The sequence below is a fragment of the Mustela nigripes genome, chromosome 4, assembly GCF_022355385.1.
Source record: "Mustela nigripes isolate SB6536 chromosome 4, MUSNIG.SB6536, whole genome shotgun sequence".
Lineage (NCBI taxonomy): Eukaryota > Metazoa > Chordata > Mammalia > Carnivora > Mustelidae > Mustela > Mustela nigripes.
The window spans coordinates 54,969,588-55,041,676 of record NC_081560.1 but is presented as its reverse complement, the minus strand read 5'-3'; the positions used below and the strand labels follow the sequence as shown (position 1 = coordinate 55,041,676).

Genomic DNA, 72,089 nt, shown 5'->3' with positions numbered 1-72,089 from the left:
TTTTTTGATTAAAATTTGATCAAAATGGCCCAGGAAGTCAGGCATTGCTGGTCTCTGTCTCATGAAAAGCCCTGTCAAGTCAAAGTCAAGCATGCGCGAAGATAAGCCCTTTTCTATAAGAGAGAAGATTGGATGTGACTTAGTATCCATGTCCACTGAAACCCCCCACCCCACCAAAAAAGAGAGATATCAGTATTCCTGCAACTCTCTGGATTTTTTTTCTTTTTACCATCGACCTCCCCCCCACTCCAACATGCACACATACACACTATATGACGTTAGTGCGTTTCTATTTCTCACAATCAACGAATCCCTGGAGCAATATAAATGTGCAATCATCTGTAGTTTGCTGGAATAAGTTATAAAGGAACTTGTTGCATGTGTTCTGATTTTTATGGAAAATATGCACACTTACATGATTAGAAGAGAATCTGGATGTGTAAACACTATGTGTTAATATTAGTTATCTCTTAAGGGTGAGATAATGACTTTTTAAAGTATGAATTTTCATTGTAATGAGTGTGCATTGTTTTATATTTCTTAAAGGAGAAACAATGAGGGAACGGATTCCTATTGTTGGCAATTTGGTTTGTTACGAGATATCGCCAATTCTTAGACAGTTTAATATAGTGTGAGGTGAGGAGCCTGGGGCTAAAACCACATTGTGTGAGCCTGAATCCTGGCTCTGCCACTTACTTGGTGTGTAACATTATTAGGCAAGTTCTTTTTTCCAGAAAGAAAAAATCTGAAATTATTAGAAGAGACTTTACTGAAAAAATGGAATTAGAAAGGTTGATGTAGAAAGGTTTACCCAAAATAGTTTCAGATGAAGGACAGTGCAGGTAAAATGGCATTGCATCAGTTGGGTTTTGCTGCATAACAAACCATTCTCAAATCTGGTGGCTTTAAGAGCAGTCACTAATTCAATTTGTGATTCTATGAATACAAATCTGGCCTGGGCTTAGCGGGACTCACTCAAGCATCTGTAGGCAGGTGTGGGCAACTCCATGGGTCTCATTCTCTAGTAGGCTAGAGTAGGTTTGCTTTCCTTGCATCCGTGCATGTTTTTGATCAAGACTTTTAGGAGTCCATGGTCAACTCATCAGTTATAATATGCCTGTTTTAGCCTGATGAAGGCTGTAAAGCTGAACTTGGGAGCAGGAGCTTATAACTTCCTTGAATGAAGAGCAAAGCAGAGTCCTGGACCTACAAGGAACATTCATATAAAAGTTTGAATAAATGTTGGAGAATAACTTGGTCCCATCTCTGGGAATGAATTCTTTTTAAGATTTTATTTATTTGACAGACAGAGATCACAAGTGGCGGGGGGCGGGGTGGGGGAGCAGGCTCCCTGCTGAGCAGAGAGTCTGACGTGGGGTTTGATCCCAGGACCCCAGGATCACAACCCAAGCCAAAGGCAGAGGCTTTAATCCACTGAGTTACCCAGGCACCCCATCTGGGAATGAATTTTTTGTTTTGTTCTGGTGTTACTAATATGATTAATTTCAGCTCCTCTTCAAGGTACTACCCATACAAGCAATTCATATACATAAACATTTCAGCTTAAAACAAGGATTTCAATATAGTGTCCTCTTTAAATATTTTATTGATAAAATTCACTATAGCTATGAACTATGTTTACTGAGATAAAAATGTGCAATTTTGAAAGTTTTTTAAAAAAGATTTATGTATTTATTTTAGAAAGAACAGGCTAGTGGGGGGAGGGGTAGAGGGTGAGGAAGAAAAGAATCTCAAACAGATTCCAGCTGAGTGTGGACCTCTATGGGAGGTTTGATACCACCACCCTGAGATCATGACCCAAGCCACAATCAAGAGTCTGATGCTTGGGGCACCTGGGTGGCTCAGTGGGTTAAGCTGCTGCCTTCAGCTCGGGTCATGATCGCAGGGTCCTGTGATCGAGCCCTACATCGGGCTCTCTGCTCAGCCAGGAGCCTGCTTCCTTCTCTCTCTCTCTGCCTGCCTCTTTGCCTGCTTCTGATCTCTCTCTGTCAAATAAATAAATAAAATCTTTAAAAAAAAAAAAAAAAGAGTCTGATGCTTAACTATCTGAGCCCTCCATGCACCCTTGAAATTTCATTTGTCAGTAGAAATAAAGTATCTTCAGTACAAACCAGTTGTTTGAAATAAATATGCTTAGTTTGAGAATAGTTTTGGGGGCGCAGGAAATACATGTTTAAAATTTGCCTAATGAGGGGCGCCTGGGTGGCTCTGTGGGTTAAAGCCTCTGCCTTCAGCTCAGGTCATGATCTTAGGGTCCTGGCATGGAGGCCCGCATCGGGATCTCTGCTCAGCAGGGAGCCTGCTTCCTCCCCTCTCTTTCTCTCTGCCTACTTGTGATCTGTCAAGTAAATAAATAAATAAAATATTTTTAAAAAATAAAATTTGCCTAATGGGTTTTGGAAATTACACTAAAAAAAGTCTGAACAGGATACTAATGTATCAAGCAGCTGCTGGTTGATGCTAACTACATGTAATTCACAAATATGTCAGCAGATGGCAACTGTGAGCTTTGAGTTTCTAAAGTTTAGCTTTAGCCCAAAGTACTTCGGAGTGGCAAGAATCAAAGCACCTGTATATTGAGTTTGTTTTTAAACTACAATCCTTCAAAAAAAAGGACCTGGCATCAATTTTTAACTCTGAATGTTCTTCCTACATGCTTATTATATTGCTGAACTAACATGTGCACCATGCTTACACTAAGGAAAAACAATGAGAGTACATTATATTTTAGCGGATATACAAGATTTTACATTTTTGCGAACTGTAGCTATTGCTGAAAATCCATAGAAATAAAGTCATCCAGATGTATCTGTCCATAAGTTAAAACCCAGCTGCTTTATTTAATAAGGTAATGTTTTATTGGTAGTGAAATCATGCCCCATAGGATTAATGAGGTTGAAGCCAGCAGTAGAAAGCTTGTTTTCCAGAGAACGGTTTCCTCCCATTAAGCTATTGTGTCTTTTCAGACTCCACTAACAAACTCAGTAACTGTCTCTGCAGAAGCCTGGACTCCAGGTCAACCGATCTAGCTCCAGCCTGTGACTATGCAGCACCCTGCATTCCTTACCAGAGATAAGGAGCCCAAGAACCCACCATTTTATACTGGCTCTCGGAGCATGCCCACAGTCCCTTCTCCTTGTCCTAACATAACTTTCTGACCTCAGGGGCTAAATTTCGCTTCACCGATGTTAAATCTCCAGCCCAAAGTGAACGTGGGATGTCTGATACATATATTTTTTTGCTCAGTGCACGTGCTCCATCTTTCTTCATGAACAGTCATCCGTTTTCCTGCCCTTTTCATCAACATGTATATAATCTCAACCCCCATTATTATAAAAAACTTGTTTTCAGGGGTGCCTGGGTTAAAGCCTCTGCCTTCAGCTCAGTCATGATCCTGGGGTCCTGGAATCGAGCCCCGCATCAGACTCTCTGCTCAGCAGGGAGCCTGCTTCCCCCTTCTCTCTCTGCCTGCCTCTCAGCCTACTTGTGATCTCTGTCAAATAAATAAATAAAATCTTAAACAAACAAACAAACAAACAAAAACCAAACTTGTTCTCTTCCCCTTCAGGCAAGTGGATTTGAGACTTGTCCTCTGGTTTCCTGGTTTACTCCCTCTCAAATAGACCTTTTCCTTGCTACATACCTGATGTCCCAGTGACTGGTTTTACTCTGTGTCCATCAGGAAGACGGATTTGGGTTTGGTTGCACTCATCCTTAACGTCAGGTCCCCGGTTGTCATCAGCACCGCCTGAAATGTGGTTAGAAATGCAAATCCTCAGGCCCCACCCTAGGCTTCCTGAATCAGAACTCTCTGAATGGAGCTCAGCAATCTGTTTACCAAGCCCTCCAGGTGATTGTAATACCTGAGAACTTTGGGAACCAGTGCCTCAAAACATCTTGAAATGCAGGAGAGAGGTTCTGAACTGATCATTTTTATTCAGGTATAATTGACATAAATGCAGTATAATTAACAATGTAGCTGATTATTTCTTTCAAGTGATTTAGCACACACAGTAGAGTTTGCAAAATAAGTAGCATAAAAGAGTATACAATTTACATAGACTCAGAGATAGAATGCCAGTGGTTAATTTCCACACATTTCGTAAACTGAATGAAAAACTTCAGTTTATGTATCCTTCTAGATGGTACTGAAAGGGATAGATTATGGTAAGTTGTACGTTGGAACTTAACTAACAAAATTAAATCAAAATATGATTATTTCCAAGGAGTATAGAACAATCTTCAGGAAGCAAGGAAAACAATTCCCTATAAAACAAGTGTTATTCTTATTTATATTAACATGTGTGCATATTCCATTCTCTCTCTCTCAGGCATCATTAAATCTTCCTTCAATTCCATTGCTGAAATAGGAGGCACAACCATTTAAATTAACAACAAATAAGCCACATTTTCTTCTGTAAAAAGAAGGAGGTATGCAAAAATTCTTTATCACTGTCATCATTTTATCTTAAACACTGCTTTGCCTCAATTACCTTCCTACCTGAAAAATGTTTTATTAATTTTTGTTTTAGTTCAGAATTTCTCCAAGAACACATATGAAGCACCGGATCCCATGAAAAGGCAGTGTTTGCTCAACTTCTTCAGTCTAGAGGTGACCTCTTTTATTCGTAATGTATAAATAGTTTTTACAGTGTTAATTAATGTATTTGTAAATCATAGTAGGTACTTATGGGGGAAATAACAAGAGCAAAAGACCACAAATAGTCGTTGTATTCTCATTCTCTAACAATGGAATTGTGTCTTTCTCACTTTTGTGGTAACAAAATACAATAATGTTTAAATACCTTGATCTGTATGCTTGGATTTTATCTCTTGGCTATAGTTTAGATGCTCTGATTATTACCTAGAATATAAAATCATATTAATTTTCAACTCCACTTACCTGAGGTTGCAAGTACCTATCTAGGTATCAATTATTAACAGAAAGGCAATGACAAAGACCGTATACCACATCTTCTTTATCTATTCATCTAATCATCTTTATCTTTATCTAATCATCTATTGATGGACACTTGGGTTACTTCCCTAATTTGGCTATTGTAAATAATACTGCTGTAAACGTAGGAGGGCATGTATGCCTTTGAACTCGTGTTTTTGTACTTTGGGATAAATACCCCGTAGCTCAATTCGTGAAATAAGTCAGTTAGAGAAAGACAAATGCCATATCATTTCACTCACACCTGGAATCTAAGAAACAAAACAAATGAGCAAAGGAGAGAGAGAGATTTGAGAGAGAGAGAAAGAGAAAACAAGAAACAGACTCGACCATAGAGAACAAACTGATGGTTACCAGATGGGAGGTGGGGGGGGCGGGGGGCGGGGGGGAATAGGTGATGGGGTTAGAGAGTGCGCTTATGAGGGTGAGCCCTGGGTGTTGTCTGTGATGTACGCAGTTGTTGAATCACTTGGTTGTAAACCCGGAAACACTTTAACACTGTGTCTTAACTGTACTGGAATGAAATTTTTTTTAAAAAGAAAGAAAAAATAGTAAACTTTGTGTGTGTATGTGTGTAGTCTTGAGAACCACTGTTGGTTGGGGAGGAGTAAAGGAGGTATAAGATGGGTGGTGGGGCTCCTTTCTGGAGCTATGATGTCCTCTTTATATGATTTACTGTCCTTTTATGAGGCCTATGGCTGTTAGGTTGTAGGTAGGTGAGGCTGGTATTTCTTCTAAGGCCCTAGTTCCTTTCCAAATGGACTTTTCTTAAAAAAAGGATTTTATTTATTTATTTGACACATAGAGAGAGTTCGTGAAAGAGAGAGAGCACAAGCAGGGGGCGCTGCAGACAGAGGGAAAGGAAGAAGCATACTCCACTGAGCAGGGAGCCTAATGCTGGGTTCTATCCAGGACCCTGGGATCATGATCTGAGCTGAAGACAGAGGCTTAACACACTGAGCCACCCAGGTGCCCCCCAACTAGATTCTACTGCAACAAAGTTTCAACATCTTTTGAAAGGTTTTCAAATCCAAGGAATTAGCAGTAATATTAACCATGGTGCTTTCAAGAATACCTTTGGACATTCTCATTTAGTTCCATCTGCCTTTAGCTCACTGCAGAACAAAAATAGAAAACCATTTCCTTTTTTTTTTTTTTAAACCATTACCTTAAATAAACCACCTGCTGCCTGCAGAGTCTGTGTGGGCATGAATTCACAGCTCCTTGACACTAAATACATTCCGAAGAATGTGATATGGAAAGTTTGAGGGTGGAAAGTAGATAAAAATGAAAATTAGACACAATGTATTTTGATACACAATTTACTCTCAAGTTATTAAACAAAATGCATATTAATGGATCATATCCAGACTCCCTCTTATGGCCACAGGGGACTCTTAATAATTCTGCACTTTGGAAATTATTACAATAATGAATTCAACTGGCAAAGGGGACTTTCCCAGTTGTGAAAGAATGCAACAGTGAGTAGAACTTTTTAAGGGAAGATAATTACATAAAACCCACAATTTTTCAATAAAATAAAAATCTAGACCTCCAATATTCACACTGAAAGGAGTGTTCCTCGTTAAGAAGGACCAATGACTAATGAAAGCTTCCCTTGTGTCTCACTTTCCCTTGATGTTTCTTGTGACTCCTGCTGTCATGCACATATTGGCTTTAGACAAACACTGGATAAAGTGTCAGCTCCCTTGAACAAAACCTCTTCCTCCAATGTTCTTGGCACAGATGAGTAGGCTAAGCTAGAGATTTAAAAGAAGAAAATGACAGACATGACAAGCAATGAACTTACCTGGTAAATAAAGGCAAAATTTGGGTCATGACAAGATTAGTTTTTTTCTACAGCTTGCTGATCCTATCCCCTCAAGAAACCCAGGGGGAAAATAATCTTGCCTCAGTTTCTCACTTATGGCTTCCTGCCTGTCTCCAATGACCTCATAGATTTTCCATCCTCTTTACATTCAAGATATGGACAGCTCCTGTTTTCTCTTGAGTTGTCCTTTAGGATCCTTCTTTGGCATTCATGTCTCCAGCTGGAGCACATGCCTGTCTGCCACAGAACCAGAAATTTGGATCTGAAATCAGAAGAAGCTGAACAAATACAGGGTCGTGGTTCCAAGGGGATGGAGTTATGGTTTTATGGACTTGAGAGTACATAAGTTACATGACATGAGTGAATGGCTCTAAGATTCATGGGTACAGCAAGAAATGACCTTACCTTTCAGGTGAAATATTAATAATGTCTTACCACGTTATCCACATTTCATGTTAAATAAATTATATTAATATGATTGAGGAATATTCACATTTATAGTTGATGCACATTATCATAACCCTTGATAAATGGTTTTCACCTGCTGTACTACCATCCTTTTTGTTGATAGATAGCACTAGGCTAGTATTATCACTACTCACTCTGTTGTGTCTTGGAAACAACATTCTTTCTAGCAATTTGTTTTATCTTAGAAGACCTAGAACCTTCTTAATAAGTTTAAAATTTTCTTCTCAAAGATCAATGTAAAAGTATTGATATAATTAGAAGATAGAAAAGACAGAGAAGTCCAAATCTCAAAAGATATTTTAGATATTAGGGAGTGAAGTGCACATCTAGACAGCATTCGTACACTTCGAGGACTTATGTATGAGTAAGGCTGAATATCACCTCTTTCCTTGGCTGATGGACAATGAGGGACAGAGTGAGGGATGGTAGAACCTCCCACAATGGGAACTATAGCTTTTCTTTCCTGAGCAATGATCTTGGAGAGCCCAAGGGATAGCTTCCAGTCCTCCATCAAGATGTTGTGAAATGACATTGGAGGACCCCCGTCTTAGTGAGGAAGGGAGGGCGAATATCCTGATTGATTAGTAACAAGGAACAGTCATGAGTCCTGATTCCTTGAGGTTAGCGAAACACTTGAGGCAAATTTGACAAGATTTTAGAATTTTCTGTGAAGCTCCAGCCCAATTCTAGTCTCTCTGGCAATTTTCAGCAGCATAGTACATTTTGGCTTTTGGGGTAGGGCTTGCAATATATTATGTGGCTAAGGGAGTAGAGCCTCTGGGGGTTAATGAAGAGAAAACTTTGAAATCAAAAGTCCCTAGCTGATGTGAAGGAAAGTTTAAAGATGGAACCTAGTTCTTAAGGATTTCTAGTTAAATGAAGGCTATGTCCTTATAACTAGTTAATATAGACAATGTTGAACTATTAAAATATTGAAATCAATCTGTTTAGATCTAGAGTTTGGCTTTTTATAATACATTTCCTGGGAAATACATTCCTAGTAAAAGACCCTTATATTCAGTAAATATTTTTACTGGCATAAAGAATAATAAAAAAAACACTTTTGTATAATTTTACTAGGCATCCACATTTCAAGCAATTTCTGAATTGGTTTCCTCTACTCTGAGTAACTCACAACCTGTGATTTATGGTTTTGGAATAATTGAATTTCTTGGCTGTCACATACTTTGAGTAAGAAGTATTACATATGTTTCCAGGAAAATGATTTAAGGAAGACAAGAATGAAGTGATGCCAAGTTCTGAAACTTTATTTGGAAACCGTGTTCTAACCAAATGGTACTTAAGATGCTCTATCTAAATTTCTGAAACATGTTTGCTAAATAATCTTTGAAAATGCAGCCTTGGACATACGGTTTCTAAACATGCCACTTTTGAGCTTAAGTCAGTGAAAAGAGTAGAGGACCACAGATTGTTGTTCTCACCTTCCCAAGCATAAGAAATGCAGAATTTTTCATTGATGCATGGTAATAGGCTGAGTAAATTTCTTCAAAAATAGAAGTTACACAACATCTCATTTTACCTGTCAAACACAAAATATTTAGTTATTTATAGGAATATTTCTATGACCAGAATTTTTTTTTTTTAAACATGAAAACTCAAGCAACTTTTAGACTTTATTATGGATTTGGCCTACACTGTATTTTTCCTTGTTCTTGGTCTATGGACTTAACTGGTCCATCAACTTCAAATTTCATGGAGAGTTTACCAGTTTTTTTTTTACATTTTATTTTAATGATAAGGACTGTGGTTTTGACTAGCATTGACTGATAAGACTTTCTGAGGTGATGTTTACCCTGTGTGGTTATCAAGTACCCGGAATGTGGCTAGCTCTATTCAGCAGAGAAACTGAATACTTAATTTTGTTTTGATTAATTTATATATACATTTAATCACACATGGTTAGGTTAGTGGCTACACTATCAAAGAATATAGGTAGACCTTAGAAAAGTGAGTTTATGACCCTGAGCAATTCACGTCTACATTTCTACGTAGCATTAACATCGCTGCTTTGGATTGTGTTCTAGGGTTTTTCTCAGTGGCTCTCAATTAGCAGGCAATACTTACCTGCCAAAGAGAGAAGTGAAAATTTGTTAGGACATTTTTGTTTGTCTTGGGGTATCCTTCTGACATTTACTAGATGGGGGACCAGAGATGCTTAATGGCTTAAAATGTAAAAGGCAGTTTGCACAATTACTGTCCACTCCAAAAGCCAGTAGCAACAATTCAACAAGCACCAGGTCAGCAGAGTTCTCTGAATATTATGATTTCATCTGTGAGATCCCCTGCAATTTCAGTCCTATCTATAGCTAAGTCTGTCTCCTACAATGAGTATCTTATCAATGCCTGCCTCCAGGGGACCTCACTTTCTTATGGTCATTTGTTCTGCATCTTCAACCACTCCTCCTCTACATTTCCCATCTCAGAAAATACCCTCTCTGAATTCCATATCGACTAGCTGGGACTCTCTCTCTTCATTCACAGCACCCTGTCCTCTGCCAATCTAGGGGACAATCCTGTCCCCCAGAACCTAGTGGGGGAAACTATTTTTTCTATTATGATGAAAAGAAAGTTCACACCATATGCAGTTTCAAAGCACACCATTTTATTACATAGACACATCAATAGAGTCATCATACCATGTTCCACTTCTAAACAACTGTAGATGTGTGTGTGTGTTTAAACAAACACACGTTTAAGTTTCCAAGCAGAATCCACTTTTATCCTTTTATGCTTACAATAACTTCACCTTTTTGTAGCTAGTTTCTACAGCACACCACCACACTAGTGTCACATATTTTGTTTCTTCATTTACTTTCCCCCAAGGGTAGGCTCACACTAAAACTATAATGTAGTCACTTAAAGTATTCTAGTTAATAGATCAATTTATTGTAAAAGTTGAATTTTCAAGTACTTGAACAATGTCTTCCTAACGTCCCCTAATCACTCTACATCCCATATAAATCCCTCTAAATAACCGAGCCCTGAAAATATTGGGTTAAAAGAACTACATTTAAAGACGTATCTATGTCTGGTTATATACATGGTAGCCTATTTGGGTAACTGTCATGATTGCATCTCTTCTTAAGTCTATATTGAAGCAGTGATATGCCTACTTTGTCCTTTAATGGGTGATTTCATAAATTATTTCAAAGGGCATTAAAACATCTTACTGATGTATTAGAACTCTGTATTATACAAATATGTCTACAAAGAAATGCCACCTAGAGTCAGTGGTTATTCCTTCAGTCAGTACAAAACTACATCCTTGAGTAAATTCAGTAGAGCCACATATATATAAAATATCTGCATCTATAGTTTAGATTTTCAGTGATAAATCTTATGCCTGTTGATGGCATCAAAAGAACAGTGATAATGTTAATTCACTATTTGAGGTTGCATTTATGGGCAACTTCTGTAATTTACTGGATATTGAAGTTATTCATATGAGTTAGGAGCCTTCAAGCACTACAGCAAACAACCATAGCCCAGCTATTTCATGTGACTATCTACAGTCAGAATTTTTTTTATGAGTCAACTTAAATAGGGTAGGTGATGATCACAATACTCTAAAACTAGAAGACCTTCAGATTTCCATTAACTGGAGTTATTATTTTGTTATCATAATTAAAATCCGTATTTTGTTTCTAAATGATAACATGTTCTCATCCTGAGTGTTAAAGGTTGAATTTACCTGTGGTTCAATAAGTAACTCATACAAATGACCTGAAAATTGATTAGCTTTGGGGAAAAATGAAAGTATCCAATACAATGAAAACCACATATTTTAAAATATTAGATTTCTTTATCTGTTATCAGAGGTTGTGTTCTCATAAATATTTTCAAAGACTGTGCTATTTTGTTGCCTATTCATATTGTCACAGGTGGCTATTTTAACATTTCCCTGTGGAAAAGAAGGACTGAATCTAACTACATAAATGTAAGCCTATCTTTCTATTTCCTTCTACAAAGAACTCTTTCAGGTTCTTTGGATATACATATTCTTAAAAATGTTCTGTTTATATTATTTTCATAAATTATAAAATTTTTAAAAGATCTAAATTAAATTCTAGCAAAGCAAATTTTAACTTTACCTTTTGGGCATACATCATCTGTCCTTTTATATAATTTAATTGGGCTGCAAAGTGTTTGAAATATAAGTATCATGAAAATCACATGTCATTGTATCTACATTAATAAATGTGGAAGTATGTGATTTAAAGTTGTTATGTTTATAAATCAGTATTAATCATCATTATTACAGAAATGCCATTAATAGTAAAATAGCGAGATAAGTAATCTATCTTTATACTACACTATTCAGATCACTCAACTCCATAAATATCAGTCACAATGATATTTACACACAGCAGACATAATAAAAAGAATAAAAATGAACAAACTTAGTAGAAATCAAACGTGATTTTTGTGGGCATAGAAAAGCCTTGAAAAATTGCTTTCCCATCTCTTTGGGAATAGAATCCTGATAATACCCCAACAGCATTACAATTTCTTTTTGATTATCTATTTACATTCATGTATGCTATAAATATATGCTGTATATATTTTCTATATTTACAGTATATATACACACACATACACACATGTGTTATTTTATTCTTAGGCTCATTCATGAACATGCAGATCAATCTGCACAGTATAATCAAAACATATTTATTTTCCTTAAATGATATTCATTTATAACTTTTCACCCTTGTGCAAAAATGCAAAAATATCATACAGATTAGTATGGTCTCTCTCTAAAAAAATTTTCTTCTTTATGCTTTAGGGTTTTTTGTCATTTATAAATAAATTATGAAATATAGTTCATTCACAAATTGGAAATAATTTTAATGTTTTTACAACAAGGCATTACTGAGGTTTTGAATTGTGGTATTCTTGAAGCCACTGTCTTTCAAAACAAAGACATAAATAACTTATTGTTATTTCTTGATATTTGTACTTTGATTATTTATATGAAATATGTCATTACAAATTTAATACTCATGCTAGTCAAATAGTGTTTTTGTAGAATATGAATTTTTCTTTCTGTTTATTCCTTTTTTTTTTTTTCCTGAAAAGTCTTTAGAACAATCTGGAATGTCTGTTCAAATTACTGCACCAGAACATTTCTGGAAGATTCTCACCCAAAAAGAAAAAAAAAAAAAAAAGCTGAAGAAGTAAGTGAGGCAAACTGAGGGAGAATGATTATACTGGGTGCCCAGGAGGGAAAACAGCAAATACAGGAACTGCTTTAATTTTATCCCCTACTCCTTTGGTATCTCCTTTCCTCATGAAAATCCTAAAAAATGTTCAGTTCTTTAAAACATTGATTATACTCTTCCGTTAAATATCAGTTGTGGTCCTCCATTGCTCATGTTGTCTGTCATTTCCTGTTAGGAAAATAAGATGAATTAGTTAAAATTTAGTTTCAGAGTAAGATATTGATTTGGCTAATGGGTTTGCAAAACAGAAATTTCAAGCCACTGAAAAACTTCCCGAGTTTTGGGGAAGGGCAAGGATTGATACTGTTATTGCATTTGAGAAAACGAAATTTCATGGCATCTTGGAGCACATGAAAATGCTGAAATGATAGTCTGTTAGACCAAAGTCTTCAATGCACAAAAACACTTCAGTCTGTCCCCAGTGCCCTGAGTCTCTCCTTTTCTTTCTCAACTTTATTTTGGAAAGACCTCACCTAGAAAGAAGATGGTTAAATGCCTACACTTACCCCTTGCATTGGCTTCTCTGCTGAGCGTGTCAGCAAAGTGCCCACATAGCGTAGGGGTTACCTCATTCTATAGAAAAATGTGTGGCCTTTTTGCAAAGAACTGAAATAGGTCCACAGGGGGATTATTGCTTATATGCAGCAGTGGATCACAGTGGGGAAGATTGGCTTTCATGACACTATCATTCATACAGTTAAAAAAAAAAATAAAGAAAGCCCAACCAAACAAATAGTAAAACTTCTTAATATGTTTCTTAAGGGATCAATTACGAGGACGCTAATAAGGAAAACTACATGGAAGGCAAATGAAAACTTAGAAAGGATGAACTAACGTTAAGTTCCATTTGCAATTTGAGAAAATGTTAATTTAAAAAAAATTTAGATGTTTTGAACTCATACTTATCATTGAACATTAAACTCCTCCCTAAATATGAGAAGGTAATGAGATGCGAAGCCCATTCACATGTATAATGGTTAGTGTGCCATATTATAAGGAATATTTAAGCAAAAATAATCTAAAAATCTTTCCACATGTGAACAAGCCTATTTGCAAAAGTGTAGTAAGGAAAATTCAAATCCAAATTCTTGTTCATTTACCTTAAGCCTATCCGTTTATATTTGATTGACATTTGGGGGAGAATTAGAAATGTGTACTTTTGTAAACCTTAGAAATTCTTCCCAATATTTATTTGAAAAATGAAAAGGTATCCAGGCCCTATTTTGACTCTCTTCTCTTAGAAAATTCAATATAGGAGATGAAATAGAATAAAGATACTTGCTTCTTGCTTTGGCTGGTTTGGAAAGTCGCTCAGGGAGAGGATCTGTGAGGGACGGGAAGGTAGGAATCAGCCTGGCTTTTGAACTTTGCTTTTGAAAACTTTGTTGTTTTGAAAGATGTGGTAGAACTTCTTCCAAGAAAATTGGGAGAAAGGAGACAAGAGGCACTGGGGACGTGTCCTACTATCATATCAAGCTCTGTTTCTCCAGGCAAAGTGCCTGGCCTCTTCCAGGTTCGAAGGAGTAATCTCGTACCTGGCTGGCTATACACTATATCTCCCTGGTAAAGTGCCAAGAAAATACTAGAAAAAAGCCGAGAAACTCAAACTCTTTTAGGATGAAGACTCTGACAGAAAGTGAAGAAGGTTCTTTGGCGCCAGCAGCCTGTTTCTGTGGCCTGGTGATGGTTCAGTGACTGGCTCACTGGGCGTGCAGATGGTAAAAGCAGGCGTGGAAACACAGTGGGGTTGTTGGGCTGAGATTAAGTTCATCAGCAGGAAACCTGATTTGAGGCTTCATTCAAAAACTCACTGTGGGTGCCAAGTTATAGAAGCGATTCTTCAAAAATGATCTTTAACAAAATTTACTCATACGGCTTTTTCTATTTCGCAAACGAGTACAAAAATAATTTCATAATGAACTGATAAAAGTAAAATTCTTAGGTGCTTCTTCTCTCTAAATGAATTTGCATTCAGAACAGTAGCTTAGAAACCATAAAAACTAATCTAATGTAGAATATTTAATTGCAGCATTAAGAAAAAAAATCCAGTTTTCAAAAAGCTTAAAAATGAAAAGCGTTTTCCTAACTAAATTCATACTAATGTGGACACTGTAATATCAAGGGTAGGAGAAAAGAGCAAAAATTGGATTTTAAACGCATTAGCATTTTTAGTTTATTTGCAAATAGGCATGTCCAATTTGGTAAGAAGAATATGTTCTAAATTTGGGCAGGACCAAATGTGACTATTTGCAAGTGGATATACTCTCCACCATTGGGCCATAGTATCAATGAGACTTTCTGGATTTCCACTTATATCACTTAACCAAAGCGAGAATGATGACTATTTCTTTTTAGCAACCGAAAGTATAGGATATAAATGTGAAATGTATCACAACAGATAATTTTGTCAAAAGACAGGTCTCGCACAGCATTTTTACTGTATTAGCATCAAACTTATGTCATTTGCTCATGCCACTTTGGCATGAAGGAGATACTGTTTGTCGTTATCAGATACACCTATTATTAAAAACAGAACTCGGGTCTGTGAATGATAGTATTGAGTCAGAATCATGATGTAGCAGAAAATAAAGGAGTCATGAATCATCCAAACAGGAGTGTGTTTGGATGCTTATAGGAGGCTGAATATTTTAAATACTCAACCAACTTTCAAGCTGCAAGACTCTGCCATGTAGGTTTCTGTTGGGTCCTCAAAGTAGTTCTGACAGTGATACTTTGAGGAGCAACAAACATCACAGCATCAGTCCAGACTGATCTGCTGACATCATGGCTTCCTAGAAAGAGGCATCGCTTCCTGCGGTGACATTACAACATGGTAACTCCCTAGAAATCAGCGTACCTTGTAGGTAACTCTGGTGTCGGGGGCACCACCGGGCAGCTGGGCAAGTCGGTTATTTCAATAGCCCTCAATCTCTAATATAAATATAACAATCATATAATAAATATTGTACAAACATACACACACACAAAAACTAAATCACAGTAGTATAAAAATAGAGCACAAATGAGCTACTATCCAAATACTTAACGGTAATCTATTTTTAACAACCCATTTCTTTAAATTATCAGTCCCGCTAATTATACCATAGTTTTTTTAAAGAACATGTGTACATCAGTTCCAAATCGCTTTTTTCATGGAGCAATTTAAGAATATCTACTCTCTTTATTTGAATGTATTGATTGCATACAAAATAGAAACACTTAAAACTATGGAATACATATTTTTTTCTTCAGAATCACATTACGAAGGAATATGAGGTAGTAACTCTTGCTTACTCTGTCTTCTATTCTGTGGTTTTATTTCCATGATATCAAGTGAAATATTATCTTAGCCAGTTTAGTTTACAGATGTTTTAGCTTTTCCTTCATAGATCCAATAACAGGAACTGAATTAAGAAATACGTGCAAAATGCAACAGAAACACAGCTCACTATATCATCTGTCCTTTAAGCAATAAATGTTATTACTTCCTGTTTGAATGAGTTTTATGAAACAATTAGGCAAGAATATTATTTAAAATATAGGCAAAGCTACCCAAATATGCATGAAGTTTAGATGAGAATTTAATGTTGCCTTATGTGGACTGTACTATCTGCACTGGCAGGCAAGGCTTTTTGTTGCCTTATTAAAAGGTCCTTTTATGCTTCAAAATCTAATTTACATAATCAGATGCATCTACTTACAAGCACAAGAGGTGAGCTAGAAAGGGGAATTCATCAGATTTCTAAAACTGGCATTGTTGAGAGGGTATTTAGTTTTATGTGTTTTTCCTCAGTATAATACACAAAAATCCATATTTATAAGCCATTCACTATTTTATGAAATGCTATTTTAGGAACTGTGTTTTGGTATAGATAGAGAGCTATGAAACTGTTGAAAATAGGTGTGCCCAAAATAGCAGAGAAAAAAAATAATACAAAATTTCTATTCTTAGCCCAATAGGGCCAAAGTTGTAGGAAATCCAATTTCTCAAATTCTCGTCTAAAGCTGCCAGTTGACTGACCAAGATTTGACTGCAGTCTCCGTCACATGCTAGCGGTGAGCAGAAGAGGCACAAAACTTACTTTCTCAGCCATTTCATGAGAGTGGTGCAGCGAGTGCTCCCTCTCCGAGAACATCCTCCTCTGTTCGTAACTGGCTAGTCGACAAGTTAGCCAGGAAGAGAGGGTGCAGCCGCCGATCCCGATGCACGCAAGGGACATGGAGGCAAGATGTAGAGGATAGAGGGACGAGGTCTTCTTTGTCACTGCCCGAAGGAACTGAACATTCAGGATGCCCCCAATGAGTCCACAGATGCAGCAGGCAGAGAAAAGGATCATCTGGGAAGAAAAAAGAAAGGGAGTGTCAAAGTTGAGGGAGCCAGGCAGACCCGGAACACAGTGCCTTGTCCTGCTGCACCTCAAGGATGTCTGAGCTACAGTCAAGGGAAGGGGCTTTGGTGCTTCTCAGAGGGCAGGCGCTCTCCCTTCACCATGTTTCGGTGCAAGCGGACTCAGTGGGGAGAGCACAGACCGCAGTGTTTCAGGACAGCTGACTGTATAAAGGCTAAGGATACATCTTTTGAAAACCCTGAAGTAAGCAAAATTTGTCTTCAAGGTAGATTCAGACTTAAATCATATTTAGTTACTATGTGCTTCCTATGCGAGGAACCTGAACAGATACTATCTCACCCAGCAAACCTCTGAGAGAAATTGTAATAGACATTTTGGAATATGAATGGTGAGCAGGTAACACTCAAGTTTAGGGACGGAATCCAGATTTTCTGACTCTAAACCTAGTTTCACTATGTTAATCCCCCTAAAATATAGAAATATCTTCTCATTGAACAGTCAGGAGTCCCACCAAACTTCAGATCTTGATACTTCTCTAGCAGTGTGGGTGTGGGGAGTTTGCTTCCTTCTCTTTTTCATTCCTGGGAGTTTTATTGTGCGTCTGTCTCCCCAAATGACAGTTTAGGGACTCCCTGTAAACTGGCCCTTAATATTACAATTTTTTTTTGTTACTCTGTGCACCACAGTGAAGAATACACAATAGACATTCTGAAAATACTGTCTGGTTGTTTTGGGGGAAACACAGGATGGGGCTTTGCTTTTGATCCTATTACTGGTTTGATCTGGATCTCTGTTAGGAGACGTTGGGGGTTTGATTCGACCTAAATATCATAAATTTAACTGAATATTCCAAAAGCTTTAATGATTTTATTTTATATTAGCATTTAGTTCAAATTCCCCCATGGGCTCTCCTTACACTTTATGGTGTGATGCTAATTTAATTATCCACATTTATTTCCATTTTTCTCCAGAACATGGTCTTCACTCCAGTCCTCTGCCTTGCCAATCCTACAGCCTGTTCATTCCCATCTCAATGACATTTTCCATTTCCTGGAAGTGATGTCGCTTCTTTCTTGGACTCCTAGATGGAAGACCCAAAGGCAGTCCTAACTTCTTCAGAAAGCCTTCCTGGATTTGCTGCTCTCCTCCTTTGGCAAAATTCCATTGGGCAAACAGGTATGTAACATAATATAACATTTAATTTTACAGTATCAGGAATTATTTGCTGTTGATGTGAGCTGAGTTTAAAATGCATTTATTGGGGCGCCTGGGTGGCTCAGTGGTTTAAGCCTCTGCCTTCAGCTCGGGTCATGATCTCAGGGTCCTGGGATCGAGCCCCACATCGGGCTCTCTGCTCAGCGGGGAGCCTGCTTCCCCCCCTCTCTCTGCCTGCCTTCTGCCTACTAGTGATCTCTCTCTGTCTATCAAATAAATAAATAAACAAATAAAAATCTTTAAAAAAAAAATAAAATGCATTTATTGAGCACCTAGCATCTTTTAGGCCCTGAGTGAGGCAGCTGCTGGCATTATTAAAAAAAGAATAACTCATAGTTATTGCCCTTGAGTATGCTGGGGTCTTATGTGAGAGAGATCCAACATTTCAACCTGGCATGGCAAATATTAAGAAAGATGGATGAATTGGTTGCCCTTGGAATGAGGAGGAAGAGAACGTAGCCCAACCACGAGCTTCAGACAAAGCTTCCCTGATAACATGTGATCTAAACTAAGGGCATACAGTTCCCAGAAAAGGGTAAGACCCCAGATATCTGAAATAGCTTAGTGAAATAGCATGAGATGGGCAGAAAGAATTATAAGCACTTTGCAACTTGTAACTCTAACTTAATTCAGCATCCTTATTGTGTCTTTTTCGCAGTATCTATCTCCAAGACTGCAAATCCAATGATGGATGAGTATATTTTTACGGTGGATTAAATATAATACTGAGTATCAATGACAAAATAATTGAATCATCCCAAGTGGGAACCTGTTGCTCCCAGTTTCATATAGAATCAATATACTAGCTTTAAAGTATATTCAGACAGAATGCAGTTTCTTAGGAAATACTTTGGTGTTGGCTCATTCTCAGAAAATACAGGAAGATGTTACACTCTAGCCTTCAAATAATGAATACTGTTAATTAAGAAAGTAAATGACAAATTACTTGACTATTATAAGAAAACATGTAATCTCTTCTGCTATTAGTCTCATTCAGTCTTGAAAGTCATGACATTTCATTAACACGTGCCAACAGAACATTCTCACCTAGGAATTAAAATGTTAAAATCTATACCTATATTTATAACCACACATGATTTTCAAACCTCACCAGACTAGAGAATTTAGACTCCAGAGATATTTGGAGTGGAGAAATTATCATGCAATTTGATTGAAGGGTAGAGAATCCTTGATAGCTAAATGTCATCTATGGGAATATCCAAGAGTAAAAGAGGTTAAAGTGAATGGTGGTTTATAAAAAGTTCAGCTCTAATGAATTTTTTATAACTCTTAAGAGAATTTAGAAAAACAGAAAAAAGACACTAGTGCCTTTTTAAAAATTCCTTCTTTTCCCTTCTCCTATGAACTGAGTATTTGTGTCCCTCTAAATTCAACTGTTGAAGGCTAATCCCTAATACCATAGTATCTGAAGGGGGGAAGATAATTTGGTCAGGAAGATACTCTTGCAAGATAATTAGGTCAGGAAGGTGGAGTCCTCCTAATTAAGGTCAGTGTCTTTATAAAAGAGATTCTAGAGAGTTCTCTTTCCCCTTTTGCCAAATGAGGACACAGTCAAACATTTGCAACCTGGAAGAGAATCTTACCAGAACCCAACTACACTAATCCGGGTCCCTAATCTGGGTCCAGCCTCCAGACCCCTGAGAAAGAGAGTACTGTTGTTCATAAGCCACCCAAGCTACAGTTCTTTGTTATCACAGCCCTAATAGATGAAGACATCTCTCCTCCTTTTCCTTCCCCTGTTCCTTCTCCTCTGCCCCGCCCTATTTTTCCTCTCCCTTCCTCTTTCTGTCTTTGCCCTTTTCTTCCTTTCTCTTCCTCTTTCTCTCCCCCTTTCTTTTATTCCTTCCTTCCTTCCTTCCTTCCTTCCTCTCTCTCTCCCTCTCCTCATTCCTTCCTTTCACCGTGTCTCCCTCCCTCCTTCCCTTCCTTCTCTCTTTCCTCTCCTTCTCTCTCTCCCTTTTTCTCTTTCTTTCTTCCAAATCCCAAGAAATTGTTATTATAGAGCCATAAAGACTCCGGTAAAATAAAAGTCGGGAGAGAATGAAGGTCATGTTTAACAAGTCATGGGAGAATCATAGATGCAAACTACAAGCCTCCAAAAATTTGTATCTAACACTTTCCCTTTAGGTAATTTTAAAAAATTACATCTCACATGGCTAAAGCAATAGGGGCTTCATTTTTTTGGTCACAAGAGGTACACACACACACACACACACACACAAAATATGTGATTTGAAAAAGTAGTTAAACAAAAATAACTAATACTCATGTCCCTGGCCTCCCCCTGGAAACCTCCTTTTAGGATCAAAGACCACTTTCTAGGGTCCAAGTGTAGTATTAATTTTGCTAACTTAACAACGGTCTCTGATCTTTCCTATTGCACACAAAAAAATAAAAAATGCTTTTTCCCTCTTTGAACTCTCCAAAAAAACATCATGGAGGGAAGGGGGGAATCCCCACTTCAGCAGTTCAGCATACAGAAGTTCTCCTCCAGCCATTATCAGAGTTAACTGGGAGCATGTTCCATACCCCGGAAACCCATGATAGGACTGTAAAACATCTGAAAACACTTACGTTTGCATTCACAGTAATAAAATAAAATTAAATAAAAAAATCATTGGGAAGTAACTGTAACTCTAACAACACAGCTGTTTTGCTGCATTGCAAAATTGACTTCACAGTCAAAGCCAGTAATCCGTAGGCCCAGTTCCACATTTAAACAGTTAAATTTCCCGTGAACTCAAGCCATGTCTTTTTTAGCTTATTGAAAGATTCATGTATCTGAGTGTCTAGGCGTCTATAAACTGGAAAAGTGGAGACTGTCAACCACAGCAGTCATTATGGGTTCCATATTCATGCGTTTAAAGAGTATCGCAAAGCTTTTCTTTCTTTTTTTGTCATAGTCTCTAATATTCTTGATGGGCTTTTTTTTTTTTTTAAATGAAAAAGCCACTATTTATTTGTCAGTCCTCTGTTCACCCTAAATGAGTAATATTCAGTACATGAAAGTTGGCTTGTCATCATTTCCATTTTCGGGTTCCTACATTTCAAATACGTCAATGCAAAACACAAACAAGGCAGAAACTTACGACAAGTCCAGATTTTTTTTTGGCGCACAATATTCCACATATGCCACAAAGAAGGAACTGGAAGGGAAAAGAACAGCAATTATTCTATAGTCAAAGATAAGAAAACCTCTATTTTATTTTATTTTATTTTTTAGCTTATAGCTCACTCATGACACTTGCTCCAGGGAAGAATGAAAATTTTACATTCCCATCAAAAGCTGGAAAGGAAAAATACCTCATTCTAGAAGAGTAAGAGATAAAAAGGCTAACTTTAGTGAAAATTTGTTCTTTGCCAAGTTGATATAGGTAATCCTGGTACTTAAGCAAAACTGGAGTCAGTTTTATATCAGGCAAAATTAGGAAGTAAATAAATTTGGAGTTTTGTTCCTCCTATTTTCTTTCATTGTCTTCTTATCCCTTTCTATTTTCTCAGGGAGAGAAGTGGTGGGATACATTCATTCATAATTGATTTCTAAGCACTTAGAAATCAATGCGCTCTACTACAGGTGAATCTCACACAAAAAAGAAGAGAAGGCATCAGAGCGGGAGATGTCCTTTAGGGACATTCTTTATACCTCTCAAACTATGTCAGATAAAATGGTGACCTCATTCTACCAGAAATATGGTCCTTGTGCATACGCTGTTAGAACTCAAGGAGATGAAGCTGTAGGTGGCATGTCATTTCTTGTAAATAAGCACATTGGTGACCTAATTGCTTTGCAAAGAAGAAGCATCCAATAGTCTACCAAGGACACACTATTAGATACTTTGGTTATCGGAAAATGGTAAATCATTTAACTCGGTTAGAAACATTTAGAGCCATTTGAATGTGCATTTATACATACATCTGGCTGGAAGCAAACCATATAGATAAAATAATACAGTCATTAATAAATAATAAGCCCACCAAGGGTTTTCAGACTAGCAAATGAAGCTTGCAGGGCAGTTAAGTTTTTCCTTTTGATCTTTCCTTTGATCTTACTAATAATGTAAGTGGTTTTAATTGGGTTTCACACATCAGTAGACTTTATAAATATATACATAAAAATATTCTAAGAATTATCTAAAATAAATAAAATGCTTGTGAGAAACATCATCAAAATTGGGAAAAGAAATAATAAGTTACTGAAGTTTCCCTTTGCAGGGATCTTTCCACATAAGGGAACAAAATAATTATAAAGCAGGCAATGATGCAGCAAGACAGATCAGAGCACAAGGATATATAAGGATTTGCTTAAAACATAGATGATCTTTCAAACTAATGGCAAAAAGATCAAGATCCAATGGAATTAGGGCAGTTTACAAACTTTCCCTAACATAATACACAAAACATCTATGAAACAGTTTGAATATGTAAATGTATAAAAAAAAAGTATAGTAACATTCAGCAAAGTTAAATATTAATGTAATTTTAGAGGAGTAAGAAGGATTTATATAACATAACAGCAAAGTCACAGACCAAAATGGAAAGTACTTATAAATATTAATACATAAAAATATATTTTTGGTAGTAAAAAATAATACACCTCTCAAAAGCAAAAAATAAATTGGGATCATATTTAGAAAGCCTATGACAAACAAGGGTTGACATATTATTAATTTAATAAAGTAATTTTAATACCTGAAACCACGAGAACATAAAAATTCAGAACTTTATAAAACTTGAATACTCATATAGCTTTCAGAAGTTTTAAAAAGCTACTTCTGAGTAACCATTTGTCACCCCCCACCTTTGTGTCTTGGGTCCAAATGGCCTTGTCCTTAAGAGTCCTTAGGACTCTTCCTTACCGATCCTGTCTCATGTCTATTAAGGCTGTGCTCAAGCCATTCCACTTTGGACCCCTCGGTGCTTCCACGCTTCAGATCAAACCCTCAGCATCCCCTTGTCCTTGCTTGCTTGACTAACCCATTACTCACGCTGAAAGTCCACTCACCCAGAACTCATTCCTGAAGTAATATGAAAGCAATATAGTTTTGTGTTCCTTGGATCTCTTCTGAAATCTGTAAACATTGCCATTATTTATTCACAGCCAAGCTCGAGGGACCTCAGGAGTTCAGGCCCAGTGCCTCTTCCCAGCCACTTGGTTAGAACATCTAAGTGGCAATAAAATTACTTCCTTCTATGGTCCACTAAGGAAGGAAGGTCTGGGCTTGGGGGTGTAGGGGAGGTAGAATATAAGGGGAATCAAACAATATGTTTCTACTCCCAATCAGGCCTGGAGAATAAATACTTCCCGATAGTTACTTCTGTCAGGGTATCTAAAATCCTCATTCCCTGGAGGAAACTTGTAATCTGAGAAAACATCTACACATGTAATGGGCGGTATATAAAATCATGAAATTTATGAGGAGGCTTTAAGGGATGTTAGCTGAAATTTAGCCATCACAGTTTATAGAGAAGTATAAAAACAGCACAAGAAAGCAGTAAACGATCTTTCAATTTCACGGGCAGTCTGTAACCCCAAATCAGAACGCTGGAATGGATCTTAAAAGATGACTTAACTTAGTCCTTGCAGTTTGCACACATGGGGAAGTACAGGTCCACACAGGCTTGGTGACTTGCTCAAGGTCACTCATCAAGGTCACAAATCACCCATGTAATCTAAGGCTTTTATAAGTGTCTGAGTTAATTTATTTCTAATAATGTAATGAAATACTCTTCAAAAGGATTTTTCAGTGCTAGTACAGGGCATCATACTAGCAAATCCAACCAGAAGTATTCAATGAACACCTGGTCATCTATAATTGCTCTCTTTGCCCTTCCTGTTGTTAATTTTTGTTGTAATAAGAATGATTATAAGATCAGTCATAAAACAGTCTACAATTAAGCAAACCTTATTATATAGGGAATTTGTTATATTTCAAAATACTTTTTTTTTTTTTTTTGCTCAATATAACTTTATCAAGGGTGCAAAGCACTCACACCACATTATGAAACAAGTGAAAAACAGATCTGTTTAAAAAAATAAAATTGACAGCTGCAAACATGTATATCTGAATTAGAGACACACTTTTACATGAGACAAATAATTGTATTTCTGAGGAAATGGGCTATGTAAACCCAGGGAGAGTTATTTGCTTTGCTTTTACTATAAAGTTATATAAATTAAATGATCTAATGACAGGGAGTGCAACTCTGTAATGAAGCTCGTTAGCCCTCTGAGCAGAATTCATCTGATTCTAACTTAGATTAAATTCAATAGATGACTAAGGTTGTGATTCATTGTAGGATGAAATGGAGCTGTAATGGAAATAGCATTCTGTATTTTGAGTGGATGCTCTTCATGCAGAGCCTTCTGCTTTTGCTTAGGATGGAAAAAGAACAAAGATGTCATTCCCATGTAAACAATAAGAAAAAGCCAAAAAACGAAGACAGGGGTAACTTTGAGAGCCCATCAGAATGCTGAAGTCCAAGGCAATGAAATACCTGCAATTCAAAGAAGAATAAGGCCCTGGAAGGAAATTCTGAGCACACACTGTGTCTTTTGTTGCAGAGACAGGAGAAGAGGATGTGGGTGGTCGCATAAGTGGGTGTGGGTGAGGGAGGGGGAGGCGGAGCAAAGCTCTGCTCTGTCCTTAGGCTTTCTTTGTTATGAAGCAAATGCTTTAAGCCCCTGGCAAAGGGTCGCAAAGCTTATCATTTCCAGGATTTATGCAAATACAGATTGCAACTCTAACTAGAGGAATTATAGAAAAAGATAAATGCACCAAAGATAATCACTCTAATAGCACAATCAATTCCCAACTAGAATGACTGCCTTTTGCACTAACAGCCTAGGAGAATATATGAAGAAAAAATACGGACAAGATTCTGAAAAAAAAAAAGTACATTTGAACTTTTGACATCCAGTCAAATTCTCTTTCACACAAGAGATTACAAAAAAGACAGGATCATTTGGGCAAAAGCACTGTGGTGGGCTGAATTATGGCTCTTCCGAGAGATGTATGTCCTAATCCCCCAGAATCCATGAATGTTACCTTATACAACAACAACAACAAAACCTTTGCAGATATTTTGAAATTCTTGTGGATTGTCCAGGTAGGCCCTAAATATCATCACAAGGGTCCTTTAAGAGGAAGAGAAGGCAGAAAGAGACAGAAGGTTCCAAGAAGACACAGAGACACAGGGAAGGAGATGTGAAGAGTCCACACTGCTGGCTGTGAGGGGGAGGAGGACTGTGAGGCCCAGGATGTAGGCAGCCTCTGTGAGCTGGAAATGGATCCTTTCCTGCAGCCTCCAGAAGGAATCTAGCCCCACAGACCTATTTTAGATTTCTGGCCCCCAGAACTGCGAGAGAATAAATTTCTGTTGTTTTAAGCCACTAAGTTTATGGTAGTTTGTTCCAGCAGGAATAGGCTAATACAGGCTCCAAAACACTGGACACGACACACTCTACAAGAATTACTAGAAGTTGCTAAGGAAAACAAGCAGGGAAAACCATGAGATAAGAAAGAAATGTAGGAGAAAAACATAAAAGAAAACAAAACAATAAATCTTTTTTTTTTTTTAAAGATTTTATTTATTTATATTTGTCAGAGAGAGAGGGAGAGAGCGAGCACAGGCAGACAGAGAGGCAGGCAGAGGCAGAGGGAGAAGCAGGCTCCCTGCGGAGCAAGGAGCCCGATGTGGGACTCGATCCCAGGACGCTGGGATCATGACCTGAGCCGGAAGGCAGCGTCTTAACCAACTGAGCCACCCAGGCATCCCAAAACAATAAATCTTTTACATTCAAAAGTATTGATTGGAAAAATTAGCATCTGTTTAGAATGGATATCACAGGCGATTCTGGCCTGAGACAGGGTGAGGTGGGGTAAAGAGGATGTAAAGAGAGTTCAAAGACTCTTATCATTTAGCAGAATAACATAATAATTATAATACGTAATAATAACTAGAATAGCTAACTAGTTCTAGATATTGATGGAAAGTACAACTTTATTTTATTTTATTTTTTTGCATCTTGTAAGTCTTTAATTTTGCTCTAGGAAATTCAAGGTAGGGAAACAATTTGATTTTGATTTACTGGTGGCTCTATTAATACCTACAAATAATAAAAGTTTGCTTTGACAACTAAAGTGCAAGCGTTTTTACAAATATTTTACTTTTATATATTTTCAGGCATTTAAGTGGCTTTTAAAAAATTTTTTAATATATTTTTATTTTATTTAATATATTTTAAAATTTTTATTTAATATATTTTTATCCCCAGGGGTACAGGTCATTGAATCGCCGGGTTTACACACTTCACAGCAGGAAAGTACAACTTTAAATCTGTGCCTTGAAATACAGAGACTGAGAAAATAAAAATAAAGAGAAAAATACAATTTGATAGTAAAGACTGAACCGACAGATGTCAGGAAAGTTTTAAAAAGTGAAAGGAAATAAAGTGAAACTATAAAATAAGCTGGAGTAAGTAATTCAGTAGTGTAAGCAATCAGACTAAATGTGAATGCATTCAGTTTTCCTCATAAGAGGGAAATAGAAGGGAAAAAAAGTCCACTAGGTAAAGAAAGAAAGGGATTTGCTAAAAGATCCCTAAAATGAACAAATGAATGAAAACCTCTTCGTTCCTTCTGCCTTTCTGTCTCAGTCTGCCTCTGTTTCGTTTCTCTCTGACTTAGATGCTTGTTAATGAATACTTTATGGAGTATTTCTTTCTGTCCAAGAAAGGTTTATTCTGGGAAAAGACTTCGAGTAAAAAAAGGGATCTTGTAGAATTTCTCAATTTTAAATTATATAATGGAAAATGTTGAAACCGTGGTTGTAATGGAAGCAGATAAAAACAGGGACCAGAAGAACAAGGAAGTGTTAGGTGAAGGGATTATGAAAGACAGTGGGCCAATCTTATTTTAAGAGAGCTATTAAAATTTTTGCCACATCACATTGAACCATCTCAGATGAAACAATCTTCACTGAAATTCACTGCCCATTACACAAGATACATACTAGAAAGTAGAAACAAGGCTACTTCCCCGTCAACATAATGAGCTGAACCACAAATTGAACTTAAAACTTTGATAAGCTTTGGGACACCTGGGTGGCTCAGTGGGTTAAAGCCTCTGCCTTCGGCTTAGGTCATGATCTCAGGGTCCTGGGATCCAGGCTCTCTGCTCAGCAGGGAGTCTGCTTCCCCCCGCCCCCACACCCCCACCTCTGCCTGCCTCTCTGCCTACTTGTGATCTGTCAAATAAATAAATAAAATCTTTAAAAAAATACTTTGATCAGCTTTAATGATTTATATAATTTTGTGAAAATTAATGGTTTCTTTAAAAGACAGAAAAACATGATCAAGAAAACAAATATTAAATTTTGAGAGACTGATTGGAAAGAAATCTATTTCTGGTTAAACTGTGTATCTCTCCTTGTACATGGATTGAAAGTTTGATGATTTGCTTTGCTACCACCCGTTCTTGTATATTTTTATTCTACTTCAATCACCTGTTCAAGTATGATAACTGGATTCTCTTAAAGAATTATTTTGTAGCTTAGCACACAAAACACTACTGTGCTAATGTAGTTCATATTTTCCCTGATATTGTTGCTAATGTGATAGTGATTTTCTGGCTGTCCTTATCAGGATGAGTAGTTTTATTATCAATTAAATATAATGAATTATAAGCCACTGCATAAAGTAGAGGTAGCTTCCATGACCATCACATTGCATTTTTACTTGGAAAGTTTTTTTCAGTTCAACACAGTCATAGTAGTGGCTGAAATACAGTATTTATGTTGCAAAGCATTTTGATTGTCTCTCAATTCTCTAGGGAAAAAAATGTATTGAAAAGGGGAATTTTCTTTCACGATGGGCAAGGAAGTGAAGAAAAGAAATTATGGAGCAAAGAAAGAGTTTTGAACCTCATGCTATGTAAAAGTGCAATTGAATGTGTTATTTCATTTGCCATTACTGGTACTGTTAGGGTGAGAGATTATCTATTTTTATATCCAACTTTGCCACAGCTATGCTGTTGAAAAGAAGATTCTAGATAACACGATGGAATTTCAAACTGAATGAATGAATTGGTAGATGGGTGGATGAATGTATCACAGGATACAAGGGGAGGGGCAGGAACTAATCAGATTTAGCCAATTACCGATACATAACTGGGTGCAATTGTTCTTTTCATTGAATCAAATCGCATTAACTTCTTTTTTGTTTTCCTGAAACACTCATGATTGGTCAGATTAGGTTAATTCTCTTCTCAGTGGTGGCATTTGAAAATAATTTGGATGGTATTGATCTTTTAAGTGTCACAATCCTAGCTTTGTGGGTTTCAAAAGTTTCCTTCCCAAACCTCAGATGTCCTTGAGATGTCAGCATGAGTAGAACTTTCTATTAAAAAAAAAAAAATTGTTGGGGTGCCTGGGTGGCTCAGTGGGTTAAAGCCTGTGCCTTTAATTGAGGTCATGGTCCCAGGTCCTGGGATGAAGCCCCACATCAGGCTCTCTGCTCGTCGGGGAGCCTGCTTCCTCCTCTCTCTCTGCCTATCTCCTCTGCCTACTTGTAATCTCTGTCAAATAAATAAATAAAAATCTTTTTTTAAAAATTGCTGAACAAAATATTACCTTGACACTGAATGGTAACTGCCAGAAGATCCTTTTTAAATGTGAGTAACTTCCCAAACTAAAAAAGGTTGTAATCTTTTAAAAACCTTTATTGATGTATAGTTGACATATAACATTATATTAGTTTGTATTCTTAATTATGTGAGACAGAAAATGGCTTGGGAAAGGGCCCTATGATTATATATCCCAGCAGTTGATTTATTTTCTCTCAATAGACAAAGGATAGGTATTTCCCCTTGGTGTAACTAGAAATTGGGCAGTGTCTCAACACTCTCAACTGAATGCTGTTACTTACTGTCACCTAGTCAGTTCTGTAAACAGCTCTGACTGATTATAATTCAATCTCCCCTTTATACAGACACTGTCCCTTGATGCACACACTATCCCAGTCACATTCAGAAACTTGCTCCTGGAAGAAATCAGATACTTGTCATTTAGTCAAGATCAATGTAAAAACCAGTCAACAGGTATCACCAAAAGCTTCAGGACATTAAAAAAATCAGAATATAATTTGTTAAAACGTGAGATCAATTGGTCTGTTACTCTGGGGTTCTTTTAAGCCCTTGGGTACTATAGCTGGCAAGCCTTTCTGCCTGAAAGCAGAGATTCTAAAGGAAAAAGAAGAGTTCCTCATTTTATAATTATAAGCCATGGCCTGTTCCTGGATGGACCATAACTAAAGGCAGGTAACTACCATCTATACGTGTTCCCTCTGAGGAAAAAGAGAATACTATGGTAGGCAGAGTAGGGTCCCTAAAAACAACTTCATTAAACTTTAGAGCTTATGTTACAATTATAACAACCCAGACCACATGAATCCTCCTTGAAATCTTTTGTAAGATCTCAAAGTGAAGGGATCTCTTCCCAGTTGAGGGCAGATGTCTCATACAGTAATTCCATCTGAATATTTATCCAGTTTCAAGTACCAAGATTTCCCTCAACAACCAGATAATCCGAGAAAACACTTTTGGCTGCCTTCATGATTAGACCCAATTCAGATTATATGCCTCAGTTAAGTAGCCTTGACAAGAATTTTTCAAGTAATTGCCTCTGTGAACCATTTTTATCAGAATGACATGGGGATATCTGTTATAAATGCACAGTCATGGGCCCCCACTGAATCAAATTTTGGTGGGGTGGGGTCCCAGAATCTGCATCTTGGATAAATTCCGCAGTAACTGTGATGCTCCTTAGAATAGGAGAACCTTAGGTATAGAATCGCAGGACTGATTTATTTCTCCCGTTTGGTTTAGGTGAGCTGACACCACCCGGAGCTGACCACATGTGGGACCCACCATGGGAGTAGAAGGCCTGAAGGGAGGAGCGATGGATGGATGTCTAATACCAGACTCCAGAGACTCCCTAGGCTTATGATGAATGAAGGTTCTTCTCTTTCCTGAAGGATTTAACAGAGTATTTGTCTCTTCATTCCCAGGGGCAAAGATAGTTATCAGAAGCAACCCAGGAGAAGTAAGGGTGTTTTGCTCATTCATATTTCTATCAACCATGATTGGGAGGGTAGGGAAGGAAATTGATGTTGTCTTCTCTGGATCCTACTGTAGACATTTTATGCACTTGCATGGCAAGTTTTACCTACCTTCTCTTTGACAGGTTCACGTCCCCCATCAAAGAATAGTGGCTTTTAAGGTCTTTATGCTTTTTTCTCCTCCCCCACCCCATTTCCCCGGTGATAAATCACTTCTGGTGATCAGAACACCTAGACTAAAGCAAAAGTGGAGCTCTCCGTGCTCCACAGAGAGCCTCTAAGGAAGAAAACTGGTTCTTTAAAGGATATTAACAAAGGGAAGTTTTCTTGCCCAACTTTTTCTCTTTATTGTTGTCTGTCTCCCTCTCTCTTTTAAGAGCATCTGGGAGTCTTGCAAAAGTTAACACAGAGAAGAATTTTACTCCCACTCTGTGGTTCAGTATTATAGTTTATATGACTTAGCTAAGCTACAGTTCTCATAACGAATATTTTGGATCGGGTAGGAAATAATAGTTTTCTTCCTGAATGTATTTATGCCAGAGACTGTCAGCATACATAATTGGACTGTGAAAACCATTAGGCTGGAAAGAGTAAGTTAGTATGTTTCCAAACTCCATGGGTAATCACAGCTGCAGAGCACTATTTTTAACACACCTGAAATTTACTAGCAGTGCAAGTGTCCTTTCTCGTAACTTCCCTATTTAGTTAACTTCAAACTGATTTTAAATAATGCCAAACATGCATGACATCTTTCCTGTAACCTCATTCAATCTGACTGCCAGAGAGCCTTCAAGCAAGGTAAACAGGGAAACTTGTAAATCAATCCTCAAAAGAGGTTAGTGGAAAATTTATAAAACTGAGAGCTGATTAAAAATTCCTCATTGCCTTGGGGCGCCTGGGTGGCTCAGTAGGTTAAAGCCTCTGCTTTCGGTTCAGGTCATGATCCCAGGATCCTGGGATCGAGCCCCGCATAGGGCTCTCTGCTCAGCAGGGAGCCTTTCCTCCTCTCTCTCTGTCTCTCTGCCTGCTTCTCTGCCTACTTGTGATCTCTGTCTGTCAAATGAATAAATAAAATCTTTAAAAAAAAAAAAAATTCCTCATTGCCTTAAAAGATCTAAAATAATATCTCTTAAGAACACAAATTAGGCTGTTAACACTAACAGATTCTGGGAAGCGACTCTGGAGAGTGAGGCTTTTGAGGACCAAATTTGGGAAGGAATCATTTAATTGAAGTACAATAATGGTGCAGGAGATTTATAAACTTAAGTTAATAAAGGACCCAGGGAACATGCTGAGTTTCTGAATTGTTTCAGAACAGTTCTGAATGGTGGTTTCTGAGCCTCAATGATTTATGTTATTGATGTGATGGCTTTCAGCTTTCTCTGGATAAAGAGGACCATCATAACATAATTTTGAGCCCTCCTTCCAACCTCCCACTGATTCATTTCTTTATTATTCAGCAGCTGTATTATCCCAGTGAAGTTGCATGGACAGTCTTCATAGTGTTAAAAGGTGATACTACAGTGAATAAGAAAATGTTACGTCAGAGAGCCAGACATTAGGTACTGGCTCTTAAAGGGGCAAAAAGATTAAGCCTGACATATTTTCCATTTCCTAGAATTAAGGTGTGCTTTTACCGAAAAACCCACAAAGATTGTAGGAAGAAATAATAAAGTAGAAAAAAGAAACAATTTGGGAGCATTAAAAAACAGACATGGGTAATGGGCTCTGGAGAAAATATTAAATGCTGCACTCTCCAGCAAGATCCTTCAGCACAAAGATTATTTGCCTTACTGGAATAAAGTTTACAAGATATCTTAGCAGATGGACCTTTACCCTCATCTTCCAGTTCTTTTAGTTTGATTCCTGTTAAAGGACCCCAAATGGATACACTTTCTCAAGTATTCTGATGGGATAAATTCTCAAATTTCCAAAGTTTACTTTTTCAGAAGTTCACAACACTTACTATCTGGGTTCTCTCTCCCAGTATTTCTGGGAAGGCTAAAACAACCACTCTACTATTTCCACTTTGTGGGGAGAGGAATTAAGAAGCCAAAAAAATCATACAGTAAGTCAGTGGCAGAAGTTCAATGAGAGCAGAACATGGGGGTTCCCAAATTATTACTTATTGTGCATTATACCCCATTTCATGTTAGCTCTAAGTAAATTAGAAACACCTTGTCAAAAAATATGTTCTTTGTACCCTGTACCCTTTGGGGCAAACAATACATTATATATTAATAAAAAAATTTAAAAATTAAAAAAAAAAAGCATGACTATCCCCTTAGTTTTAAACTTTGGAATTTGTGTTCTCTTTTTCCTCATAGTCACTATCATTCTTGGCCTCAGCTGTGGATATAACCTAAAGTAAGTTAAGTCCCTGTCTATCACCTTACCGTAACTAAAATAAGCCGATATTTTAAAAAGAACTTGATAAAAAAAAATCAAAGAGGGTACAAGAGCAACATTAAGGAAGGAATTGTGAGACACATAGCAGTGGTCCCCTTCCTGATGCGTAGCTTGTCAGCTGTGAAGGCCCTGGGCCATCCCACGTCCCATTTGAAGGACCCAGGACCGATGATTCCAAGAGGATACCAAACTTCTGGAGAGAAAGTGTCAAGGGGCCACTTTCGGGTTCAACGTCACCCAATTAAAATTATTCTTTTGAGGGGCGCCTGGGTGGCTCAGTGGGTTGAGCCACTGCCTTCGGCTCGGGTTGTGATCTCAGGGTCCTGGGAACAAGTCCCACGTCGGGCTCTCTGCTCAGTGGGGAGCCTGCTTCCCTCTCTCTCTCTCTCTCTCTCCCTGCCTCTCCATCTACTTGTGATTTCTCTCTTAAAAAAATATATTCTTTTGAGGATTCTATGAGTTAATTTGATAAAAATGATGATTTTTTTTTTGCATTTCATTCTGATTTCTTTCTTTCTTTTTTCTTTTTTTTAAGATTTTATTTATTTATTTGACAGAGAGAGATCACAAGTAGGCCGAGAGGCAGGCAGAGAGAGAGAGGAGGAGGCAGGCTCCCTGCTGAGCAGAGAGGCCGATTCAGGGCTTGATCCCAAGGACCCTGAGATCATGACCTGAGCCAAAGGCAGAGGCTTTACCCACTGAGCCACCCAGGTGCCCTTCATTCTGATTTCTATCCAGATTTCATGAAATAACTCTGAGGACCTTTATTTTTATTCATTTTAAAGTACCGAGACCATAAAAATGCCTATCTATGAGATTAGCTGATTGAGGAAAGATAAATCATAAAGAACAGGTACATTCGGTCCTGCAGGACATGCATATTCATAGGTTGGAACAGGACTATCAAAAATTCTGTTCATTGGAGTATCTGGGAAATGGGGTTGGTTGAAAGTGTTGCCTATAATTTCTGGATTGAAGTGTTGTTATCAAGCATAATGGCTAGGAGTTAGACAGAGGGAGATTTCCACTCATTACCAGGAGCATTTTTCTTATGAGTAGATGTCCACAATGTAGCCTGGGCTTCCTCAGAACAGGAATGAGGTCCCTCCGGGAATGTTTGGAGAGTGACTGAATGGCCACCTCTGAGGGTGCAGAGTACAGTTCTGAGAAGAGATTGAAGTAGGATTCTATGAAATATACTGACATTCTGATTGAGATTTACCACATGGCTACAGGATCCATTTTCAAAGAAGTGGAGTGTAGTGACCAGAAGTGGCACCGCAATCTACCTCTGATGCAACAGAAGACATTTCTGGCTCCTCAGTGTCTTGGGCTATTTGCTGTTGTGACCATAAATTAGCCAGGACAATGTATACAGGTATGGTTAATTGCCACTACCGAATATAGAAAGCCAGGTAACAATTTACTGTAAGTGCAGAAACAGCCGTGCTATTTTTACCTTTCTTTTTATTTAAGGTTAATAATAGATGACTCTTTACGGTTCCCAGTGTATAAAATTAAAACTGGCATCCACAGACAGATTTTATAGTTTAGGCCATTTGCCAAAACATTAGTTAATTTATATTCTTTATACTGCTGTGGGAGTTGGGGGACTTTAATACTTTGCCTAGAACCTCAGCAGGAAGGAACTACAGCCAGATCTAGATTTAGAACTTAGGGTGACGTGATCAAGATGGTGATATAGATTGTTCCTGACTTTGCTCCCCCTCATGAGAAGAAGTAACAGCTATTCAAGAAGATCCCACTGAAAGAACCGTGGAACACAGGGGTGAGACTGAAGCACCCCACGGCCCCACAGAGACCAAGATAGACTGTATTTGTAGGCTAAGAAAGGCAGCGACATATTGACCACATTGCCCCTCCCCCAGACCACGCGTCACCGTGAAGCAAATTCTTGCATGAGCCTCTGGTTCCTCCAGCGAGAAAAAAGAGAACCCAGGAGGGATAACCAACCCTACCGGCACTGTGGGTCATTTTGTGGTAGCCCCTACTCTGACCTCATACCATGGGAATTAAAGGGGAATCTATGGGATTTAACCATCAGGAATGTGACTGTGATAGAGAAGCAGGGGAGAGGTTTGCAACCACCAGCACACGGATCTCAGTAGACTGAATTTGTACCTGAGCTGGTATTGCCCAAGGGAACCCAACCAGCATCTCTGTCCTCCTGTAGAACCAGGTCAGGGGCACATACAAACTAACCAGGGAACTCAACAGGGTGCAGATATGCCTGATTCAGATATCCAGTGAGGAGTTCTGCTGGCCCTAGAGCCCGATTTGCCCATGCCCAGGGAGAGAGCTGATTCACAGCCTTCCCTGCTGTGGGGAGTGTTTTCTGGGTCCATCTGACCAGAACGGCTGGCAACAAGCCCTGAAGCTGTACAGCCCAGTGGCACTCAAGCAGAGAGCAGGAAGGCAGAGCTGAACGCCCCTAGAGCAAAGCTAGTACCAGATGTGGAGCCCAAAGTCAGCAGAAGAAAGGATATAATAGAGATTAGAGCAGAAACAAATGTAGGAGAGAATGGAAAAGCAATAGAAAAGATGAACCGAACTAAGAATTGGTTCTTTGAAAAGATAAACAAAATAGATAAACCCTTACTTAGACTAATCAAGGAAAAAAGAGAAAGGACCCAATAAACAAATTATAAATAAAAAAAAAAAAGAGAGAGAGAGACATTATAACTGATACCTAAAAAGACTCCAAATAGCCAAACAAATCCTGAGATAAAAAGGACAAAGCAGGAGGCATCACATTTCCTGAATTCTGCAGGTACTATAAAGTGATAGAACGATAGAATAGACTCATGAGCCCAGGAATAAGCTGACGCATATACACTCAACTAATATTTGACAAGATGATCAACAGAGAAATAAATGGTGCTGAGATAATTGGATATTCACATGTAAAAGAATGAAACTATCTTACACCACTCACAAAAATTAACTCAAAATGCATTAAAGATTTCAATGTAAAACCTAAAACCATGAAACTCCTAGAAGAAAGTATAGGAAGAAAGCTGTTTAACATGGATCTTGATAATGATTTTTTGAGTATGACACTTAAAGCACCTACAACAAAATAAAAAATAAACACATGGGACTAGATCAAACTAAAAAGGCAACTGCACAGCAAAAGAAACTCAACAAAGTGAAAAGACAACCTACAGAATGGGGAAAAAAACTTGCAATCATATATCTGATAAGGGATTAATATCCAGAATATCTAAATATATAACCAAAATATATTAAAAAACACATACAGTTCAATATATTTAAAAAGTAAAACAAAACAAAACAAAACAAAAAACAGGCAAAGGACCTGAATCGACATTTCTATAAGGACAACATGTACGTGAAAAGATGCTCATTATTACTAGTCATTAAGGAAATGCAAATTAAAGCCATAATGAGATACTACCTCATGCTCATTAGGATGGCCATTATCAAAAAGATAAGAGATAACATTTGTTGAGCCCTTGCTAGATATCAGGCTCTGGGCTAAACATTTTAAACACATCACCTAATTTAAGTCACATATTCAGTTGAGAAAATCGATCCTCAGACAAATTTTTCATAGCATACCGCTGGCATTTGGTACAAGTGGTATTCCAACACTGGCCTTTCTAACTCTAGCAGCTGAACTAATTTAGGATTTTCTAATAATAATTTTACGCCAACTCTTTGTTAGGGTAGTGATGCAATGGGAACAGATGAAGGAAGGTCCACAGATAAATTACCAAATTGTGATAAGGGAACTTTTCCCCCTAAAGGCTACTGGATCCTAGTCTTTAAAGAAGTATTCTCCTACCACTTGGTGGCAGTAGCTACCAATTAATTCACAGCCCTGTTTTTCAAGTTAACTTCAATCGTGGTCTTCTATATGGGAGCAGTTCTTTAAAAAAATTTCTCCTTTCAATTAACCTTTTCATGTAATACATTTATTTCCAATAAATAAATATATTTATTATTACTATTATTAATTATTGTCTTGGACATCATTCAGTTCTGTGGATTTCCCTTTAGAATAAAGGTCACAGGTAAAGACAATAGAAAAGTTTCCAGTTTCCTCCATTCAACTTTACAGGTTCAGAGCTAAGCTCCATCTGTTGTGTTGGAAACTAGAATGCCAGTGAATCCTAAGGTGTCCAGCATCAATATTATTTGCAATTCTGACTTGACAAGAGTCTTTTCAATTTATGATTGATCTCTTTCACTAAGGGAGGCGGGATTTTTCAACTTAAAGTCATTCTGATTGTCAGAAAGTTTTTTCTTTCATTAAGCCTGAAGCCTTTATGCCTGTGATACCCACCCACTACACCCCCCCCCCCCCCCCCCCCGCATATGACAAATATACCATTTAACCTTGTTTTCTCTAGGGCAAGCATGCCTCGGTTTCTCAGCCATCTTCATGACCATTCTTTCTTACACCTTCTGTTGATTCTCCCTCTCCCTTTCTCTCTATCGCTTTTTATTTTTTTAAGCAGGTTCCACACCCAGCATGGCGCCCGGTGCGGGCCTTAAACTCATAACCCTGAGATCAAGACCTGAGCTGCCATCAAAAGTCGGACTTGGGGCGCCTGGGTGGCTCAGTGGGTTAAAGCCTCGGCCTTCGGCTCAGGTCATGATCCCAGGGTCCTGGGATCGAGCCCCTCGTGGGGCTCTCTGCTCTGCGGGGAGCCTGCTAACTCCTCTCTCTCTCTCTGCCTGCCTCTCTGCCTACTTGTGATCTCTGTCTGTCAAATAAATAAAATCTTAAAAAAAAAAGTAAAAAAAAAAAAAAACAAAAAGTCGGACTTAACTGACTCGAGCCACCCCAGTATCCCACTGTCTCTGTGTCTCTTTAAGAAAAAAAATGCCAGCCATGGAATTGCCTGGTAAGCCAATCAATAAATTGGCAGACCTTCTTCTTTTAGCCAGGAGATTTCTTTCTAACAAATTTCTAGCTCTTTGATGTTCTTAACCATTATTACTTCTGGCCCATAACATTTGCCCTCCCTGCTGGTATCTTCATCTTACCAGATCCAACACGCATCAGCCCTTACCTACCAAGACTGGCTGTCGAGTGGGAGACGCTTGTAAGCGCTGGCCCTCTGGTGTTCTAGACCAGTTGCCAGCCATTTTGTACTCTCGGAAAGCACAACACAGATTAAAATATACCGGGTCTACAACGTTTAGAAGTCTATAAACAAACACCATCCACTATCCATTTCCTTTCCTTTATGAGCAGTTCTATAATTTACAGAGCCCAAAAGAAATAACATCATTCCCTCAGAAATAAAGTGAGGCTTGCACAATTTGTAACCAAAATACAGCTTCAGGATCTGTGAAGGAGGAACAATCATGTACTATGTCTTTTCAAATATTTGTTTTAAAGATTACAATTTCATAATGCTCGTTTCCGTGAATAGTGTTTTGTTCCCGAAGGTGTCTGTGAGGAGTAACTACAGTGGCTGGAACACGCTGAAGGGACTGGTTAAAATGTAACGTGATTTTAAGATTTACTCTGATTTCAGGGGGAAACAGTAAGAACATCCGATTAGATAAAAGGGATATTACGGTTATTTTGGGTTTTAGTGCAGAAGTAGGAAGAAAGGGGTTGGCATGATTTTTCTGCTAAATAGCATGAAGAGGAAACACATATATTGGGAGAGAAAATAACCCCTTTGCCCTGACAAGATAGATAGTGTGATGGTTATGCATCAGCTGGCAGAATGAGATTACAAGTAGGAAAAAGGCATTTGTGATGGCTTTTCATATTGAATTTGCTGGGTACTCTGGAACATTAGAGGAGTCATATGTAGGCCCCAGGACATTTCTCAATCTGGGGATAGATTAGTTGGTGGGTGCTGTCAACTAGGGTCTGGGATTTAGAATCAGTACTGTTCTTTATGGGCAGAGCTTAAGACACTGCGTATCTTTATATATATAGCATAACAGTTCAGAGTACAGACTTTGGAGTAAGGAAAACATGGGCTTTAAATTTTGCTATGCCACACATATTAGTGGGATTTCTAGCATCTACTAAACTCTCTGAATCTCAACTTCCCCATCTGTAAAATAGGCACACTGCTACAAGTATCTTAAAACTTACCTTGCAGTGCTATTAAAAGGATTAATGAAATGATGTTTATGATGTTTATGATACACTTGGTATAATTTCTAGTACCCAATATACCACAAATAAGTGAAGTTATTAATAAAATTATTAAAATTATATATATATATATATATATATATATATATATATATATATATATAGTTTCTGATAAGTACAGACCAGTATCTGAATTCCTGATAGGAATTATAAAAACATATTTTAGATATTCATTCTTTGTTTTGTTCTCATTCACAGAATCTTGCCATGGGCCAAAAACTGTGTGTAACTTGCTCTTGTTCCCTCCCTCATGGAGGTGGGTTGTTCCATATCAAATGAGTATGTACCCACTGATGTATGCACTATTATTTTCTCTAATTTCCAGCAGTGATATGATGAGCAGCAATTAACAAGATTTTAAGGCTTACTAGTGGAGTATCTTTTAGAAAGTAATTATCAGATGTATTAATTTCTATTTGATGTAGAGAAAGTCTTCTAAGTGTTCCCAATAATGTTTGCCGCTGAACGTGGTATTTCAAAGCAAAATGTCACGTCTAAAGTGGGTCCATGTTCCAAGAGACCAGAGAATAATACAGGATGTTGGTCACCATGAAAGCGTCATCTATTTTTAGCTCAGCCTACAATCATTCTACAGCTCAGTGTGCTCACAGCCAGATGCATGGGAGTCAACAAAAGAGATCCAGCAGGGAGATTACGCTCACAAAATAGGAGTTTCAAATCTGCTTCCCCTCATTCCTCTCTTGTTTCTATCACTCTAACTACTATTTTCACAAAACTCAGAGGTACTTTTGATTCCCTCCCTTTCCGTATCATTTCTACCATTCCAGTAACTGTGTGCCATGAATTCCACACCCACAGTGGACCTCTTATTTCATTCAGGCCCTCGCCAGCCAGATAATCCCCTGGATTATCTAAGAGCTTTCTAGAGAGCCTCTCTGCCTCTCTTTCTGGAACATCATCTGAAGTCCATTCTAAGCATGATTTTTAGTATCTCACTCCTTCATAAAATTTTTTTTTAAATGACTCATCAAATGTCTTGGCTCGTTATCAGAGCCTAGATGGCTAGTTCCAATACAGTTTGCAGACTGGTCCCCTGCTGATAGCCTACAGCCAAACTGGATTTAATAATCCTTGTATATATTCACTGTATCATCTTTGCTTATATCCACTTTTCCACTTACAAAATTTTGTTCTTATTCTTACCTATTCTCCAGGGCCCATCTCAAGTTTTCTGACCAGATGTGATTCCATCTTTTTTCCTGATTTCTCATAGCATCTTGTGTGCATCTTTTTGGACCTTGTTACATTTTGACTCAGTTATTTTCATGTTTATTACCTGTATCACTAGACATTAAGCTCCTTGAGAGATGTTTTTCATATTTATAACTACCACCAAGACCCTGCTCCCAAATAGAATACTTAGAATGGTCCCAGGTGTACAGTACACACAGTACACACTTAGGAAATTGTTGGAATGGAAGAGGAAGGTCTTTGATCATGGTGCTTATCAAGCAGTAGGTTCTCACTAATTGTTTGTTGAATAAAGTAATACATACAGTTTTTATTCCTACCTTCAGTAAAATTGCTCATTCCAAGATTATCAATGATACTCTACTGACTATTCTTTTATTTTTGGAATAGTCTCTGCACAGGGTTCCATTCCACACCCCTGACTGCCCTCTCTCTTTTCTGTCCTTCAGTCATCAGTCCCACCGTTGGGTTCATTTTCTCCTACCCTTACTCTCTGCTGGTATTGCTGAAGGGTCAGTTCTCACTCTGTACTCTACGCAGCTTTCACTACTACTTTTCTGCCAAAAACTCACATTTATACATCAAGTACTGGCCTCCATCTGAACTCAGAAACAGAATTCTAACTGTATTTTTCACAAAGATGCCCTCCCCCAATATCAAACTACACATTTTTATCTTTCTTTATTCAACTTCTACTGCTTCAGTTATTATATTTGGTGGCAGAAGGCCATTATTTTGGTCTTTGTAATTTATTTACCCATTTTCTGGCAATCCTACCTCTTTTTTCTGCTGAGGAAGTCACTCTCCCTCACTTCCAGTCATGTGTTTCCTACCTCCCACAGCCCTGTGAACCAGCTTTAATGAATTGGATGTTCTGTCCTCCTCGTCACAGTGATTGCTTCAGAGATGACCACAAGATACAAGTAAGGCCAACCAGAGGGAAGGAGAATAAATTCTAGAAATTTTATTTCGTCATTCAGGGAAGCAGACTATCTTTTCCACTGGCTTAGGCATGGTGATGGTGTGATCCAAGAACTGCTAGTCAACCAGAAAAAATCAGGCACTGAGGTGCCTCACAAAAATACTTGGCACTCAGAACGTCCTAATCATTTCTTGAAGATACTGTGAAAATATTCTCCTGAAAATACTGTTATCATCCCCCTGAAGATATTATCCCTCTCCAAAACTTCTCAATTCTGGAAATAGCATAGCCATCCACTGAGTTCTCACTCTTGACATCTGGGACTCCTTAATGACACCTCATTCAAACTCTCATGTATGTCAGTTAACCACACAGTATTCTTTTTGTCTTCAGAATATAGCTGAAACAGATCTGCTTCTGTTCACTTCCATTGCTTTCACTCTGCTCTAAACCACTATCATCTCTCAACTGTATTAGAGCAAAAGCTTCCAAGTTTGTTTTTCATCCTTGCCTTCATCAAACCCACTTTTCTCTGAACTTGTTACTTCCACATTTCAAATATTTCAATTTTATTCCATTATCTTTAAGAAAAAACTCAAAATCTTTACAATGTCTACGAAGTGTTTCATAATCTGCTTTCCTCTACAGCCTCAGTCTTCATTGATTTCTCTCTTAACTTCTTGGAACTCATCAAATTTCTTCTCCCTCAAAGACTTGACATCTGGTGTTTTCATAGCCTGAAATACTACTATTCATCTCTGACTGGCTAACTATTATTCCAATTTTAATATTACCTAAATACTACTTCTTCATAGATGACCCCCTCTTAACTGTCTGACTGAGTTCCCATTTTTTTTTTTTTTTAAGATTTTATTTATTTATTTGACAGACAGAGATCACAGTAGGTAGAGAGGCAGGCAGAGAGAGGGGAAGGGAAGGAAGCAGGCCCCTGCTGAGCAGAGAACCCGATGCGGGACTCGATCCCAGGACCCTGAGATCATGACCTGAGCTGAAGGCAGCGGCTTAACCCACTGAGCCACCCAGGCGCCCCTGAGTTCCCATTTTAAGCTCTTACAGCACTCTGACTTTTTCCCTTTGTAGCATCATGATTAAATACTTGCTTGTATATTTATTTGTTTAATGTTTGCATCCCTACCACAGACTGTGTCTTGAAGGCAGGAACATTATCTTCTTGTTCTTTACAGTAACTCTAGAATATAACATAAGGTCTATTATAAATTGATGGATGAATATTTCATGAATAAATGAATCAAAGATGCACAACTTGTCTAAACTTAATTTGTTTTCTTGCCCTACAGACCTGCCTCTGTTTTTGTTTTTCTGAGCACAGTATACTCTCATTCTCTTTAACCAGGGCAGAGAGTCAGCCTTAATTTCCAATCTCTTCAACTCTTATTTTTCATAGCTGTTTCCCACCAAGTCATCTTGAATCTGCCTCCATAAAATTTCTCATGTATGCCCTTTTTATTTCCATTGTGCCTAAAGTAAGCTTCCTTCTGATTCTAAATTTTAACCTGAAAGATGTACATAATCCCCCTGGCTCTAATTCTTCACACTGCTGCCTAGGTGATTATTCCTAAAATACATGTTGACTCATGTTACTTCTATCCTCAGAACCTTTAAAACATTCTTAGAACCATCTATTTCTTAAAAAGTATGCAATACAAATTCCATAGTATACTCTGTATTCCTCAAGTTCCCTACAGTTAGGTCAAGCCTACCTCTCTATACTCTCTTCTTTCTGCATATTGTATGTTCTGAAGCCAACATGCTTTTAACCATTCTCAAGCTCTCTGTGCATCATGTCTGGGCCAGTCTGGAATGCCTTTCCTTCTTCCCTTCCCAATAAGCGGTCACTACTTTATTTTTTCAGACGTGCCACCAAAGGCACATCCTCCATGAAGTCTTCTGTCTCTCTTTGTGTATCCACAGGATATTCCTACACTGCATTCTGTATTTAGCCGTATTTATTTGGATTTAGTAGGAGACAATATAGTTTAGGGATAAGAATGGCTTCTCTATAGTCAAATGGGCTGAGTTTGAATCATGGTTTCATCATTTTCAATCTGTGTGACTTTGAGGAATTTTCTTAAATTATGTGCCACAGTTTTCTCTTTAATTGAATGCGTAAGAGAACATACTTCATAGAACTGCTGTAAATAACTGGATAAAACAATTGGGGCAAAGCACTTAGAAAATTTAAATGTTCAATATCTGTTTCTTTATTTTGTTTTGTTTTGTTTTGTTTGTATACGTCTGTGCTACCGGCTATAAAGCTCCTGGATCCAGAGTACAGACAATTATCTCTACCTCCAAATTATCAACAAAGTGCTTCATTTAAAGTAAAACCAGTAATTGTCAAATTGATTAATTGGGAAGCTCTAGGGTCCTGTATATCTTGAGGCTTTGTATTACCACAACTGCCTCAAGAAGATCCTGTTAAAGGTCTTGTTAAAGTAGCAAATATTTAGGAAAGCAAGGAAAGGTTAGGGAGAATTATTAGAATTTTTAAAAAGGGGAGATGATGTGAAAACATTATCAAAAATATTGTAATTGCAATTCTAAACAGGAGAATACACAAAGGAATACTATATAAAGAAGCTGAAGACTTAAAGTAAATGATAGTAGGGCTTGGTAAGTGTTGTTACCAAAGTGCATCTTTTGATGGAACTCTTCTTTGTAATTTCCAGGCTGAGAGGCTATGATCAGACACTCTTGAGAAAAATCTGTACTTTAGAACAGAACCCTATGCTCCCATTCAGTCCTCCTTTGTCATTTTAACTGCATTAGGCAACTCAACTGAATTCTCCTGGGCTTAACCTTTAAAGTGAGGGAGTTGGATTAGATGGGATTCCTGCGTTCCTTCTTGCTCTGACACTCTCTGATCACTAATCTAAGTGGCCCTGTTTTCTCCCTCCACTCATTTTTAGCAGACATTTCCCAGTATTTATGAGGTATTTCTTAAGTATCTACCATGACACTATCACAGTTCTCTGACACAGAATATGCCATTTGTAATGAAATGATATTCTCCATTCCCTTTACAGAAATGAGGAGACTAATACTAATATCATACGGTTATGGATCAAAAGAAACAGTCCAGGTGAAAGTGCTCTTCCTATGGTACATGGTGGGTGCCGATAAAAGTTTATATTCTCCCCCTAATTGGAATTTTTTTTCTTAAACCTCAAGATCCTGTAAATATATTAAGTTGGTCGGTGAAGCCTTTTCAACCCCTCAATGCACTCCTAGTCAGAACCTAACAAAATATATTATATTCAAGTCTCTTGTAATACTGATGTACTGATCATATTCTATGGTAATTATTCACTACCCATCTGTCATTCCAAAAGGTTCTGAACTGTTAGTCAGATTTGTAATCTTTAAAAACTTTAGCACTAACACAGGACCTCACACGTACAAAAAGCTCAATGGATGAATGAATGATTGAATTTCCAGTTAGTAGAAGAAGTGGGAAAAGCCTCTCTTCTATCAAAACACTTTTGGTACTTGGCAAATGATACCTGTAATCTTCTTAATGAAAAGTCACCCGCAGACTTGGATTTCACCATTTCAACAAGAGAGACTGAAACACTTTGTCATGGGGGCAAGTAACTTGGGTGTCCATTTTGGGAAATACCAATGGAAAACTTAGCAGTTTCTGCTGTCTCTACTGGTCAACTAAGTCAGTTTAGCCTTCCAGTTCACTAATAACTCAAATTGTCTTGAAGGCTTTCCTCATCCATCTTAGATAAACAAAGCATGAAGATTTTCTGACTAGATAATTACTTCTCTTCATAGGAAAAATGTATCTAGATGAGAGAAATTAGAAATCTAACATAAGCCAAAGATTTGAGTCTCTTATACAACTTTGCAGTTTCTTATAGTTACCTTAAAAAAGAAAAAGATGAAAAATAATATATTTTATTCAACTCAATATATTCAAGTTATTACCATTTCTCCATGGACTCAACATTAAACAACTGAAATATTTAATAGTTCTTTTTTCCATACTCAATCCTTGAAATCCAAGTGTGTATTTTATACTTATGGGACATCTCAACTTAGATCAGCTACATTTAAAGTGGTTAACAGATATATGTGGCTAATGGCTACTCTATTTGTGCAAATCTAGATGATACCTAATTCTAGTTATGGTCACAAGTTGAAGAAGACAGTTTCCACCCTAAGTATCTTTTTCTTTCTTTTTTTCTTTCTTTTTTTAAGAGAGAGGGAGAGAGCGAGCAAGCGAGCCTGTGAACAGAGGAATGGGGCAGAGGGAGATAGAGAACCTTCAAGCAAATTCTTCATTCACTGAGCATAGAGGCCGACATGGGGCTTGATCCCAGGGCTTTGAAATCATGACCTGAACCAAAATCAAGAGTCCGAGGCTTAACCAACTGAGCTACTCAGGCACTCCTCCCTCCCAAATATCTAATCACCCAGAAGACAGGAAGTCTTCCTAAATTAGTTAATTTCAGTTATGTGTGAGCTCTAGAGGCAATTTACTTTCAAGGGCCTGGCTTTGCTGATAAGTCATTGGGGGATGTCTGCCAAACTTCTATCTTTTACCTCATCTAATACTTTTACCTTGAAACTTCCTTAACTCTTCATATATCCAAGACTATTTTGCATGTCTGTGTCCCTAAGATGTTTGGTGATACCTCCAGCTACAGCTGAAAAGACATTAGCAAAATCAGTTAAAGTTATATTTCTTTCTCAAAAAAAACTGTCCCTTTGAGAAAACCATTTACTTTATAAGTGATTAGGGTATAAAGGTGGTGAATACTGATTTTCTTTCATAAGAAGGAAAATGTCTTAACGTCACAATAGAAAATTCAGCTTGCCCTATCACTAGTAAATACACTCTGCTATAACTATAGTCAAGGATGCATTTATGGAAAAGTGTACCTTTTTTAATATGGCCTTTTTAATTAACACATAATGTATTATTTGCTTCAGGGGTATAGGTTAATACAGCCTTTTAAAAGTCATCTATTTTTATAAAATATTTTGACAATTTTTAAAAACAGTATTGGATGAAGGCATACTACACACACACACACACACACACACACACACACACATTTGTTCCTACTTGCTTCAGGCAAATTATGTACTAAATACGATTGTTAATTAGGATTTCTATATGTTCAAATTAAAAAGAAAACCCTCAGACAGAAAATATTCAGAACAACAGGACCTTGACATTCCCTGTCCAAGCTCTTCAAATGTGTATAGCTTGATAAATGAGCTTTGGAATCTCTTGCTTGCTTACCTAATTGATGACTAGCTCTTGTGGGTTTAGAAATACTAGCTAACCTTTAAAAATTACCTTCAGTTTCCCTGTTGCTTTGGAAAAGCACCAGAGAGAACATGCCAAAGTTTCTGAAGAAAACTGTTTCCTTGAAACTCCCAACTGGGAGGAGTCCCTTAAAATTTGTTAAAATCCTTATATCCTCATGATAGTTGAGCAGTGCCAATAATTTGAGATCATTCCTGTTCAGTATGAGGCAGTGACCGAATAACTGCATTTTCCTTTTGGTTGAGCATTTTTCTTAGGGATTACTTATTATTTTGAGGCATCTGTAAAAATTAGATGACTTGCCCTACTGTCCTGGTTCTACAGTCAGACAGCAGGGCTAACTCTGAGCTTTAGTTTACTTATCTATAAAAGGATGAATTATTTCTATGTTTCCATCCAGTTTATACTGTGTGACTTAATTATAATTCTCAACCGAATGAGGAAACATTTTAATGGTGTTCTCTTCTTTACCCTTAGCTATGCTACTCAGATGAGATAGAAAACACAAGAGCCATCAGACATTCCACTCACTGTTTGCCATTAAGTGTGACAAACTGTATCTTCAGTCATAGTCATCTTGCTTTCTTTTCTTAATATACAAAAATAAAATTTAACAACACAAAACCTGCACTTCATCTCTAAATTCAATCACCCTTCATCTACTCAGATTTTCTCCTCCATTATTGACCTCAGCAAGGAAAAGTGTTCCAAAATCTCCCTTCAAAACAAAAACCTTCCTTGACTCTAAATCCTTTTATATCAATTGCTCTGTTTACACAGACCCTTCACCACCTTACTTACTGTTTCCATATTCTTACTTCTCACTCTATCTTTAGCAGACTTCACACTGGAGTATATGTCCATGACTTCAACTGCTTTCGCTAAGATCTGCAATGACTTCCACGTTACAGCCCTCATCTTACACGGAAGCTCTCTCCTTTGGACTTCTCTGACACCATAGTCTCCTGGTTTTCCACACATTTCTCTGATCACAACTTCTCAGTCTCTCTTTTCTACCTCTTCATCAGGATCCAGCTTCTGAATTTTATATTAAAGGTTTTGTTTTGGGTGGTTTCAACCAGTAATGTGGCTTTAAAAATATCTTTAAATGTGCTTAATGTATCAACAGACTACTCCCTTGTTTAGCTTTCTAGCACAGTCTTGTGTTCTGGACTGTAGACCCATCTGATAGTTCACAGTATGTCTCCAATCTCACAGGTGACTTTAACTTAACAGATCACAAGTAGATTCTTGATCTCTTCCCACCCTTCCTACCCTACACAACTGTATCCTACACAGACACACAGATGCATCAACACACACACACACACACACACACACACACACACACACACACACAGGTTTTCCTTTTCTAATCATCTAATTCTCCAAAGAATACATGGGATCCTATCAGTTGCTTAGTTCCCAAATCTGAGACTCATTCTTTTTTCATTTTTTTTTTCCTAAAGATTTTATTTGTCAGGAAGAGAGAGAGAGAAAGAGCATGCACAAGCAGGGAGAGTGGCAGGCAGGGGGAGAAGCATCCTGATGTGGGACTTGATCCCAGGACCCCAGGATCATGACCTGATCTGAAGGCAGATGCTTAATTGATTGAGCCACCGAGGCAGCTGAGACTTATGCAGCCCCAAGCGAGCTTCTTTAAGTGCCAATATAATCTTGTCACTTGTCTGCCTAAATTGTATTACTTTTAATAGGCTCCTGTTATAATTAAGGGGGGATCAAAGCACTGTAGCTTGTATATAAAGCCTTAAGTGATTTCTCCCCCTATTTGTCCCTTCACCTCAGTGAGGACCTTCTGTCTCCTCCTGTTCATTTGCCATAAACCAGTCACCCTGGCCTTCTTTCAGATTTTCAAACACATCAAACCTTTCTTGTCTGAGGGTCTCTACCTATGCTATTCCCTCCAGTTTGAACAATATTTCCCCCCAGCTTCATCTGGATAGTGCCTCAGTATCCTTTATAAGATTTTGCTTCTTCAGCGATGTTTTTGCTGATTCACCCATTATTTTTTTAATTCTCCCATTATTATTAAGTTATATTCTTCACAAGCCGACATTTCTCCTGTTTAACATGTCACAACCTGTAATTATTAATCTGTGCATTATTTGTTCATTGTCTATATATTTTTCAAGATTAAGTTTCAGAAGTTCAGGGATCATGATTATTTTATTCCTAGCTAGATCCTCCAAACCTTACTCAGACCGTAAAATGCTGTAGCTGTAGAATCAGTATTTGTTGACTAAATCTTATAGGAAAGAGAACTCAGGAGAATGAGCGTCTGACTCATGAGAATTGAATTAGGAACCCGACTCTTCTGATTTACTGTGGCACTTTCTTCACACTACATTGTCATTCCTCCTCTTGACTCATCCCAACCCAGCGTTGCTCAGGCCCATTAAGTGTCTTTACCACCGATCTCAACAACATCTCCATAAGCCTAACCCCTAGGGATCCCAGGCCCTGAGCTATGCTCTCCCACAACACTGCTCCCTGAGATTTCTCTGCCTTTTTTAGATTTACAGATCTCAATGGCCTTGGCGTTCCCCTCTCCCGATTTCTTTTGCATTTTTAGCATAGTGCTCATCTTTTAAAGAAGTCACTTTTCCACTTTCCTATTTATATTTCTTTCTTTTCTTAGTCCATGGAAAACCCTGCTAATTATGCAGTGTTATTTTTTCCCTTAAGCTAGAACTAATTTCTTATTTGCCACCCCAAAACGGAGCACTGAAAAAAGCAAGGCACATAGATCTGTAATACCATACTTCCTCTACTGCAGAAAATGTTGAAATGTTCAATATTTCAAAAATTCAACTTGGTAAATGTACATTTTTATCAATAAAGCCATGACCTCTCACAAATATGATTATCTTCTCAATAAAAAACAAACAAACAAACAAAAAACCAAGAGGCTAAGATGTACAATAGATATACTGTTGTGATAAGCATCAGGCCATCTTGGTGGCTTAACAGATAGCATGGGATAAGAGACAACCATAGTGAATAAAGAAACTAAACCAAAGGCACTCAGGGGAGAGATGGAAAGAAAAACCCCACAGTGGTAAATGGGAATGCACAGCAGGTAGTGAGAGAAACCTTTTTCAGAGACTGTAAAGCAACTGAATGAAACCAACAATCCCGAGAATGAATCCCAGAAGATATCATCAAACATCGTATGTAGCTGATTGGCATGTCAAACTCTTCTACATGAATCCAAGTTCAAAAACCTAAGAAACTTCCCACAGCCCCAGTACCCAATTCTTTCAGTGTACAGGAAACAAAAACAAAAACAAGAAAGCCTTAATTCTCAGAATGCCATTCCTTCACATCTCTCTTTCAATATTTGTGAAATGCAGTCTCTCTTGTATCTAATGCATTATACATTGTGTTCTATTCACCTCTGCTTTGTGACAGTCTTTCCTTTAAAAAAAAATAATTTGTTGACTATTTTGAGTATGCTGAGTCAATAAGGCTTTTTAATGTTAGAGCTGTTTCTGCTCCAAAAATAGGAGGAAATTTTAACTAAAGGGGAATTTTAGCTAAACTTGTGAATTTGGGGTCAGAAGGACTTTGAATCTGCAGTACATTTAAGTGTCAATTGTCCAAATAATTTTTATGTATAGTCATTACTCATGCTAATCTTTAAAATGAGACAAAATAAAACCATCTCATAGATTTCAGTAACAAAATCCGAGGAGTTTGTTTCCTGAGCCCAAATTTCTGTTATTTTAGCCAATTGTGATAAATAAATGAATTTTAAAATTAAAACTAATAAAAAATTTAAGAAATGATTATTTCTGGAGGGAAGCAAAAGATGCAATCAATACTGAACACCCAACTATGGAAATATTGTCAATAACATTCTGTTTATTAAGACAACTTTATATATATATAATATGTATATTATTATATATATAATATGTATGTATATATAATATGTATATTATATATTATACACATATACTTTATGTATATATATACATTTAGTTTATATATATTATACAGGACCTCTTTACGATCTATTTCATGGTAATAATGTAGTAAGTACTTGTATATGGTTTAAGATAATTTAACCTAGTATGGGTTATACCAATTTGCATTATTTCTATTTATATGTTTAAGAATTCTTATCTCTTCTAAGTAAAATTAATGTAGATGCTGTATTATATTTGGACAATACTCCAAATATAACACCCACAACTTGATACATGTGGAAAACAACAAAGTTTATAATGTAGAAGATGAATTTGGTGAGGATGAAACCAAAATAAGTATTCCCTTGGGTATGTGCCAGCTTTGAGTCTATGATTTGTGACCTGTTCTCATAGAATTGAAAACAGCCAGGGACTCCAGGGGACTAGAGGGTAGAAGTTATGCTCTTCCCAAGAATTGTCAACAGCACAGAAGAATGTCCATCCAACATGCCTGGCAGTTTCTGAAAGCCAGCCAGTAATGGAAATAAGTTGTAACTCATAGAGGATCACAACATCATGAACTTGTGCCCAAATCAGGAAAACAAAAGCCTACATGCAGCATACGTTGCATATCAGTGACAATTACCAACTTCCTTGTATGAGTTTCTTATCTCTTCATCTCCCCTGCACACACATAAGAGCACATGCATGTGCACACACACGCACACACAAACACATGAATGCACTCTTTCTGCAGGTGATTTTGATCGCTAAATCCTAAACCCTTCAGGTTCTCATCCCTTAAGTGAAGAAACTCATCTGCTGAGATAAATGGTACAACAAAGCAGTTGGAATTTTTAGGTGATGTAGTATATTGTGAATATAGACTGCCATTGTTACTATGATTAATATCATTATTATCATTATTATTTTAATTCCTCAGTGTAAACGATATACAAAAATAGTTGGTTGGAAACAAGTAGAAAGAACTAGGAATTCCAACAGCCCAGCCAAAAATAATGAATACACATCTTCATTTGGTAGAACAAAAAAAAGTATACCTTTTTATCCCAATATTGACCTAGAAAATATTTCTAGGACCCTGGGACATGCACACTAAATCACAACTATTAATGTTCAAAATTGGTTATGAAAATTACATATTTTCTAAGACAGGGTATATGACTTAACTGTTACCAAGCCTTAAGTCCAAGATCAATCTCATCAATGGCCTTACAAGAAGCTCTCCCTCAGAAATGTATAAAAATAAAATGTCTATTAATATACAAATAAAAACCACATACAGAAAATTGATTTTCCAGAAATACAGCACTAGCATGTAGTCATTGCTGTGGGCTAGTCATGGTTATTAAACACTTGATATGTATAAAGCCTTTTATATAAATATTACTTTTTAAATTTTTGAACTCCATGAGATAGATAGTAGTATGGCTATTTTGCAGATAAGTTAGCTGATTGCTCAGGGAGGAAATGTAACTCACTCAAACTTAAAGCAACTATCAAATGCTAGAGTTAGAATTTGAACCCAAGTCTTTATATCTTCAAAATCTATTTTCATTTCTTAATGTCATGCTGATTTCTCCAATTAAATAAATACATTATTATTTTTATATGTCAGGCAGCTGTAAGAATAATTCAACACAAGGAAATTATGATCTTACAAATGCACCATCAAGAGGAAAGTCACTTGAAATGGTGTTAGGATTGTGATGGTTGATTTACACTTCCCTCAAGTCCCAAGATTTCCAAGTCTTTCCTTTGAAAGAAGACACCCATTGTGGAATCATGGGCTGGTGTTTTGCCTTGAATTTGAGCAGCAATGCCTAGCCCAACCGCATTGGCCTCCTGATCACCAAGTTCTACCCTGCAGAATTCACCAAGTTTAGTTAGGAATCAAGGGCAGAAGAGTCTTACTCTTTTAGGACATTTTAAAAAACTGGTCACATTGCATTTCGACGAATTAGATCTTCACTCACCAGTTATTATGTGAACGTATCTTTGCTTTAACAAGTCCCGTCTCCTCAATACTCCACAAATTCTCCATTTTATTATTCCTTCCATGACTTTACACATGTTAATAGCTCTGATTAGCACATCTTCTCTCCTCTGCCCACTGGAAAGCTGCCCAATCTCCAAGGGCTGGATAAAGATCTCCCTCCATAAGGGAGTCAACCCTGGTCCCTCACGGATAACTCTCATCTTGAACTATGTTTACATATGTTGTTTTATCTTCCTGACTTGCTCTCATAATATTTAATGATCATTTGAGATGCATAATTTTGTTTTACTTTTTAAGGTTAAAGCCTAAGCTCTAAAGGTAGGAACAATTTAGTCTAATATTTCACACTCTTCGGGGATATGAAGGTTGTGCTTGTTGATCAGCTGACTATGCCATTCTCTTCTGGGAAACAGAGACAAACAGTGATAGGGATTTGTCTTTATGCCATTTTACCTGATTTATATATTCAGGGTGAAAGCAAATAATGAGGTCAGACCTCAGTGAATGAATTTTTCATGACAATTTTCCTTGTTCCACACAATGCAATAGAAAAAGTACAGATTTAAAATAAGACTGTCAGCTTTAAATACTAACTCAGCTGATTAAACAATAGTGGGTTCTAGGTAAATCCCTTTCCCTTCATAAATTTTATAAGATATTACATTCTTCATAGAGTTATTAAGGTTGGAAAAAATAATGTATATAAAAGCATCTGGAACACAGTTAACTAATAATAAATCACATCTTGTATTATTCCTATAGGAGAAATAGCTCAAGGCACTCTGTCTCCCACGGTGGTCTTCTTAACCGCTAATATTTTCTTTCGTCTTGACCACATAATTTTGTTCAGTATTTAATAATAGATCATGAACTAATAGAACTTATGATTTCTGATACTGATGCTAAAAACCATGAGCACTAATTAATGTTATAAGAACTATTGTTGAAATCTAGATATTTCATTGATGCATCTGTTAATAATACAACATGTAATAAACATTGCTTCAAAAGTACTTGGATAGTTTAAGCAAAACTTAGAAGTCTCCAAGATATTAAGTATCTTTATTAAAAGTATTAATTTGTATTTTTATTTTGACTAATGACAAGAGCTCCTATAGTTTAAATGTTTTCAAGGACTTTGTTTGTGCCATAAATAGTGGTTCCTATACCCCCACTTTTTGACTTGCCTAACTTAGATAATTGTCTAATTTATCTCATTATTGAATATTTTTATGTGTCTTATAGCAGCAGCTGTTTCCCCATTCAGTTTTAAGCTGAATATTTTACATGACCTCTCAAGTGTAGATATTTTGGTGCATTTTTGTAGTTGCCAACATATATACATGAATTAAATCAAAAGCAAATGACACATACTTTGAGGAGTTAAAAAGATGAGTTAGAGTAGAGTTGATTGAGGGTGCTAGAGAAATGTTTAGAACCAGTACTAGTGTGGTCTAGGTCCCAGGCAGACATAGGACAACATGACAGTAGAGAGAAGAAGCAACAAATGCTCACTGAACACTCTATGCCAGGCTTGGTACTGAGAGTAACCCATGAAACTGGTACTTGTGTTTCTCTCCCGGACTTCATGAAGAAACATAAGTGATCCAGTACCACAGTTATATGGAGTGAGATATATGAATCCAATCTGTCATTCAATTTGAATAAAGTATATATAGATTAGATCTACATTCATGAGAAGAACTACATAGTATCCTATATCACAGAAGAAAGCAGTCAGACAATTTCCTCTCTTTCTTTCTCCTAGAAATATGCTGAATGAGGGTCTATCATACATTTATTCTGGAATTGTCCACTTGGCATGTTGAAATAAACATCTATCTGCAGAGTGACCACCTGGTAATTTTACTAAATTACCAAAACAGTAAAGTCAAATATATTTGAAGACTCTGACCTTAGTTATTCATACATCAAAATGACATTTAAATGAATAAGATTACATAAAGATATATATAGTACAGTAGTAGAATGAAGTTTTGTTGAATTCACAAGTAAATGATCCAATATCATTTGGACATAAAATTATTGGGGTTTTCTCCCCTTCAGTGGGTGTATACACACATATTCACCAAACTCTATTCTAGTTTTTGTGGAATTTTGAAGACAAGCATTTCCGTTTGGATAGCTGGGCTATGCTTCCCATCTAACCACAGAATTAAATATTATCTGAGGGCTAAGTGAATATACAAAAAGTTAAATTTCTTGGCCATATTTGAAACACACATTGGATGATGTGTGTTTAAATATTGATAATATTTAAAAGCCAACGTGAGTATTTTAGGCAAAATCATACAAATAAAGGGATGTGACTCTTCAGATCATGTTTCTATCAAGCAATTTGTCAACAACTGGGTGACCAAGCAATTATTATCAGTTATTCCCTAATAGTTCTATGCCAAAGTCTTCAAGATCAGTTATACCCTTGAATACCAGCCAAAATCCTGAGACAGAATTTGTCATAGGCTCTAGACAGAAATTCAAACACATGTCACTTATATGTGGATGAAATACAGACTAAAACAAAACATCTTATCAGATAATGGCAGAAGTGACCATTTTTCTTCTTTTATAGCATTACCAATCGATATCAGATATAGACATTTTACATGTATTTCTTTGGCACACAATATAGTTTCTTGAATAATAACTACACTTCCTAGTAATTTGGCTTGTCTAACTGATTTAATTGCCAAGTATTTAATAGCCTTAACCCCAGTAGATAAAAGTGGCACTGAAGAATAACAGTATGAATCAGATAAGGAAGATTCTTTATCTGGGGTCTACAGAGTCCACAAATGGGCTTTAATATAACCAAGAATTTAAAATTGATCTGTATGTTCAAATGATACTATTTCTATGTGGGGAAGTATCTGTGCAATTACACACTAAATTTATAATGGTGACTAATTTTGATGAGGTGGTAGAGAACTTTAGTTTTGATTCTTTTTACCCTTTGAAATGAGTATTTGTGCATGAATAGCATATGAAATATGAACCTTTTATGTTATATATTTTGAATCTGGAAAAAAGTGATATACCATCTGGTTAGAGACATATTAACTTCAAATTTTATATATTTGAAGTAATGTCAAATGTTTGAGAGGTTTCTTTGACCTTGTTGTGTATGTTATTCCTTAAATGAGTTGGACTAGATTTACTCATTAAAATGAATACTTTGAGGCAGCTCTCATTTATGTATAACACCTCTCTTATATTGCTATAGTATGGATCAGAATGTACAGTAGATGGATTTCAACACAAACCTACAAATGGCTGGGTTGTTGCCATGGTGAACCAGGAGTCCACATAACAGGTGGTCTTGATTATGCTATAAATTTCACTCACCTAAAGTATCAGATTTCTTAAGTGGAGAAAGCTATAATATACAAATAAAGTATTGTCTAGAAAAATAAGCAATAAAAATCATTCAAACTTTATATGATTTAGGTATTTTTTTGATTATTATTTAAGAAGACCATGTTTATATGTGGGGTAAACTAGGCTTAGAAAAGTTCCTTTGATGGGGCGCCTAGGTGGCTCAGTGGGTTAAAGCCTCTGCCTTCAGCTCAGGTCATGATCCCAGGGTTCTGGGATCAAGCCCCGCATCAGGCTCTCTGCTCCATGGGGAGTCTGCTTCCTCCTCTCTCTGTCAGCCTCTCTGCCTATTTGTGATCTCTGTCTGTAAAATAAATAAACAAAATCTTAAAAAAAAAAGAAAGAAAGAAAGAAAAGAAAGGTTCCTCTGAGGGGTACCTGGGCACCTGGGCGGCTCAGTCGGTTAAGTGTCTGCCTTCAGCTCAGGTCATGATCTCAGAGTCCTGGGATCAAGTTCTGCATTGGGCAACTTGCTCATCAAGGAGCCCGTTTCTCCCTCTGCCTGTTGCTTCCCCTGCTTGTGCTCTCTCTCTCTCTGACAAGTAAATAAATAAAATCTTTAAGAGAACACTTCCTTTTAACACATTTAATTTATAGAATAATTATTAGATATAGATGGATGGAATTTGGGATGGTAGATATCAAATACAACTTAGCACCAGATGTTGTTCTGGACACAACAATCTGAATCTCTATATTTCTAAGTGTCAATCTAGAACAACAAAAAGAATCTATCCTCTTGGAACCATTAATCTGTGTACCACTAACTATAGTCCATTTCCATGAGAGATGATGCACTGGAGACAGAGAAAAGTGACTATTGCATAGTAACTTGGAAACAGCCCTGTCTGTTTAACTCTGTCAATAAATCTTACACATCAATTATATTTTACATGACTGTCTTTTCCAAAGCAGTTGACCCAATGGTTCCCTCATTGTTATCTGAAAGTATTTTCTTCCTTTAGGCTTCCAACAGGTGACTCTATTAGCTATAACAGGTGACTAAGAAGAAGCTAAAACCCTGTAAGGCATTCACGGCTTTCTTTCTCTATAAAATTTCAGTGAAATAATTTTTTTTTCCTAATTGTCCACACCTTTAACTGATCACAGGGAGCACCCTTGCCTGACTATGAAATAGTGACTGGAAATATAAGCACCCATCCCATGGATTTTTAAGCTCTTTATTTTATTTTACTATTTTATTTTTAAGCCACATTTAAAAAAATGTGTGTATTTGGGTTCAAAGATCAAAATAGTTGCACTTGACCTAGATAGAAAGCTTATGATGTCAGAATACATACATAAAAAGTAATACCTTCATAGTACACTTTTATTTGACTTCAAAAATTTAATTCAAAGATCTTATAATAATGGCAATAATGTGCTGAAAAACACTTCATGACACCAATCAAAACACACTGATTATAGACTGTGGTTATCATGACAGGTTAATTATTATAGAATCCCATCTAGTGTTCATAGATAATACAGATTTTTAAATTCTTAAAATACCAAAGAGATCAATAATGTTGATCTAGTTTTCCTTTGCATTTCCTTGAATGTTTCTGGGAAGTGAGAACTGGCATTATTATTATTATTATTATTATTATTATTATTAAAAGGCTGAGGAAATAAATCTGTTGCCTCCAACTGGCACATAGCCTCTTGTGGTCTGTCCCCAACCATTCCTTCCATCTTATCTTCCCCTCACACATACGCACCAGAAAAATAGAGGAGCCTATTCCATCTGGAATATAACCCATACCATCCCAGTTCGTGCCTTCATCCAGGCTACCTGAAAGGCTCTCATTTCTCATGCCCTTCACTGTCAGTCTGAGCAGCCAGTATTAGTGGCTTGCATTTACTACGCACAATGCATTTACTAAGAGCATTATTTCATTTGTGCCTTTAACCACCCTATTTTACAGAATATGAGAAACTTTGGTAGTCATCCAGATAGTAAATGACAGATCTGGGATCTGAACCCAGGTAGACTTCAGATTTCACCTGTGATGCATTAACACTGTGATACATAAATTACAAGTCCCAGTAAACTGTCAAGGTCTAGAGAAAACAATTGCTCTCCCATGGATATTTCACTGACTTCCCCAACTTCTCTCCACTATATCTGCCCCTGTATCTCTCTGAGTCAAACCTTAATTTCTCACCACTGATGAAGTTAGTGATGCACGCCTCTCATTTCCTCCACTAGGTATTTTGATTCATCTTAATAGTCTTTGTGTCAAAGAGTAAATGTGCAATGGTAAGCCCTTTACTGATATGGTTAAGTGAATTCATCATTGACAGATATGAGATAATTCAGACTATATCAAAAATGACCTCTGAAAAACAATTTAAAAAAATCAATTTAGCACATCTATAATGTAATAAGTAATGATCAAGACTGAGTATTTCTTCACAAATTTGATTTTTTAACTTAAGTTTATAAGAATGATCAAGAAGTGATCCATTTGGGCATCCCAGTTTCAAAATTCATTCATTCAATTATATACGTTTAAAAAAATTTTTTAAACAGAATTCAAAACATTGTTCAAGGATCCTAGGGGAATTTTGGTTACTCTAAAGAACCAGTTGAAAATGGAACTAATTCTTCATGGTAATGACTATATATACAGTCATTATCACGACTTGCTTTTATTTGCTTTTTATTGAGCTGATTCAAAAATTTATTTTTTACTTGTTTTTTATTGAGCTGATTCAAAAATTAATTTTTTTACTTGCTTTTTATGGAGCTGATTCAAAAATTAATTTTTTTTGTACAAATACATATGTTGACTTATTTTGATAATGGTAAATTCTCTGGGAAGAAAAAAAACAATTGTTTTTCTTAAATATGCCAAGCAAATATAACCACTTTTTTAATTCTTGGAGATAAAATGGATACTTTAATACCATTTACAGACAACCTTCGTTTATTCACCCAATTTCTCACATTTAAGAGGGGAAGTGATTTGAAGAGTTATTTGTGTCTCCTCTCTTGCAAGCCATCAAAAGGTCACTTTTTCTCACCTTTGTTTTAAATTTTGATATTATATTTTAATTTGACAATTGTCTCACAGAAGTTTTGAAGTCTATTTCTGTTTAAATAATAATAACCATAAGATATAGAATGACCAAATTTAAGGTTTGCCTTTTAGCCTTTCATATTTAAAGTGTATATTGATAAAAATTACATAATAAAGAAAAGGGCAATTATTTGCAGGTTATAGTAACTTACTGAATTCAGAACAAGGATTCTTAGGGAAAAACTCAGTGTTAAAAATGAGTACCACCTTTACTTTTCCTTTTAACTTTTGCAATTTAAAAACATTTGCCTCATTTTGAAAAATTAAAATAAAAAAAACCTATTTTTCCACAGCACAATTGTACCGGTTTTTTAAATGCTAGAACTTCCTTCAGGAATGAATTACTTCAAAAGGATTTTCTTAAACTTAGTCATTTTTCCCTCTCAGTGACTCAAAGCACAAATAACCAAACCATGATTGTTAATTACACCTATTGATCATCGGTGACAGAAAGCATCCTATTAAATTATCTTGGAAACTGAAAACAAGCTAGAAACCAAGAAACCAGCTATAGAACTTAAAGGAGAAGAAAAAATTATTTTCACTATTAGGCCCACACTAGGAATAATGCAGTTATTTTATTTATTGTTGGTGGAAGAATTGGGTCTCTGAGTCTTTCCTGGAGATTCCCCCAAAGCAAACAAGAAGGTCATTGGGTCTGACACCTGACCTAGAGGAAATTAATGACCTTTTCTCTGAGCATTAGGTACTCTTTAAGCTGAGTTATTTTCCAATTAGAATGTTGTTACATATCATAGCATTCATTGTTCAACTTACTGCCTAGAAGTTACAAAAGAGTTTTTAGATGTGAAGTATCAGAAAGCTAGCAAAGAGAGATTAAGAGCAATGTTTTCTGGGATAAAATACTCCTTTTACACTCACACATTTTTGTTCTATCAGTGTTGCCTTTAGTGTACCTTGGACACTGTTGCCCAGAAATAAATGCATAAATCTACCCTTGCTTGTTTCTGATACAAGAAAATGATGTAACACGTTCATTTTGGTTATTCCTTGTAAAAGAAACAGGCTAAGTGAGTCTGCCCTTGACAGGTGTGACTCCCTAATCAGCACCACTAGGCAGCCTTATGCAGCTTCAGCTAGTGGAAACTCCCATCCCCCGTCCCCAACTTTAAACAAAGCCATTTCATTTGGTCTTAAGCCAAGGTAAGAGAAAAAAAATACCAATTAGTAAATAAAAGGACAACATAAAGAGGCAGAGTCTGCCAACAAGAACCCACATGCAAGCCAGAGGAGATTTATGATTTTCTTCCCCAGGGAGGGAGTGACTAACGCACGCACACTGACCATCACCGTAAAGAGGTAAAGAGAGAGTGAAATGGCTCAACGTACACACACCCCGCTCCATACCGGGGACGAGTCTCCGAGCTGCGGCTTGTGCTCTCGGAGGGCCAGGCTGAAGCTGACCGCCCCCACGGCCACGCTGGATACCCCCAGCCCTATCTCCAGCACAGAGAGCACCAAGAGGCTCCCAATAATCTGGCCGCTGGTGCACATCCTTCCTCGGTCATCATTCCTTCCAGATCAGAGAGGGAAACCAACCATCCACCTTCTTCCTTCCACTATGCTCCTTACCCCTTCCGCCCCCTACCAGACCCCAAAACTTTTCTTTCTTCACCAGCGAAGCATTATCCACAAGGACTAGATTTCCAGAACCGGAGACCCTCTTCCCGGACTGGGCCAGAGCAAAAAAGAGTCGTTCCACCCCCTGGCACGTTCAGGTAGGAATCGTAGAATTTTCCTGGGTTTGGAGGTCGGAGTCCAGGAGAAGAGAATGCACCGATAGAAGGGCTTTCAAGAGGCAGCCAGAAACCTGGAGGAGCCAGGAGCCAGGAGCCCCGCTCGCGAGGCGCTGTCCAGAGTTCTGCCGCTTCCCAAGTCTCCGCAGGAAACCTGCTCCCTTCTAACCTCCCAGACCCCTCAGGCTCCCCTTTCTTTCCTGGCGGAGGAGATGAACCTTGCTTCCCGGAGATCCAAAGCGGAACTGCTCAGAGCTTCTCTCTCTCTCCCTCTCTCTCTCCCGCTCTCTCCTCCTCGTCTCCTCTCCTTTGTTTTCGTGGTAATACAAAGTGCTTCTGCGAGTCCTTCGGTCCCCAGGCTGAGCGGGCGGATATATTCAGTACCACGCTCCTCGCTGTTGCTGTGTCGCCAGAAAAAGCGACCTTGTCTGATGGCCTTTTCCCGTCTGGGTTTCTTCTCCCTCGTCGTCGTCCTCTTCCTCCCCCTCTCTCTTGGTCTGATTCTCTTTCATTTCAGTGACCTCATTGGGATTTGAGAGGTTGATGGAGGAAGGAAAAGCTGATGTGGGTCTACTCTTGGCTGGCTCCTGACCAGCCCCGCCTCGGGACCCTGACCACAGTGATCCAAAGGATCCCTACCTCTTCATCTCCCCTACTCGCGCCCTTACGGGGCTTTTATCCAGATAGAAGGGGAGGGATGCCTACGTCAACGTGGGGCTCATTCTGTGTGAAACTTTCTTCTGCGTGCACACGGGGTAGGGTGGGGGCGCCCCGGGCAAAGAAAGGCAGAAAGAGCAGAGAGGTGGAGAAAGGCCAGACTCCTAAATTCCCTAGGACTCCTAAGGACTCTCACCCAGGAACGTCTCTTTCTAAAGAGCGAGACTCAAGCCTGTTCCTAAGGAGCGCCTACTCTCCGTTGTCACGACCTGTCCCTTGTGTGTCAGTGGCAGAATGGTGTGGAGACGCAACTGGAGGGACAGTCTTCTGTGGGGATATTAGTCGCTGTGCCTCTCCAACCGGCAGACCCTTACTCTTACCCAGCAGCAATGCTACACGTTTGGGATACTTTATCAGACTGAGCACAACTGGGACCCTGTGTTTTTGAATTCAAGAAATGTATACATTTAGGTATTTCATTGGAAAGGGCATTATTAAAAACAAAAATCTGGCTCATTGAACAACTGACAGTCATTCAGAATCATTAGGGCAGGAGCCAACACTAGCTTGGGTGTTTTGTGTTGTAGTCGGATGCATATGGGACTCCAGAAGCCTAGGAATTGCTGTGTCTGGACCCCATTTTCATGTTCCTGATTTTACCTCATGAAAAATCGCAAGGTAGTTCATCAGGGAGACTCAGGAAGCAGGGAGATGAGAAGGTGTTTTGGGGGTATGAGCCATCCTTCTCAAAAACTGGGTTTCACAGTTGGAGATAAATTGAAGGAAAATAGAAGAAAGGATGGTTGAGTTAAGAAACATTTTACAAAACCAGAACATCTTGACCTCTGAATACATGCAAACTAGTGAAATGCAGACATCTCTCTGATTAGAAGTTTCTTTTTTTAAAGCCTCAATGCTGAGATCACTAAAGCTGAGTGATATACAATCTATACAGCATAAGTGCCAATTTCAGCTTTCTTAAAATTTGGTTCAGGGCTTGTTTAATAGTTTAAATTCAATTCTATACTATAATATACTTTCTTTATATTTATACTCTACATTTTAAAAAACTTGAGTTCTCTCTTCTCTTAAAAATATAAAAGCAGGAAGAATTATAACTTATTAGGCCTTAAAGAGTCTTCAGGTTTTGTGAAATTTGGGGAACTTAAACATTTATGCTAATTAATGAATTCATTTTCCATATCTTGAAAACTCAGTCTGCCAGACAGCCAATTGTTAGAATCCTTCAAATATTTTTTGGGTTTTAATGAAGTACAATTGATATTATTTAAATCTTGTAGAAGTCATCTAAATGGTCCAATTTATATGTAGAAATAATGAAGTATCTAGGTTGCTTAATTTTGGTCTGTCTTTAGTTATATCTTTTCCTTTTTTATTTTTTTTCAAATTCTTCACCATTTGAAAGAGAATAACAAGCTACAGTAATTACTAAAACAGATTGGTTAATGCAGACATTTGGGAGGAGTGTAACTTATAGGAAGGGAAATTAATTTTATAGGAAACATACAGGTAGTGTTAACAATAGGTGGATTTCAAAGAGAGAAAGAAATGAGTAAGTCACATATTATGTTTGAATTATCCCTGAATGTGATGGCTAGAAATATGTTTACTTAAATACCCCAAAGCCTAGTTATATGCCTGAATATAACTAACCTTGAGTGATCCTGGGTCATTAATGCAAAGCCCAAACCATATGAAAATCAAAAACATATGGAAAAAACTATAGCCATCTTCACTTACCAATACTTACAAGTGAGTCACACTTAAACAGAAACATTTCTAGGAATAAAATGAAAAATAATAATTATCCATAGGAAGTTATGTTTTGTGTTTAAAAACATGGGATCGATATTATTAGTCTTTTAAGAGAATATTACCTGTTCTGGGGGAAAAAGTCTATTTTGCATACCTTTTTAAATGATATAAAAGTAAACAAAAGGAACACTAAAATTTACTCATAATCATGCAAAACTATTTGTTAGAGAAAGAATTATAGGATAAAACAGCAAATCGAATTAAGACTAAATAAATATATGCATAAATAGGGTACATTGTTATGCAAATACCAAGGGCTCTACAATAAAAACGTTTCATTTTTTTTTAATGTCATGTTACACCATAAGAGTTATTCATGAGATCCAGCGATACAAGGCTCAATACTTGCACATTTTTAATAAAAGCCATAGTTTGAAATATCTCAAGTTTGCCACCTGCTGGCTTGTTTAGGATACAGTGAACATGAATGTGTAGGCAACTTAAAATAATTCTTATTAAACTTATTAGCTAATCAGAAAAAAAATCCTTCATAATCACCCTCTTTAAGGACCTACGTTCTGCCAATAAGTATTTAAGAGTTCTGAGAAACTTGTGCCTTCATCTTCCCAAATAAGACCTATTGAAATTTTAATATATGGGTAACAGAAATTATAAGAGTTGGTAAAAAAAATACCACCTGTCTTAATATAATGAATCAAGTAGATGAAATAAGCAACTCAATCACTAATACAGATTTAGTAACTGAAAGGTCAAAATTTTAAACTGATCAGTTTTGGAATCTGATTTAAATTGTTCAAGCTTTTATAAACTAAATTTATATGGCGACCCAAGCACTAGACTGAATGACTAATGAAGTCTAAAGATTAAGGAAAAGAGAAAACAAAACACAAAATCATTACAAACAATTTAGCAGTTTTTAAGTGTTACAAGTCTGTATCTTAATACTCTAGAGTCAATGTTGTTAGAAATGATTGTATCTAAAGACTTAGGACTTGATATAGAGACTGCTAAAAAGGGGGAAAAGAAAACAATATTTTGAAGATACTTTTTCTTATTCAAATATTAGGAAGCAGAGATAATTAAAGGTGATTTTGTCTTTTCTTTTCTATTACCTACTAAGATCGTAGATCTTAGAAGTCATTATCTAATAGTATTGTCAGTGCTTACAAAAATTAGAGAAAGCACAGTAGTACTTAGTACTATAACACAATTTTTCATTTATGTCTGAAATATTCTTTGATTACTAACAACTGTTATAATGAAAAATCCCCCAAATGGTGTATTTCACAGTATTTCTACTCTTAATAAAGTATGGGTGGGTATTTCTACTCCTGGCCATTACAGGGTAAATGGATTGGACTACTTCCCTACTATATACAATGTATTCAAATAAACTTCAGATACTGTATGACAAGCAGTACAGCACTGTAATCTCCAGGAATGGAGAAATAAGCAAGGTTTTCTGTTCTGGTCTTTCTATGAGAAAAGGAGTACCAAGCAGAACATGGTGGTCTTACTGAATTTCTGGGGCATATAGCAGAGTTTCTGGAGGCTATTTCCAGGACAAAGTATTAGAAAGGAGGGTATTTCATGGAGAAATAGATCTCCATAGGGATCACTTGAGTCCGCTGTTAAATTCTTAGCCACACAGTCAAGGGATACAACTCCATAAGCCCTCAAGCAGAATGATTAGAGAACTAAAATCTGAAGCTTACAAGATGTCACAGAACATTGAGATTTATAGCAGCCAACAAGACTCTTCATTAAACACTCAGGCTTCAGTGGAACTCAGGTGGGGCACACATAGGTAATAGGGCTAACCTACACCTGGAGTAAAGGCAACTCTATATCTGACCTGAAAATACTTCAAAACAGGCCTCTAAAGTATCGGTCTATTCTGTAAAAATACAGAATAAAGTTTAACACATCATAAAGAAAATGATAAACCATCACTCAACAGTGTAAGAGTCAGAGTATACACCATCCAGTTATCTGAAATACAAAAAAAGTTGGAAAATGTGATCGATAACTGAGATATCAGAGATGATAAAATTAGATAACACTTTAAAATCTCTATTATAAATATTAGAAATATGTTTAGAAATGAAGAGGAAAACATTAATGTGATACTATATAAATTGAAGATATAACAACAAAGTACAGCTTCTACAGATGAAAAAGTGTATATCTGAAATTTTAAAAAAGTACATTTGAAAGTAATAGCAGATTAGACACTAAAGAAGAAAATATCAGTGAACATTAAGATACAACAACAGAAATTAGAATTACAGCCAAAAAAAACCCCAAACAAAAAACCCAAACCCACAATATAAATTAATCACCGAAAAACTAAAAATGAAAGAGAGAGAGAGAGAGAGACTCATTAACATGTAGGGGAATACAAGAAGTGAGGCACAGATGTAATATAAATTCTAGAAGAAGAGGCAAGCAAAAATACTTGAAGTAATACTGGCTTATTATTTTCCAAATGTGGTGAAAACTACACACTCACATATCCAAGAAGTTTAATAAACCACAAGTAGGATAACACAACATGGCAAATTACAATCAAATTGCTGGAAATCAGTGATAAGGATTAACAATTAGAAGCAGTCAGAGGAAAAAGGACAAATATGTACAGAGGAAAAGATGCAGGAATTCCAGACTTCTCATCTAAAATTATTCAATCCAGAGGACAAAAGAATGACATTTTAAAGTACTGAAATTTAAAAACAAAAAATCCTCTATTAACCCAGAATTTTATGCACAGAAAAATGCTTTAAAAATGAAAGGAAAACAGATTCATCCAGACCAAATGCTGAAAGAATTTACTTAGTAAATATATTTAATAAAGACATAAGATATTCACCATAAGAAATACTAAAAGAAATATTCTTCAAGCAGAATTATAAAATATGCCAGAAGGAAACTTGGGTCTATACAAAGGAATACTGCGCATCATAATGGTAGATATGTTGGTAACCAGAAGCAATGTTTTTGCATTGCTTCTGTAATCAAGACCAGAGATGCCATGCAAGATACAGTTTCCAATTCTAGCACAGCCAGGAAAATTAACAGCTAAAACAAAGGAGAAGGCCCAAATTCTTGCAGCCAGAAAAGATGCAGGTTTCACACCACGTCCTTTCTTTTTTATTTTGTTAAGTTTTCATTTAAATTCCAGTTAGTTACAATATAGGGTAATATTAGTTTCATGTGTACAATATAGTGATTCAACACTTCCACACAACACCTGGTGCTTATGATAATAAGTGCCCTCTTTAATTCTCATTACCTATTTCACCCATCCCTCCACCCTCTTACCCTCTGGAAACCAGCAGTTCGTTCTCTACAGTTAAAAATCTGTTTTTTGGTTTATTTCTCTCCTCCCCCCCTTTGCTCATTTGTTTTGTTTCTTAAATTCTCCATATGATGAAATGATATGAAATTTGTCTTTCCCTGACTTATTCCACTTGGCATAATACTCTCTAGCTCCATTCTTGTCATTACAAATGGCAAAATTTCATTCTTTTTTATTGGCTCAGTAATATTATATTTTTTCTAAATATACCACTTCTTCTTTATCTGTTCATCTATTGATGGACACTTGGGCTGTTTCCATACTTTGGCTATTGTTGACAATGCTGTTATAAATATTGGGATGCATGTATCCCTTTGAATTAGTATTTTTGTATTCGTTGGGTAAATACCTACTAGTACAGTTGGCTGGATTATGGGGTATTTCTATTCTTGACTTTTTAAGGGAATGCCATATTGTTTTCCAGAGTGGCTGCACCAGTTGGCATTCCTACCAACAATGCAAGAGGTTTCACCTTTCTCCACATCCTTGCCAATACTTGTTGTTTTCTGTGTTGTTAATTTTAGCCAGTCTGACAGGTGTGAGGTGACATCTCATGTAGATTTGATTTGTATTTCCCTGATGATGAGTGATATTGAGCATCTTTTCATGTGTCTATTGGCCATCTGGATGTCCTTGGAGAAATGTGTATTCATGTCCTCTGCCCATTTTCTAAGTGGGTTATTTGATTTTGGGGTGTTGAGCTTTATTAGTTCTTTATAAATAAACAACCTAACCTTATACCTAAAGGAGATAGAAAAAGAACAAATAGAACCTAAAGCCAGCAGAAGGAAGGAAATAATAAAGATTAGAGTGGAATTAAATGATACAGAAGCTAAAAACAATAAAACAAATCAATGAAACCAGGGTCTGGTTTTTTGAAAAAATTAATACAATTGATAAACCTTTAGCCAGACTTATTTTTTTTTAAAGATTTTATTTTTATTTATTTGACAGAGAGAGATGACAAGCAGGCAGAGAGAGGGGAGGAAGCAGGCTCCTCACTGAGCAGAGAGCCTGATGTGGGGATTGATCCCAAGACCCTGGGATCATGACCTGAGCTAAAGGCAGAGAGGCTTTAACCCACTGAGCCACCCAGGTGCCCCCATTAGCCAGACTTATTAAAAAGAAAGGAGAAAGGACCCAAATAAATAATATCACAAATGAGAGAGGAGAAATCATAACTCACACCGTAGAAATACAATTACAAGAGAATATTATGAAACACTACTATGTATGTCAGCAAATCAGAAAACCTGGAAGAAATGGATGAATTCCTATAAACATATAAACCACCAAAACCAAAACAGGAAGACTAGAAAACTTGAACAGACTGATAATCAGTAATGAAACTGGATCAGTACACAAGAAACTTATAGCAAATAAAAGTTCAGGGCTGGATGGCTTCACAGGGGAATTCTACCAAACACTGAAGGAAGAGTTAATATCGATTTTTCTCAACCTACACCCATTTCTAATTTCTGATACTCTTATATTTAAAAAATGAGTGCTAAGATATAATACTTCTGATATATATATCTCAACTGGGGGCCATTTGTATGATTACTCCAGGGGCAAAGAAATTGATAAGAACAAGCTCTTAGGTTGCACTAATAAACACAAAAGTAGATTAGCACAGAATGGTAGAAGTGATAGAACCCTGAGAAACCCTCTTGTTCGACTTCATTCTATATTTAGATCCTTTCTACCACATTCCTGACTTCTTCCTCAACTCTTCCTGTCACCAGGAACAGATTACAATTTAAAAATTCTGCATATTAAACCAACATTTACATTTTTGTGAATTCTATCCACTGCACTCAATTCTATCTTCTGGAATAACAAAAAACAAGTAAACACTATTTTTATTGTTATAATCATGCAAATATCTTTCAATTTTCATGACTATGTCACATCTAGTGTTTACAGGAGAAATTTCCAAGTCCCTTCAAGATCACTAAAAAATGACCCAGACCATTGATAATAGGGAGTTTTAACTTGTTCCTGTTTCTCTAAAGTGAAAATACATATTTGAAGAATAAAGTGTGCATACCATCTAATAAGAACCAAGTAGTGGAGGATAATTTTCTCAGTAGTTCTATATTTTTGTAAATGTGCCCTCTGAACCATTGATTTAGGCCAAATTTTCAACTAATTAAAACTCCAGATTATTTTTCCAGTGGACTGTCCTGTTTCCCCAATCTTGTACTCAGACAGTTGATTTTTTTTTTTTTTTAACCTAAGGGCAGGTTCATTCATTTATCACTATCTAATTTCATCTTGTTGGCTTTGGCCCATAAATTTTTCTTGCTTGGATCTTTTTGAATGCTCTTTCTGTCATGGCATGCACTAGCTTGTCCTTCCAGAATTATATGTCATATGCCCCCAAGCAGTTGGCCTCTTCTGGCCTCATTCTTCTTGTTCTGAACATTTCTAAAAGTGTCATTTTTGTTGTCTTTGGCATTTTTAACAACTTCTGCTCATTTACACTTTGCTTTGCTCTTTATTTCCAGATTTCGGCTACTCTAGGTTTTATCATCATGTATACATCCCAACTTTCAGCTTTTCATATTTCCCTCAAATATATGCTTATCTGAATAGTTCTTGGACAGGTTCAAGATTTAATGATTTTTACCCTTTTCTTGTCCCTTAAATGGGGAGTTATAGTTATAATCAGATTGGTTTTAAGAGATTCCTGTCCAGTTCAGCTATCAGATAGCTGAAGTATCTGGCTAGGGGCTTTTCTTACAAATTGTAGAAATTTGGGTATATATCTTACTAGGTCAATATTTGTTTCCCCTATCTTGAATTGACACTAGTTTATAAACTCACTAAATAAATACTTAACAAATATCTGTTGAATACATGAAAAATAAAAATAAAAAAAGAATGATTGAAAACAGAGAGATGTTATTTTTCCACGACTTTATCCACAACTTCAACTACTTATATTTATTACAAAAAATCAAATCAACATGGTAATCCCTCTACTTGCTTCCTTCACTGACTCATTTAAAAATAAAATGTAAAAGGTGAATAATGACCTGGAAAAAAAGTGAGAAACAATTATGACAGTTTCATTCTTCACATATAAATAGCTATTTCCAGCCATAAAGAAAGCAACTTGATTGAAAATATCACAATGTATGAACAAGCCCAGTGTATGAACAAACCATGTTCATACCCAAACAAATATAACAAATGGCTAGTTTTTAAAAAAAAATGATAATTAGTGTCGTTGGGGTGAAGTTAAATGGCTATTTTCATAAATACTGTAGAGATCTAAATAGGTACAATATTTTTAAAAGGTATTTAGTAATATATTTATACATTTTATCTATTTTAAAAGATATTTAGTAATATAATTCAGGACTTGGTAATTTGACTTTTGTATTTTTATTCTAGTAAACTATTGATAATCAAAAGGATTACATATAAAAATGTTTATAACAGTATCATTTGAAGAAAAAAGCTAAAACCAGCTTAATTTCCAGTTAAAGACTAAAACTAAAGAACTGTAAAGTTATAAAATAGGATAATTTACAGTCATTAAAATTATATTTTAAAATAATATATTATCTAGCAATAAATGACTTGAAACTGCACTTTAAAAGTCACGTATGTCGGGGCGCCTGGGTGGCTCAGTGGGTTAAGCCGCTGCCTTCGGCTCAGGTCATGATCTCAGGGTCCTGGGATCGAGTCCCGCATTGGGCTCTCTGCTCGGCAGGGAGCCTGCTTCCCTCTCTTTCTCTCTCTGCCTGCCTCTCCATCTACTTGTGATTTCTCTCTGTCAAATAAATAAATAAAATCTTAAAAAAAAAATAAATAAAAGTCACGTACGTAAACAAAACAATCCTAATTTTCTTAACAAATATGAATATAAAGAACACTGCAAGGAATTACACATTTTATTAGTGCTCTAGGTGGTGATTATAGATGTTTTTATTCTCTCCCTTATACTTTCTGTACTTTTCAATTTGTGAACAAAAACTTGTATTAATTTTTAATCAGAAAAAGTTATACAATGAGAAACAGGAACTAAAAAGCACAGCAGTCTGGGGTTGCTTAATGTGGGTGGGAAAATATCTATGAATCTCAATCCCTCCACAGAATGCCATTATATGTAAATTTAGTTTAAAATTCTAAGGTAATGATAATGTTTGAAAATTAAAGTTATATTAAATATTCCCAGCTTAAGAAGCTAGGGTAAGAAATCAGAAGTTTAAAAATAACTTTTTTAATCATAAATCTTAAAATTAAAATAAATATACATTCTTCTGCCCTTAAGGAATAATAAGGGAATAGGGAAATTACAATGAGAAGAAAGAGTTTATTCTTCCAGTGATAGGCCCTAACTGTGGTAGATCATATGCCACAAGGACTGAGTAAGCATAAGGTTTCTGAGATTTCAAAGCAAACACTTTTTGTTCAGCTGACACTCTATCCTCTCAGTTTGTATGCCAGTTGCTGGGAATAAGTAAGAAACATCATTAGTTCGGTTCACTTTCTGAGGTCACTGAGACACAAATAAAATTAGTATTTTATTTTACTTCCTGCTTCTTCAATTAGTAAGATCTTGAAGAATAAAAGCAGCTTTTCCATTTCATTGATAACTTAGGAGTGTTCTTTGTTCAGAACTCTGTACATAGCAAACAGCAGTTAAAAATTTTAGGTTTACCAATTAACTGGACAGTTGCATTGCCATTACAGAAGAAGATTTAAAGAAGTAGGTCAACCTCTCTTTTGAAGGGCTTCTGGAGTTAGGAAGAACACAATTATGTAATATCAAAAACAAGTTAGATTAAATTAATTTTTCTTCTCAATTATTGTAATTAGTTTACCCACAACCCCACATAGATTTTGACTGTGTATGGGCTCAGATCCTGGAAACATTTTCTGAGCAGGATAGGGCAGTATTGGTTCATGAGAAAATACTGACGATGAATAATAGTAAACATCATGGAATGCCTACTGTGCACCAGACACTGTTCTAGCTACTGGAGATAGACCATAAATACAACAGAATATCTGCCCTAAAGAGTTTACACTCTGTGGGAGATTCATACAACAAACAAGTCAATACGTGATTATATGACATAATTTCAGATGGTGAAGTAAATTGTTAAGGTATGGGAAGGAAGTGATAGATGGGTATTTTTGATAGTGTCCAGTAGGTGACACATGATCAGAGAAAATTGAATGTGAGCGGGAGAACCTGACGAAGAGCTGGAGAAAAAGCAAAGCAGGCAAAGGGCAGAAATGGGCACTGAATGTTTCTATAATTGCTGAAGCCTAGTGAGTTAGGCAGAAAATAGCTGGAAATGAGGTTAAAGAGGTAGCCAGGGATTAGATTGCTTAAGGCAGCTTGACCATGGTAATATTTGGTATTTAATTCTAAGTTGATAAATTAGAAGGTTTTGAGAAGGTGAGTGACATAAGATGATTTATATTTTAAAAAAATTCTATTTCTGAATCTGTTAACTCTAGATACAATCCACTGAGGGATGGGGTAGGAATAGAAGTATGAATCTACTATATTATAAATGAAGGCTGGAACTAGAGAGGTAGTGCTGTAGGTGGTGAAAAGGACATTCTGACAATATTGTGGAAGGGAGAAAATATGACTTAAAAAAATAAGTAGAGCATTCAAGGGGGCACCTGGTTGGCTCAGCTGGTGGAGCATGTAACTCTTGATCTTAGTGTTGAGTTAAAGCCCCATGTTGGGTGTAGAGATTACTTTTAAGTAAAATCTTAAAAAAGGGGGGGGGCACCTGGGTGGCCCAGTGGGTTAAGCCGCTCAGGTCAGGATCTCAGGGTCCTGGGAT

At 36.9% G+C, this 72,089-nt stretch overlaps 1 protein-coding gene across 2 annotated transcripts; it reads right to left on the bottom strand.

Moving 5' to 3' along the window:
- Positions 1 to 12,538: 12,538 nt before the first annotated feature.
- Positions 12,539 to 60,213, bottom strand: TMEM196 (transmembrane protein 196). 2 transcript variants are annotated; one of them, XM_059395704.1, is made up of 4 exons: positions 60,049 to 60,213; positions 21,195 to 21,251; positions 16,603 to 16,857; positions 12,539 to 12,688 (listed from the first exon to the last, which is right to left on the bottom strand). In XM_059395704.1, the coding sequence occupies exons 1-4, from the start codon at positions 60,211 to 60,213 to the stop codon at positions 12,629 to 12,631; spliced, it is 537 nt and encodes a 178-aa protein (XP_059251687.1). In that variant the 3' UTR covers positions 12,539 to 12,628. The 2 variants fall into 2 exon arrangements, with proteins under 2 accessions (XP_059251687.1, XP_059251688.1); XM_059395705.1 differs by having other exon boundaries at positions 60,067 to 60,213.
- Positions 60,214 to 72,089: the final 11,876 nt, after the last annotated feature.

Excerpts from the sequence above, each read along its gene's own strand:
- TMEM196 (XM_059395704.1), bottom strand. The coding sequence starts at position 60,213 with ATGTGCACCAGCGGCCAGATTATTGGGAGCCTCTTGGTGCTCTCTGTG. Across the intron at positions 16,858-21,194 it reads AAAAAAAATCTGGACTTGTC|ATGATCCTTTTCTCTGCCTG; the intron begins GTAAGTTTCTGC and ends TTTTCTTCCCAG. Across the intron at positions 12,689-16,602 it reads CTCATGAAATGGCTGAGAAA|GAAATGACAGACAACATGAG; the intron begins GTAAGTTTTGTG and ends TTTTCCTAACAG.